We start from the raw sequence: 67364 nt of genomic DNA, 5'->3' as shown, positions 1-67364 counted from the left end.
GCTTCCCTGGAGGTGGAGTGTCCAGGAAAGGCCTTCAGGGAAACGTGGGGGCTGGAGTTTCTTGCTTCTGCCAATGGTCTTCCTAGCTCAGTCCTCCTGCCAGGTGGACGCTGGCATGGTGCCACCCTTGGCCCAGGGCCCGTGGCAGCACCATCTAGCTCCACCCCTGGGGGTCCTGCCCCACCAAGGGCCAGCAGGCCTTGGCCTGCACCTGCCATCTTGGAAGCCTCACCCACGACTCGGCAGCTTAGCCGCCCTCCTCCCCCTCCCAAGGACACATTTCTACAAGGCAGAAAGGAAAGCCCGTCCCCCTTCCAAAAAGAGCCTTCTACTCCCCCCACTCTTCAATATATTAGATTGTGAAGCTTGGCTCCAACTCCTCCCCTTGAGATCTCCATGGCAACCAGACAGCATTCCAAGTCCAAGTCTGAATCCAAGTTCATCCAGTGCCCGGGGAGCTTCCGCCTCTCCCCTCACGCTTCCCCAGAGGGTGAGACCCAACATTCCACAGGGGGCGAGAGGGGAGGAAGAGTGGGGGCCTCAGTCCTCAGCCCCCTCTTCTTCAACGTGGGGGGCCCCAGGAGTCTCCTGGGGCTCAGGGTTCTGACCACCGGGGTGGGGGTGAGGGTGGGGGTGGGGGTGGGGGTGGGGATGGGTGCCCGGCTGAGAGCCTGGTCCATCTTCGCCCTGCACGTAGACATTCAGCCCCTCGTGGCTGGGCTCCTTGCCGCAGGCCTGGCAGCTGCAGTGCAGGATCTTCTCCACTAGCTTGTCCACCCTGGGCATCACCTCATGGCCGGGGCACTCCAAGGTCACCTAGGGTGGGCAGGAGGAAGGGAAAGATAGTCACTAGGTCTGGGGCAGGTGTCGAGGCCCCGTGCAATCACCGACCAGGGATGGGGGGACCAGGTCACTGCAGGGGCCGCCACACTTGGCTCCTCACACCCAGTGGGGTGCAGCGTCCTCTGCTGCCCACTTAACCCTCCCCAAGTGCTTCCCCACTGCCCTTGGACAAAAAAGATGACCACTTCCTTGGCCACCCAGAACTTTCAGGCTGGGTTGGCCACAGCTGACCCCTCAACCTGGACCTTGTGCCTTCCGCCCCTCCAAGTCTCTGCTCCTGACCTGCCTTGGGAACATTTTATATCCTGTCCCCTCTGGCTGGTTCTTCCCAACCCATCCCCACACCTCTGCCCAGTTCTCTTCTGGGCCACCTTTGGGTCTGAACTGAAAGAAGCCCCATCCCAAGCCACCAACCCACCCTAGAGGAACCCCACCAGCATCCTGCCTTTCCCCTGGGGCCACACTTGTCACCACCCTTCTTTCTGTCCTCACTTTTCTCTTTCCCTCCTTCCTTCCTTCCACTGAGCACCTACCCTCTGCCAGCCCTGGGGACATAAGGATAGACATGAACTCCCAAAGAAAACCAACTGGCCATAATCAGCCCGATGTACTTGGAAGACCACAGAAGTGACAGACATTGAAGGAGAGGCACGCGGTGCACTGAGAGGGACTCAGACAAGAAAGGAAAATGATGCAAAAGCAGGAGGGCAGGGCAGGCAGGGGAAAGAACAGGTGCAAAGGCCCTGAGGTAGAAGGGAGTAGAACAGATAGGAAGGGCTGAACAGAGGCAGGTTGGTGTCAGGCATCAAACTAGTAAGGACAGCAGGAGGCCAGAAGACACTGGCAGGCCTGCTGAGCCGGACCTCATGGGTCTCTGTGGGCATGGCTGAGATGTTGGGAAGCCACTGAAAGAATTTCAGTACATGAGTGAGACCCCATAGTGGCTTCAGAACGATGTTTGTCCTGTATACACTGGTGTCAGACTTCCAACCCATCTCGTGGCAAGGTCCACACGTGTGCCCTGCACCCTGCACCTGGTGAGACCTGACTCAGGGCCCGGGGCAGGTTGAGGGGACCATACTCACGATCTCCCACATGGTCTGGGCTGGCATGCAGGAGTCACAGTGCACCAGGGACTCTGTGGACTGCGGGAAGGTGTTGGGCACGCTGTAGCTGAAACACTGTCCTAGGCAGGCCCTGTGGAGAGGTCATCATGCGGTGTCACCAAGGCGGGGGCAGGGCTAGGCCGCCCTGGTGGTCCTACGGCCCCGCCCTCTGTCCCACCTGTTCTGGATGGACTTGGCCTCGCAGCCGCTGTGGCCCACAATCTGGGTGATGTTCTTGGCTTCGCACCAGGCGCTCTTGTCCGGGAACAGTGCCAGCTTGTTGATGGGCGGGGGGGCGGCCAGCAGCATGGCAGGGAGGACAACGCCCACCAGGACCCGGAGCATCATGCCTGTGGCCTCCAGAGCCCTGGAACTGAGCGTGGGGGACAGGTGAGTCTGGGCTGGGGGCCTGGGCTAAGGTACAAGCGTGGATCATGGGATCTGACCCTTGTGTTCCAAGCCAGAGCTCCCGCCCACTAACCAAGGACAGCTTTTCCTCTCTGGCCAGGTGTTTCTCTTTTCTGAACCTCGAAAATGGAGCTGTGGGGGCTTCAGCAGAGCTTAATGAGAAGCCCTTGCCTAGCATGCTTAAAGCCCCTGGTTCAATCTTCAGCACAGGGGTAAAAAATATATAGGGGGCTGTAAACAGCACTGTGTCACATGAGTATCAGAAATATTAATTAAAGGGCCGGGGATTTAGCTCAGCGGTGTAACTGTCTGCCTTGCAAGCACGTGATTGTGAGCTGATCCTCATACCAAAAAATTTAAAAAATAAGAAATATTAAATGAGGTGCTCAATGAGCCAAATATCTTAGGTTTGGGGGGGGTGTTTGTCTCTTTCTTTTTTTTTTTTTTTTTTTTTTTTTTTTTTTTTTTTTTGTCTTTTTCCTTCTTTTATCGGTACCGGGGATCGAACTCATGACTGCCTGCTTGCAAGGCAGGAGCTTATGCCACTGAGCTAAACCCCCAACCCTGGTTTGTTTGTATTTTTAAGGAGTCCATTTGTATGCTTTGTTCTGGGGACTGAACCCAGAGCCTCCCACACGCCAGGCAGTGGCTCTACCACTGAGCTACATCCCCAGCCTATTTTGTTTTATCGGTACTGGAGATTGAATCCCAGGCCTTTGCACTAAGCTACATCACCAGACCTTTTTTTTTTGAGACAGGGTCTTGCTAAATTGCCTAGGCTGGGCTCAAATTTGTGACCCTCCTGGCTCAGCCTCCTAGTGTGCTGAGATGACAGGTGTGCGCCACCATGCCAGCTGTGAATCACTTTTGTAACTCAGTATGTAGCCCTGAACAAGTTACTGTTTCTCTCTGCACCTTGGTCTCTTCAAGGCTCTCTGCATGGCGGAGGATTCCTGCCGGGACTAAGCCAGGCACTAAGTGTCCAAGTGCACATGAATTGTTGAACAGTCTTTAGGTCCCTTCTTGCTTTGATGCTGAGGATCCTTCCGGAGACAAACAATTGTTCTAGCAAAGTTTGAGGGCTGGCCGCCCACCCACCAGCTCTCCTCGAAAGCCACTGTCACACCAGAAATTTGATGGCTCTAAATTCTTCACTTCCTGGTGAATTCTGCCACCCCAACCAGACGTATTTCTTTCTAAGATGCCCCATTAGAGCCTCAAGCCCACCCGTCTTTACCTTCAGCCCTAGCTAGCCCCTGAGTCAGCAGAAAACAAAGCCAAGCAGAAGGACGCAGGTTCCCCCGCTGTGGGAAAGCACGACGCCAACACCAGGGTCTGCCAGTAGATGGCGCTGCAGGACAGTCTGTCTGGAGGCTTTGCTCACAGCGGGGTCTCCCTTCCCCTTTCTAACATTTCACCCACTTTTCCACCACTAAAAAGAGCAGAAAAGGGCTTCAGACTCAGAAATATGGGAAGTGCCTGAAAGCGGGGGTCCCCAACCCGGAATGAGAACACTGGACAAAGGGTACTGGGTGCACCTGTTGTGTGACCCTGGAAACTCAGGCCTCAGGTTTTGGAACCTGATAATGCACTGAATTCCCTGGGGACTTGCGGGGCGGAAACTCCTGTGATACTGGGGGGACTGAACCCCGGGCCTTTGCACTGAGCTACAGCCCCATCCCTGCTTTTTTTTTTTTTTTTTTTTTTTTCTTCATGTTTTAAATCAGAGTCTAAATTGCCCAGACTAGGCTTTAGCGTTCAGTCCTCCTGCCTCAGCCTCCCCGGGTGCTGAGATTTCAGGCATATGCCTACATGCCCAGCTGGATCTCAGCATTTTTACCAAGCTTCCTGGGATGATTCTGACAGAGCACTCTGTCAGAGTGAGGCTGAAGCCAGGCTTGAGGACTCAAGGACAGCTCCCACAGGAGCCCGGCGCCAGAGAGGGGATGGCCTAGGACCAGGCAGCCCATGCACAACGGCCTTAGCTGAGCCACCTTCTGCAGAATACAGGTGGTGGTGACCTCTGTAAACTGTCCAGGAAGGGGGCAGTGACTGGGCGTTGAGCCTGCCTGGCAGTGGAGGTCTGAGGGGGCCAGGTGAGCCAGACTTCAGGGAGTACATGGCTACCTACAGGGCTGAGAGACACTGTGGCCTTCTGGGCACCATCCTGAAGTCCCCTGGGCTCCTGCCCCCTTCCTGCAGAAGCCTCAGCTCACTGGAGATGACCCTGTCCCTGGCCCAGCAGGAAGGAGAGCAGCTGGAGGGGAGGTCAGATGTTCTACCCCCACTGCAAAGGAGGTCCTGCCATGATCCAGGCTCACACGCACATTTCCGGTCTCACTCACAAGACCCACGCCATAGCCCATGTCTTCAATACAACCACATCCCAGGGAAAGAGATCGGGCTGGTTCCTATCGGACAGCATGACTGCTCTGCAACCAGTGTGCCCTCCAGGGGGCTGACAGGTCCTCCAGCCTCCTGGCCCTTGCTGGGCAGAACTGGCACTCTAGACCCCAGAGAGGTCTCTGCTCTATACAGGACCCCATGGCCCTTCCCTGGGAGTGACAGGTCAGCTGGGGCCAGGGAGGTGACAGGCCAAGGTCCCTGGAGGACTGGCGGTTGAGGCTGGGGCTGGAATGAAAGTAGCCTGGAGATGGGCACTAGTTAAGTTTGAGAGAAGCAGAAGAATGAGGTAAACTGAGGCAGAAGGTCATCTCCTTAACCTCCTCCCTCTCTAGTGCCCAGTGAACTGTTTGTATAAGGGTCCCTGTCAGAACCCAGCCTCCTCTCCCCAAAGCACAGCACCCATCTCAAGAAGGCCTCAACACCCAGCAGCCCCACACTGGGGCCAGCCCTCCACCCCAGGAGCGCATGGGAGGCAGCAGGGTTGTGGGGGCCTTCTTCACACAGATGGTGGGCGGGACACCCCACCTCCTCCTGACCTCTCACCCCGTCCTGCCTTGCCCTACCCTGCCCTACCCAGAATGACACACACTGCTCCTACCATTGAATAGGATCTTTGCTAGCTGGTTTTATTTCTTTGTCATTACTGGTGGTGGTTTTGTTTTTTTAACTAGAAGCTCTGTTTTTTGTTTTTTGTTTTCTTTAAGCAGCAGTGAGACCTTCCTTCCTAAGCCAGGCGAGCCTCACCCAGATTCTCAACCCTTCCTCCCCTCCCTGGAGGTCACACAATGTGTCATGGACCAGAGTACCAGGGCGGGAAGGGAATCAGTGACCTCCCAGGGCCAGCGCCTCAGGCAGGCCAGGCAGAGCCATGCGCAACCCTGGGCCACTCTATCCCCTGCAGGTTGGATGCACCTTTCGGGGTGGCTTCTCGGAATGCAGGCCTAGGGAAGGGTGGGAGGGAGGCCATCTGGGGAACAGCAAGGGCCTGGGGCTCTGGTTCTGTGTCCTCCTACACAGGAACTCAGAGCCCAGCAGGGAGGCCCAGGGAAGTGGGTGAAGGGGAAACAGGGGTTTTGAGAGGGGACAGTCCCAGAGATGGTGCTCAGAGGTGCTGAGAGCCCTGCATAAGAAAGGCCAGGAGAAGTGACTGCAGCGGCCAGCTCACACACCCTCCCGGGCCCTCGACTGGAATGAGGAGCCAGTTCTAACGGTAGATTGCTGTCCTGAATGCTCCTCCCTATGTTCATCATCTCAGTCTTTACAATAACCCTATGGGCCGGATCCTATTATTTCCCCAGTGCACAGATGAAGCAATGAAGGCACAGAGAGGCTGAGGTCTGCAGAAGTTTGCACTGAGATTTAACCCTGGGCAGTGGCAGGTGCACCACCAGTGGCCCCTGCACGTGCCAGCGTCACAGGGAAGAAATTAGAGAGGAAGAGATGCATGCAGGGAGGGGGTGGAACAGGACCTGGGCAGGGGGCGGGCCTGGGCTCCTCTGTGCGGCTCTTTCCTCCTGTTAGCACCGTGTAGTTCTCAGCTGCCCAGGCTGGACCTAGGGAGGCCCACGGACCAGAGGCTGAATCCATCTCCCAGCTCTCACCAGACGAGCGTGTGCCCGTGGCAGGCCCCGGCTGCGCGGTCTCAGGAGAGACATGAAACTGTCCTTTCCCACAGGATTGCTGTGGAAGTGGGTGGCACAGGCTCAGCTTCACAACCCACCCGTGTACTCCCAGGCCCACGCCAAGTCCTCAAAGCCCCCAAGAGGTGACACCAGTGACCCATTTTGGCACTGTGGAAACTGAGGCACAGGGAAAGAAAGTAACAGCCTGTGTCTGCTGCTCCAGGAAGAGAGCACCTAGCAGACCACAGATGGGCCCAATGGCTTCCCTGGGGCACCTTTGTTCAGACAGTGTCTCAGAAAGGCCAAGGATGTAGGACAGTAAGGACAGTGGCCACAGACTTTGGGGACAGGGCTCTAAGACCCCTCTGTGCCTACCAGAATCTAGCAGCTTCTCCAAGGCGCTTGTCAGGAATGCAGATGCCCAGGCCAGCAAATCACTGGGAGAGGAGCAGGCTTTTACATCAGCCCCTGCTTCAGTAACCTCCCAGGAGGACCATTCCCACATTTGCCCCCTCTGACTCCACCAAGGCTTCTACAGGCTCAGCATCCGGGTTACAGGGGAATCCACGCCCCAAACACAAACACACCGCAGGTCCTGGTCCAAATCTCAGCCATTTGAACCTTCCTATGCCTCGGTTTCCCATCTGCAAAGCAGGACTGCTGAGAGCACTGGCTTGCGGTCACTCTAGCCTCTTCCCCACCCCACCCCACCCCCTCGAACCCTGCTTCTCCTTCCTCGAATCCAGGACTCATCCTGAGAATTTCTCAATCTGCGGCTGCGTGTGCCCCAGTAAAACAGGATTTTGGAGCCATCTCGAGGAAGTGGCGCGTGCCATCCTGGCTGGCCAGTCAGTGTGGATCTACCCCTTCTGAGCCCCCGACAGACAGGACCCCAGAGAGCGCAGCCCCATCCAGCTCCAACTTCAGAAAACAGGCTCTGCCCCTGTACCAGGCTGCGCATGCGGCTGGCGAGAGGGCGTGGCATTCGTGACTGCTGCCCCAGGCCTGGGGATCAGCAGGGTGGGGCAGCCCTCTAGGTTTTGGAGTGAGTACAGGGACTTCCTTCAATGGTGCAACGGAAAAATGTTGCTCTGGGTTGGGGCAAGGCAGTGACAGGCCCCCTGACCTGGTCAGCCTGGCAGGGTTTCCGTGGGCCCTCCAGGGTCCGGAGATGAGTTTTTGCGTAAGTTCATCTATTGGTTCACTGGAGGTAGGACAGTCCAGTGGGTACTGACCAAGTCACCGACCATTCACCTCACCTCCCTGTACTTCCCACTTGCCACCTGCAGAATGGACAGCACAGCCTGGGAACATCAAATGGAGCAGGCTCCCTCGGGAGCAGTCTGGCTCCAGCCTGTTGCTTGAGGCCACTGTGATTCCACGACCCCAGTCTCACCACAGGGTGGCTTCCTCCCTTCCTTCCTTTCTTCCTTCCGTACCCAGGAGGTTCTGGGCAGGCAGCATAAACCAACTATCCATTGGGCAGCTGTACAGGCCCAAACCCATATCCCCAAGGCCTGCCCACCACTCCCAGGTGGCTCCCCCTTCCAGCCTTAGCTACCTCCATAGGCATCCCCAACCAACCCCTGGCCTTCCGCCTGCAGACCCCAAACAGCCTCCAAAACAAGCCCATGCTAATGAGCTGCTGCAGGGCCACGGGCACATCTGCTCAGCAGAAGTCCCCTGCAGACCTCACCCACAACCCTGCCCGCCCCAGCAGCCTCCGACCCTTGGGGTTGCAGGAAGGTGCTCCACTCAGTCTGAAATTTCACTTTAAAATGATGAGGCCACACCTCTGGCTAATAATGCAGAGCACTTCTCATTCCCTTGTACCCCTTCCAGCACACAGGCCCAGGAGAGAGGTCTGGCTTGCAGGGGTGGGTGGAGAGGGGTGGGGGTCACCAAGGAAACACTCCAGCCTCCATTCTTCTTGGCCCCAACTCAATGCAAACCACGCCCAAGCAGCCCCAGCATCTGGGGGAGTCTCAGGAGGCTGGCGGCTTGGACAGTAACAAAGGATGAGGGGCTCCTTGTTGACAAGTCCCTTCCCCACCCCATCCCACCTCAGCAGGCTGTTTTCCGGGATTACTTCTAGTGAGTTACAAGCTGGTGGCCTCCAGCTGGGTAAGGGCCTGGAAATGTTGGCCAAGCCCTGGCCAAGCCAAGGCAGGCAGCCTCTGCCCCTGGACTGCGGCTTAGGAAAGATCAGAATCGCTCTGCCCTGGGAGCAAGTCCGGCGGGCAGGTGGACCGAATCAGGGCCGAGTGGTGCAGAATGCCTGGGTTAGGGGTGAGGGGTGAGGGATGGAACGGTTAAAGCGCTGAGGCCCCCAAAAGCCTGGCTCTCCCTGCCCAAGCCTCAATTCCAGGGGCATCATCCAGACCAGACCTACCAGCAGGCCGGAGAGGAAAGGAGGGTTCTCCGACTTTTATCGAGTCTGGGAAACTATCCACGAAACTATCCCAACTGGGGGACCTGGCGACCGTCGGGATCCGAGGGTGGCGGCTCCGGACGCAAAGACGACTCTCCCAGAGGGCAGCACGGAGAGAAGAGAGAGACCATGAAGGCAGAGTCACAGGCTCAGGGAGGCTGAACACAGAGGCGGGAGGAGGGAGGGCACAGAGAGACAGCACCGGGGAAGGAGCGGGACGGAAGTGGAGCGGCGGAGCCACGCAGCTGCGGAGACCGAAGCCGCGGGCGAGGCGCAGGGCGGCCGGGCGGCAGCGCGCCGGGGGCGGAGAGGCCCGGGCAGAGCCGAGGACGCGCTGCCCGGCCCCCGCGGCCGGCCTGGGGCTCGCCGGCGCCGAGCGCATCTCCTCCTCCCGCCTCCTCGCCGGGCCTGCGAGCCGCGGAGCCCGGGGCGCGACGCAGCGGGGACCCCGCCACCCCAAGCCGCGCCCACGTCCCCAGCGCCCGGCTCTGGCTCCGGGTCCCGGCGGCGAAGGGGGCGCCACACGGTGCCAGCGGACGCGCGGGGACGCACTCGCGGCGGGGCGCAGCAGCCGGGCGCCCGCGTGCCGGGCCGGGCCGGGCGGGACTTACCGGGCGCGGCGGCGGCGGGGATCGCGGAGCCCCGCCGGGTCCCCGGAGCTGGGCGCGGGCCGCGGGGTCGCAGCGCCCCCGGCGGGCTGGGCGAGGCGGCCGGCAGGGCTGGCGGCGGCCCCGCGAGGCTCGGCTGGGCTGCGCTCGCGCCGTCTGCGGCCCGGGCGGGCGCGCGGTGCGGGGGAGCGGCGCGAGCGGCTCCGACGTCAGGGTGTCTCCGCTCCAAATAGGGAGCGGGGCGGGCGCAGGGGGGAGGGACCGCGCCGTGCGGCGGGCGGGCGCAGGAGGGGCGCCGCGGCCCCGGCCCCTCCGCCTGCCCGCCGGCCCGAGAGCGCCCGGCCCGACCTCGGCGCGGCCCGACGGCGCGGAGGAGAGGCCGGACGCCTGGGTGGCGCCGGGGACACGGGACAGCCAGCCGCGCGCCCCAACCCGTTCTCCGGCGCCCTTCCAGGGTTTCTGCGCGCTTCGACTTCTCTCCGCCTGCCTGACTTTTTCCGAGACTGAGCTCTCAGGCCAGGCCGGGCCTTACGGTGACAAAGATGCCCGTTTTGTGGGTACTGGGCACTGCTGTCTCGCTCTGAGAGCACGGCGCCCCAGTCCACCCAGACCCGGCACCAGGACCCCAGCCCTGCTGCGCGGTTGCGGTGCACCCTGGCCAACCCACTGCCTCCCGGCCTGGAGGCCCAGCTCGGGCCGGTGCTGTTTGTACCCGGTGTCACTAGACTTCTGATCGGCTCCAGTCACTGGTTTCGAGCAACCTGAGAAGGGTCTGAGAGTCCCAGAACAATTTGGAACTAGAACACTAGAAAACTAACTCGTTTCCCTGAGTCCTGGGAAGAGGAAGTACCTGGCTTAGCCTCCAGCCTAACCTGGATGCATCTAACCTGGGAGCACTTGAGTGGATTGGGGTTGTTCTTCTTGGGGGTGGGGGGCGGGGAGGCAAGGTCTTGCTGTGTAGTCCAGGCTGGCCTTGAACTCCAAGCCGTGCTCCTGCCTCAGCTTCCTGAGTGCTGGGATTACTGGCATCCTCCACAAGAGGCACCGTCGTCTACTTCAAGGGAGAAGCTAACTTGCCTGCTTGGAGATTTCCCTTGACCGGTGATATTTTTGCTTTATCTTGGAGTTGTCTATGTCTGTGCATTTAACCAGCTCTGCTAGGGAGTTCCTCTGGACTAGAGGCCTGGAGTTATCTTCACGGTACATATACTCCATCCCCTGCTGGCTGCTGTATGCACTGTACCTCTTGCCTGTGGTTGACTCTCTTCCTATCTTGTCAAATACGTTCTAAAGCACCACACTGGAAAGCCTTCCCAAGACCCTCAGGTAAAATAAACTCCCTCCTCTGGCTGAGATCCAGCAGCGTGGGACACAGTTTAGCTGCTCTCCATGTACAAAACTTGTGTACACTCCTCCCTCCGTTAGACTGTGAGCCCCCTAAGGACAGGGCTCCATATTTATTTCAATGTCCCGGGTGCCTAAAGTGGGGCCAGAAGAGATGTATAATATATATACTTGAACAAAGTCATTTTCGTCTCCCACCTATTAGTCTTTCCATAATGGTCACTGTGGTTAGGGTTGATATCATAGTACGCCCAGTCTCTTCCTCTGCACTCTCGAAATAAGCCTGTAAGATGAACGATGTTGTATCCGCATCTAATACGTGGAAAAGCAAGGCCTATAGAGGTTAGGTAGCTCATCTAAAATCTCAGAGGAAGAGGCAATGGCAACTACCGTCTTTAGGATGACCTGGGCCGCACTGGGCATAGTAGGGACCCAGGAAATAGTCACCAAAGCTTACAACCACCATTCTCTGTGGACCCTGGGCTAGGCAGAAGTGGGGGTCTACACCTTGTGAGAGTCCACGCCCACAGTGCGGAAGCTAAAAGCATAGCTTAATGAGTGTATCCCATCACCCAGGGCCAGCAGCAAGATGGAATCCCAGTGCCCTTCATTGTGCAGCCCACCCTCCAACACAGGGAGCCTTTGTAGAACAATCCCAACCACCACATCAAGAATGTGGGGTCAGAAGGACTACAGTGTGGGCAGGAGCCTGGAAGGGGTCTCGCTGATGACACCAGTTTGTGCTGCATGATCTCATCTGGTCCTGTCCACAATCTGTCACTGTCACATTGTACAAGTGAAGAAAATCAAAGCCCCCAGAAGTGTAGTTGTTTACCTGAGACTAGCAACTGGTGAAGGCTGGACTTGAACCCACAGCCCATGTTCTGTGCCTACCACATCCTTCTGTCTGCGGAAAAGCTCCTCCCACTAGGCACAGTGGGGATGCAGTACCAGCAGGACCTGGGATAATGGGGTCCCAGTGGGAAAGGCAGAACCTGTCAACTCAGAGTCCCTGAGCTCCAGGAGATGCACCTGGTTGGCAGTGCCGCTCCAGCTGCCCTGACAGGCCTGGCTGGCACGGGGCACCGGCCTGCAGCCAGAGCTTGCTGGCCCTTGGCCAGCCTCGTGGGGCCGAGGTAATGTGGGGCCCAGAGCTGGGGCTGAGGGCTGAAAGCCCCTCTCCCCAGCTCATTAGCAAACATCTGGGTTCAGGAAAATGACCGACCTGGAATGTGACTGGGCTACAGGGAGCTGCTCCCTCCCAGAGTCCGGGGAATGTGAGCTCCCTCCCGCAGGGCACTGGCTCGGGCCAGCTGTTTCCTCTAATCCTGTCAGTCTGGCCTCCACAGGGGTCCAAACCTCTGCACTCTTGCTGGAGGAAGAGTGAAAACAAGCCAAAGCCTTCCTTGTCCATCGCACATGTCTCTTCTCTTCAAGATGAAGGCCCAGAGAGTGTCCGCAGCCTTGAGGTCAGAGCAGGGGAGGTTCTGGCGTCTCCCTGTGTGGTGTGATTCCGTGCTCCATCATGCACTGACTGGGGGACTCTAAATGGTTTCGTGTCTGCACCTGGGTTTCCCAATCTGTAAAAAGCAGTTAGAATGACCTGTACTCCGCTGGGTTGTTGCCAACGATCCACTCATTTATTTAGCAACTGTTTAGTGTCCCACTATGTGCCTAAAGCTGGAGAGGTGTTGGGGACCCAACAATGGGCCGAGCCTTCACGAAGTTTGTTATACAGAACCTAAGAACAGACAGGCAGGTGTGTGGCAAGGAATCGGATGGGTTGTGAATAATCAAGATATCATGAGAGAAATAAGCCAGAATGGGATATGCAGTAGAAGGGGGATAGATTTAGTGGGAAGCCTCGGAAAATATCTCCAAAAGGTGACATTTAAGGTGAGATTCTGATGGGAAGGAGCCAGGATTCAAGGAGATAAATGGATACAAAGTGTTCAGCCCAGTTCCTGGAAAATAGCTCATGCTCCATAAAACGAGAGCTATTTTAGGGAGGGAGGTTCATATATACAGCACAGGAAAGGTTTGGGGCCAGACTCCACGGATCCAGTCCAGGCTTCAGCACAAAGCTGTCTCCCCTTACTTAAACAATGTACTTCTTCACCCTCAGTTTCCTCATCTGGAAAGTGGGATTTAATATTGGGCATTGAACCCAGGCCTTCTGTACTGAGCCTTTGCCCTATTATTAATTTCATGTTATTTTCTAGACAAAGCTTTGCTAAATTACCAGGGATGGCCACAAATTTCCAGTCCATCTGCTTCAGTCTCCTAAATGCTGGGATCATGGGTATGGCTACCATGCCCAGCCGGAAAACAGGAATTTTAGCGGTAGACACCCTCAGTATTACTGTTGGAATTCACCAAAGAAAGAAGCATCCTACGTGAAGCACGGTGTGGAAGCTACAGTTACTGTCGTATTATCCTTTTCCACAGAGAAACAAGATTTGTTCAAGTTCTTTCCACAGTTATTGGCAGATCCAGAACCAGAACTGGCGATTAGGACTTTGAGCCCATCACCCTAGGGTCAGCCTGTCATTTCCTCCTCCTGCACTGAAGGGCTCAGGGAGCCTCGGTGGAGTCAGGAAGAGGGAGCCATGCACGGCGGGGTCTCCCCGTGGAGGGCATGTGGGAAGCCCTGACCTGGCCAGCAGCAATGAGAACTCTGGGAAAACCTAAAGTGCCCTCTACAGGTGGGATGGGAGACTAAGGGTCAGAGAGAGGGATCATGTGCCAAGAATGGGAGAGGTGAACGGAGAGAAGAGGTCACAGATGAGGTCTAAGTTCAGGAATTCTGGAGTTGAAATGGGTATCTGTATGCAGACATTACCAGATATGTGAACCACTTTGCCAGGGATTGGGGTGCCAAGGGCTTTGAAAAAATAACCCCTCCTTAGTCAGTTTTGTTTTGTTTTTCTTTTTTGTTTTGAGATAAAGTCTCGCTAAATTTCCCACTGAGACAGACCAATGCTCTCTCTCTTGCTCTCCACCAGCAAAAAGATACTGCAGGATTATAAGCAGTGAGGAATAGTGCCAAGTGTGGCTTATTACAATAAAGATAAGCCCTCACCAGACAATGGGGGCAAGGTGGATGCCAAGGAAGTCCTGGAATCTAGGAGCTTACATATAGGTCTTCAGTGTGTGCAGAGCCAATAAAGGGGCAGAGCACAGGTGAAAATGTAGCACGCTTTTTGTGATCAGCAGATTTTAGGAGTCCTTTGTCTTTCGCACTCTAATTTCCTTTGAGGCTCTTCTCAGTTGGCCTTAGTTTATGTAGGCCCTTGTACTTTGTTCCTTTGTCTCTGGCCTCAAGCCCCACTCAGCACTGGTGACCCTAAGGGCTGTTAGGCCGTAGGGAGATCAGTCACTGGGGCTGCTGTTCTGCACAGAAGTGGCACTGGCAGGGCAGGGCATAGTCAGGGCCACCATGTGAGCTCTATTCAAGGGCTCTGAGTAGAAATGATGAGTACCTCTCAGCAAATCTGTTTGCATCACCATTTGTAGCTTTAAGGTCGTCAGATATGAAGAAACAAATTTGACCAAGAAGTTGAGTATGCATGATCCATATAATAGGGTTATGAGAAGCATTAACAATAACCCAGCTAGGGGAAGTAACCAGAATGCCCAGTTTTAGATCTCTGACCAGGATGCCCGTGACTCTTAATTTTTGATGGATTTTAGAAGCTTGGTCAGCTAACTTTTGTGCTGCAACCCTCACTAGTTTAGACTGCTGTTCACATAAAAGCAACATTTCTCTTTTAGGACTAGACATAGCTCCCCTCCCTCCAGCGCGTGTGCGCGCACACACACACACACACACACACACGCACGCACGCACGCACACATGCACGCATGCACTTTTAGTTGGCAGTCAGGAGGTCCAGTCCCTTCTGATGTTGTAGGGCCACTGCTGTTAGTGGGGAGCGGTTAGGCTCTGTGCCGTGTGTCATAAACTCTCAGTGAGATAAGGAGAGCCAATTGAAGTAGGGTAGCGATGTCGTGAGACTCACTGATTTTGTATCAGTCCCTGTTGGTATCTGTAATCTTTTTTTTTTTTTTCTTTGTCTTTTTCCTTTTTATCGGTACCGGGGATTGAACTCACGACTGCCTGCTTGCAAGGCAGGCACTTATGCCACTGAGCTAAATCCCCAGCCCCTGATATCTGTAATCTTATCAGTAAGGGAATAAGTCAGGTTGGAATGGAACCTGGACCGGCCAAGAGCCACCAAGAGGACCTACTTCAGCCGCCCTAAAGTCTATGCACCTGGCCAGTTGGCGGACAGGCAAGAATATGCTGAGGTACCACAGAAGAAGATGCCCCGAGTCTCTATGTGTATGGAAAAAGCAAAGGAGAACAGATGTGGAAAGGACAGTGAAAGAGAAGGATAAAGGCAGAACAGCCTCCTAATCCCTGTGGTTAATGTGCTAATCAGGGTCCACCCTGTGAGGGCCTGAAGGTGGACCGGCAGCTGCTTTGACTGTGTGTCTGTTTTATTTATGGACAGAGAAACAGCATTTTCTCATCTAGATATGAGGAGTAGGTTTGCCCTCTGATGTGGGAGCTGGGCACACGTCGGTTTTGGGTTTTTTTTTTTTGACCTATTCTGTGATTGAACGTGGAGCTTTCATAGCTGTCACTGTGGCTTTTAAACTTCACTGAACCATAAGAGTGACAAAGGAAAGCAGGTTTGGTGCTGCCAGCCTGTGTTCTCAGGCCTTGGGAGGCTGAGGGAGGAGGGTCACCTCAAGCTGAAGGCCAGTCTGAAGTACACAGCAAGATGCTATCTCAAACCACCAAAAAAAAGTGACCAGCCACACGTGTGGGTGGAGACTGTCATCAGGGGCCAATATAGTAATTAGAACCCCTTTTGTTTATCTAGCCTAAATTATTATTAATTTTTATGTATCTTGTTGGGGTTTTTTCCTGAATGTTTAAAACCAAGTTAAAATGAGACCTGTGTTAAAATTAAATATCTTTTTTTTTTTTCTTGTCTTTTTCCTTTTTATCGGTACCAGGGATTGAACTCACGACTGCCTGCTTGCAAGGCAGGTGCTTATGCCACTGAGCTAAATCCCCAGCCCCTGAAATGAAACAACATTTTAGCATAATAATTATGTTGACATTATTATGTTAAAAATCATTGGTGTTTTTATCTAAAGGTATACTTAAATTTTTTATTTTAGTATAAAATATCGTGCAGAAGAACTATAGATTGTTAGATTGGATATTTGTTTATTCTCTTTATTATAAAACTAAGTTTGAGGCTTTTTTATTTTTTTAACTTACATTTGGAGAAAAATCAAACTTTTAAAATCTTTCACTTTTGATTGGCCCCAAGTTTATGAAACAAAACCTAAAGGTGATTTCTGGGAACAGATACTGAGCTACTCATAATAATTTATGACGGACTAGGTATCTTTAAGATGTCTCTCTTGTGTACTTTTTTTTGAGACAGAGTATTGATAGATTCTTCTAGCTTGGGGTTTAGTTATTTCTAACATGAAATCCGCCCAAATTGGTACCAGGCTCGGAGGAGCAACTTATCTGTCTAAGAGTAACTTCTGGTTCTCCTTCTAGTTCCAGAAATAAACCTTCTGCTCTTTTTTTGCACGTGCACAGAGCCCTTTCCAATCCCCAGACCCCACAACCACCCAAGCCTCCACCCCAGCCCCCAGTCAATCTTTGTTTCCTGTTTTGTGCAGGCGGATATTCCTCAAATCAGTGGTTAATGTGTCATTTCGCCCACCTCCCAAACTCCTCCCCCAGCCAGACCTGATAAAGATAGCTTCACTGCTTTGTTCTCAGAGAGCATTTGCGTTCCTTTGCAGCTCTCCCATGCCCGCATTTAAAGGCCTTTCTACACTTTGTCTCTTTTTATTTTTTCTGTGCTGCCTCAGATTGAGTGCCAAAAATACTCAATCGAGCTGAGGATATAGCTCAGTGACATAAGCACCTGCTTGGCAAGCACAAGGTCCTAAGTCCAATTCCAGTACAAAAAAAAATCAGGTATCACTTGGTAATTCAGGCTGGCCTTGAACTCACTATGTAGCCTCAAACTTGTAGAGATCCTCCTGCTTCAGCTTGCCCAGGACTGGGATCACAGTCACCTGCCACCATGCCTAGCCCTCTCTTGTGTAATTTGGAAAAGTGATAAAAGGAGAAAGAACAGAAAAAGAAAGACAGGATCCTGTTGGGAACCTCTAAGGTCAGGCTGTACATCATATGTTGGGGCCACACTCCATCTGCAGCCCACCCCAGGTGAAGCTTAGGCCCCAGCATGACTCGCTTTTCCTCTAGGCATCTCCTCTCTGCCACTTACATAGAGATCTGTTACAGCTCCTGTCTGGAATATGCATTTTTGCCAGGCACATAGCTGCTTCATCTGTTGATGACCTTCATCATCAGATCAGGAGGGTAGGAAAAAGGAGTTGTGCACCACAGGCAGACTTTTATTCAGAAATCTATCTTCAAGATCCTTACATCTAAGGACAAGTGACATGCATAAAGAACTCAGAGAGAGTATAAAAAGTTTAGAGATGTCACTTAGCAACTATAAATTGCATTCTATTATAACACAATTACATAGCAATCATAGAGAGTTTTATCACCACAAATAATCATAGTCTGGAACTCATCAGTACAGTATTTTTAAATTTTCTATCTTCGAAGCCTTGGATGCCTAAGAAATACAGATATTTTTAGTATATTGTAAGGTTGGCAATAATTGAAATCTTGTTTGGATATGTTTACTTAGTTTTTATATTTAAGGCAGAATTTAAATTTGCTGAAACCTGATTTATAGGGTGTAACTGTACTGAAAAAAATTAAGGAACCTCTTTAGAAGCCTTGTAAGTTTAGGAAAAAGTGTCTTTGACCATAAATAGACTTATTACCCAATATGTAAATATGTCTCATTTGTATAAAAAAAAGTTTTTAAGCACAGCAACTAGGTGTAGATTAAGTTTTAAATGGCAGGACCAAGCTTAGAGATCAAATTTTGATCATGGTATATGTCTAAGGTCTAGATGTATACTATATAAACACAGAATCTATTATTAGTTACTTTGTTGCAGCCTTAACTTTAAACTCATAGTATATCTTGTTTTTAGCTATAGAGGTTATGTTATAAACTAATAGTTTAACCAATTTATAAACTGATTGTTGAAAACATTTTATAAATCAATACTTAATTTAACTTTTAAAACCCAGTTTTAGTAACCAAACTTTTAACCATGGAAAACACAAGAAACTATCTTAGTGCAACATAGAGCTTTTGTTTTTTAATCTAGTTTCATAAGTTTAACCAAGGGAATATTGTATCTTAAGAAACCTCATTGTTTTAGACATTGAAAGTTTAAACTTTTTTTTATTGGTACCGGGGATCGAACTCACGACTGCCTGCTTGCAAGGCAGGCGCTTATGCCGCTGAGTTAAATCCCCAGCCAAAAGTTTAAATTTTTAATCATAGCCAACTTAGATATATTATAATAATGTATTTAGTGACATATGTAGGGGTGCATTGCCATATGACTGTGGGGGAAAAATGAATAGTCTCATCAATGGATAAAAGCTGAACAAATTAGTTCAGGTGGTTGTTTTTTTTTTTTTCTACAGAAAACAGTTTTATCTTGCAGTTCTAAGGCCAAAGGATCTCTACTTATTTATCTTAGTTATTTTAAAATCATAACAGTTAACACTTTTTTTTCAGTTAACACTTTCTTAAAGATATACAGTAATACCTCAGTTCATGGATATTTCTGTTTGCAAACACTTTCACTCATAAACAAAAGCATTTGGCAAAATTTTGCTTCCATTCCCAAACTCCCCATCAGGTGACCAACAAACCACAGCCATCTTCCCTACCTAAACACAAATGCAGCCATCTTCCCCAAACTGTAAAACAAATTAGCTTCTTAAATCAAGGTAGCACTCTCTATATATCTATATATCTATATATCCAGGGGAAAAACTGTTACTTATTGTATATAGCTAACAACAGACATTGCATTATTAAATCATTTTTGATCATATCTTTATTGGCTAACAATCTGGATGGAAACATGTTACTAACTTTAAAAACATTTTTACTCATACAATCTGATTTAAATTAGCTCACTGCTAAACAAACCATGGGAACCAAAAAGCATCCGGGCAGAGATGAGGAGCGTCTGCTTAGACTATCTGTAGGACCTTGGTCCTGCTGTGCATCCACATGTTGTCCCAGGAGGGTGGCCGCAGGGCCTGACCCTCGTGGCAGAGAGACAAGTTCTCTACCCGAAAGTCATGTAGCACCACCGTCCTCCCCTAGAGGTTGCGCTAAGGAGTATCCTTATGAGGGCTTTCTGTCACTCCTCACATCTCATGGAGGAGTCAGGTTGGATGACAAAGTGGGAATCTCTTCGCCGGATGCCCAGTTAGGTTGGATACACGGTTTCCACCGGTTTCCACCAGGACCCAGTTTCCCCCAGGAAGCCTTTGAGTACCCACCAGGGAGCAGTCCCGGCCAGGGTCTCCGAGCTGCCGTTGCAGCCCTCACCGGATGCAGCCAGCTTTTCCCCTCTGGGTTCTTGTCTTGAGAGCACTTAAGAACGATGCTGGCAGGCTGGGAGCAGTGGGGAATGTACCAAGTGTGATTTATTAGAAAAAAGGAAAAGCACGAAATGCAGGTTTGGGGCTGTTCCCGGGCTTTGTGTCACCAGCAGATTTTAGTTCTTTGTCTTTTGCATTCTTAATGTCCCTCAAGGCTTATCTCACCTTGTCTACTTCATCTAGGCCCTTATACTTTTGTCCTTTGATCTCCTGGTCTCTCAGGCTGGTCTGAAACTTGTGATTCTCCTGCCTCAGCTTCCTGAGGAGCTGTGATTGGAGATGTGTCACTGTCAGGCAACACCTCACTTATGCCCCCCACTTGTCTGCCTCCCTCCTCATGAGAATCACACCCCCAGCCCTGGTTCTGTCCCCAACCAAGGTTCTCTTCTGAGCCATTTGGGCTACAGATTAGGCAAATCAATTCTGTAATAGCATTGCTTTATTCATTTTAATTTATCTATTTATTATCCATTTCTCAGCTCCCAGTAGCCTCCACAAACCCATAGTGAGAGGGAGACGGATTTTTCTCTCTCCCCAAGTCTGGTCTTTTTGTGTGTACTTAATCTCACAGAAGGGCATTTCTTCCCTTAAGGTGTTTGTGCTCCACAATCACTGAGGAAAAATGATCCCCCTTCGTAGGAGGATGGTGGCTGAAGGGGGAAGAGACCCTAAAGAGCAGTGTGTGTGCTCCTGGGTGACGCGGAGCCATGTGTGTTCTCTAGGAATCTAACTTCCTGAACAAAGGGGGCTGGACCAGGGTGGACACCGGACCCGGCCTGGGCCACATTCCCGCTGAGGAATCCAAACTGAGAGGCAAAAGGACACTCGCGGGGGAACTGAATCTCACAAAGTGTGGAATTTTGGAGAGCTCTGGCTCCTGAAGGGGCAAGCTGTGTGGGTATCTGGAGGAAGGTACTAGTGACTACAAAGGCCGTAGGACGGAATGGCTGGTGTGTTCAACAAGAAACAGAGGCGGGGAGCGGGCGGTCCAGGTGCATCAAGGTCAGATAGCAGGTCACCCAGGGCCTTGGAGTCCACTGTATGGACTTTGGTTCTTTTTAATACTGACTGACTGCTGTGTAGAGAAGAGATGGACGGACAGTCACCTACCATTATCATAAGCCAGGCAATTCCAGCAGCTGTTCATGTTCATTAATTCTGATAACTTTTGTAGATGTTATTATCATTCCCATTTACAGTTGAGGAAACTGAGGCACGGGCAGAGTAATTTTCAAGTTCTCATAGATAAAAAGTGGCAGATTTGGTGTTTTTGTTTTTTGAGACAGGCTGGGCTTGAACTCACGGCAATCCTCCTGCCTTAACCTCCCAGGTACTGGGACCACATATGTGCTACCACACCAGGCTTAAAATGTGGTAGATTTGGAATTCAAACCCCACAAATCCAGCTAGGGTATAATGGTATGTAGTCCCAGCTACTTGGGAGGCTGAGACAGGAGGGTCAGTTGAGCCCAAAGAGTTCAAGCCCAGCCTGTGCAACATAGTGATACTCCTGTTGCAAAACAATAGTAAACCAAAATGCAACAACAATAGCCCCACAAGTCTGGCTCTGCAGCCTCTGCATTGGTCCCATCCTACTCCATACGGTAAGAGGTAGGGATAGGAGCTAGATGGTGGAGGGCCTGGAAAGCGAGGCTAAGAAACTTCTGTTCTGTGAATTTGGAGTCAGTGAAACTTTCTGAACAGAAAGCAACATGCATAAAATAGCATTAAGACTGGTAGAAGAGACTGAAGCCCAGGAAGCCACTTAGAGTCAAGAAACCATAACAGACGTGGTTGCTGCTTTATATGATGGGCTTAACCTTCTGCGAGTAATTCCTAGCCTTGCACAGGGTGTCTAAGTGGGTTAAGGAAAAATCTATAATCATCTCTGTATTCCTCCACAGGAGGACTTTCCCTGGTAGACCAGGTAGAACTGGGCTTCATCCGTTAAGTCCAACCAAGGGAGAACATGTGAAGATTTTTTTTCTCTTTGATGGTACCCGGGATTGAACTCACCTCACGCTTGCCAGGCGGGCGTTTACACCGCTGAGCCAAATCCCTGGCCCACAAGTGAAGACATAAATAGCAGTGGGCCTTTGCATTCTCCATTAGATCACACCTGATAAACTTCCAGCTTAGAGGAGAATCCTTTTGATTGTAACTTATGATATCACTAATAACAACGTAAAATAGTAATAGCTATCTCTGTAATATCTCACATCTCTGCTGTGCAGCTGGGAAAGACACAGAGAAGATAGGGATCATTACAACTGTCATTTGGGACCGGGGAGATGGAGTGTCTTGCTCACAGTGACACAGTGAGCTGGGCAGAGCAGGATGGGAACAGAGGATGCCCCACTGAATGGCCTGGGCAAAGTCACTGAGCCATAGAAGTGAGCAGCGAGAGCCACCCACTGAAAAAGTAAGTGAATTTGGGGGCGCGGGGTTTAAAAACATAGCCATTAAACTCAACCACTTACCTGAAAATGGCAAGGATGAAACCAGTCCATAGATATTATAATAAGAAGGTACTCTGCTTTGGGTCACATCCAGAGATGCAGATACAGAAAAGGCAGAGGGTAAGAAACGACAGAAGTGGAAAAACAGACAAAAGAGGTGAACACTAAAGGGTCTGAGAACGGACACCGGCTGAAAGCCTCTCTGATCGTCATAGCACATCCGCACTCAGACACAGACCTACACATACAGCTCCCTTAGAAGTGACTCCCTAGAGCCAGATTTTCCTCTGTTAGGTAAGGAAGTCACAGAATGGATGGAGGGAAGGCCAGACTGAACTCAACTTGCTAACCATGTACTCTACCACGGAGCTGTACCCCAGCTTCTAATCCTAGGATTTGGACTTGAGATAGCAGTATGGATTCAAGACCTCATCACACACACAGACACACACACATTTCCTTTGTTTGCTGAGAGGCGGACACAGCTGGTGTCTAGGCAATGACACATCAATAGCAACAGGCACCCCCAAATCTTGGTTCTTATTACCTTCCCCCAATAAAAGAAACAGGGCTCCTTGGAGAAATGGCTGATTACAAGGCTGGGTTGGGAACATCTAAGAGGTCGGGAGACTTTTTATTCAAGCAATGCAGTGGCTATGTCAAGAGAATAGATGCCAGCTTGAAAGAGCTCCTATTGGACAAATTTGGACAATCTAAGTAATAAGCACAAATAGTAATGGGCTATAGTCAATCACAATAGACTGTAGACACTGAAGTATTTGGGTAAATAAGCATGTCTCCAGCTTGGTCTTAGAGGGGTCTTCAGGGTCTTAGCCCCGAAATACTGTGCATGTACAGGTGTACACACACAGGATAAAGAAAGTGGGACATAAACAATTTGGAACATGGATAAAAGGTACAAAGAACTTTTTTGTATTACTTTCACATTTCTAAAGATATAAAATTATGTCAAAATCAAAAATCACAATTTTAACCCTTAATAGTAAATATTACCAGTATACTTTTGAAAAAGGATTTTCTTTTTGTACCTAGTGAATTCATCCTACTGTTTATACATTCTCAAGAAAACTCAAATTGGAAAGTATATACATTTTTTTTTTTTTGTCTTTTTCATTTTTATCGGTACCAAGGATGGAACTCACGACCGCCTGCTTGCAAGGCAGGTGCTTATGCCGCTGAGCTAAATCCCCAGCCCCCAAGAAAGTATATACATTTAAGATGCACAAGCCAATAAAATAACACAGTGCTTTTATTACATATGCAAGGATTTATGAAAACTTAGCAACACTGAACAGAAGCTGGCTGGTGATTATGCTGCTGATTAACAGCTGTAAAAGAAATATAGTTGCTTTCAAATTACATCAACTTAGTCTTACAGCTGCACTTGGCAATTCCAACTAGTTTAAGTGTGTCAAATCAAGTTTAAAATGGATTAAGCTGCTTGGAAATGGCCCATTCTGGTTTAAAAAGCCTTTGACCACCTTAAAGCACAGGTAACAGGTGGAGCTCTGGGCTCCAGTTCAAATTCCACCTGTGGGGCTGGGGATTTAGTTCAGCGGCATAAGTACCTGCCTTGCAAGCAGGTGGTCATGAGTTCGATCCATGGTACCGATAAAAAGTTTAAAAAATAAATAAATAAATTATATATTTGAGAGAGAAAGAGTTAATGAAACTAAATGTAGTATATTTGAGGGGCTGGGGATTTAGTTCAGCGGCATAAGTACCTGCCTTGCAAGCAGGTGGTCATGAGTTCGATCCCCGGTACCAGAAAAAAGAAAAAAAAAAAAAAAAAAGACAAATTCCACCTGCATTACCTCTTAGCTATTGTTTTGTTTTGTGTTTTTATGAGACAGGGTCTTGCTGTGGAGATCTGGCTGACCTTAAAACTCATTATGAAGGCCAGGCAATGGCTTGTTGTAAAAATTAAGCACCATGATGTATGAGAATCCTTGGCACAGTCACTAGGACATGGCATACACTCAATAAATATTATTATACATTGTCACTAAAGGTGATCAAATAAGTTGTGCTAGCTCAGCCTGGTAGGCTAGGAACAAAGATGACCTGAAAACAGCTGATGAGCTTTTTTCTGGGCCCTAATGAAGACATCACCTGACCTCACCCACCAATTCTTGCTATCTCATCCCCAGGTACACCCTCTGGTTCTGACCCGCACAAGTGAGGATCAAACAACTCAGACCGATTATCCTGGACTCAAACACTCAGGAATAGTCCTGTCTCCTACCAGGATGGAAGCTCAGGCACTCAGGTTCCCACTTTGTTTTTCAGCATCTTTTCCCTCCTCCCCGCCAGCCTAGCACTGAGCCTTTATGCTCAGCAAGTAGGTGACTGTTTTTAAAGCTAGCGTGAAGATTCAAAAGGCTACGATGATATGGCTCCTAAGAGGGTGAAAATTTACCTATGAAAATGGAGGAGTGTCTTCCAACAACCTTTATTAGTTTTGTTCCAGAGGAGCACACAAGAAGCAAAGTGAGACGTTTCACAATCCCACAAGGGAACAGGCCCTTGGAGGACCGGGAGAGTGTGCCTTTGGCAACGAGCTGGAACTGTTCTAAGGCGGATGACATGAAGTAGGGAGTGGGGACAAGGTCACTTGAAATGCATTCTCTCCTTTGGATCTTGCTGATTTGAACTCTAACAGCCAAGGATTATGTTCTTTCTGTTCTGAAACAATCCCGACTATCTATCAATAGTATCTTGCACTATGTATTTGCTTTTCTTTTATTTTTTATATTTTTGAGACAGGGTCTCACCATGCAGCTCAGGCTGGCCTTGGACTCACTTTGTAGCCCAGGCTGGTCTTGAACTTGTGATAGTCTTCCTGCCTCAGCCTCCCGAGTGCTGGGATTACAGGAGTGCACCACCATGCCCGGTTACACTCTGTATTTTAATTCAATAGCAACACTCTCTTTGTATTTCGCAGTGCTTGGGATTAAGCCCAGGGTGTTGTGCATGCCAGGCAAGCTTTCTACCACTGACCTGCATCCCCAGCCCCAACCACATCTTTTCATACATGTGGTAGCACATACATTTGACCCCTAGAGCTGACAGAGTAGATTTTCTTCTTCTGTACAAATGAGGGACCTGGTGTTCAAGGACATAAGAACTTCCCTCAAGACCAGACAAGTAAGCGATGGCATGGAGGCTTGGCGCTGGGGCTGACTCCCACCCTAGGCTTCAGGCTGCCTCTCCCTGGTCCTGTCTGCCCTCTTCCTTCAGATCCTTTACCACCGTAACATTCAACAGTGACCCATACTTGCCTGCTTACTCCTGTCCGAGTCTGTGGAGCCCCACCACCATCCTTTGGTGTCGAGGATGAGTGGAGCTCCAGCATACTTAAAGGAAAAAGTGGTGATGGCTTCCAGATGAGCTTATTATTCTAAATTTAACATTCCTTTTGGTACTTAGAATTTCCACTTTCTCCCTTCCACCAACTTTGCATTTATGTAATTAGAAAGCATGCAACAGGAAACCATTTTCGTCTCAGGACCATTTAGGATAAAGCTGTCCCAGCCCCACGGAGTACATCATTGTGGAAATACTTTGCAGCGTTTATTTGGACAGGTTCAAAAATAGTCCTTCCAACAATACAATCAGATTGAACCATGACAAGTAAAATGCAATTATGGCTTGGTTACATAAAAAAGAAAGTAAACAATGAGGTTTGGGAAAACTAAAAAGCAAAACTACACAATCATCTTCATCCCCAATCTCTGCATTTCTTATAAGCAGGATTTCAAGACTGCATTCTTGGGTCTTTTGAAATTGGTGAGAGAGGATGACACTCACTAAAGCAGACAGCTCAGCAGAGTGTGTTGAAGGCCATTTCTCAGAACAAAGGCGCACTTCTGCACAGGCCAATGTGCCTGATGAAGTCTTCCCCACTGGGCACTTGGAATGCCAAAGTTATTCACCTAAATGAGTTCAAAATACATATTATTTGAGGCCAAATTATACAGCATCAAACTCGGACTGTATGTATTTATATATGTTGGCAGAGTAGGCCACTTTTGGGGCGCCACAGCTTTACCCTAGATTCTTATGCCCAGCTGGGTTCCAAGTACTCTCTGCACCCCCCGCCCCAACCCATGAATTTTCTTCTATTTGGTTCCAGAAGGACAGACTAGAGGTGAAGTCAGTTTCATAACCCCACAAAGGAACAGGGCCCTGGAGGACTTGAATTTCTAATAAAACTTGAAGTAGCCTTTGGCAACGAGTTGGAACTTTCAGAAGGTTGATTTGAGACGGAGGCAGAGTAGGGACAAGATCAAGCACTGTGCTTCCGGCCAGTCTTTGCTAAGGGTGGCAAGGTGAGAATACAAAGTACCGAGACCAAAACAAACAGTCCATGCTCGCTTCCTTCTCTGGCCTTTGCCCAAAATTGTTCCCTTAAGGAACCTGTCCATTTAGCTCCTCAGTGGTGCTGGGTAAAGGGATCTGTTCAAATTGATGCCTGAAAACCTAGTAACTGACAAGACAAGAGAAGCAGCTTGATTCCAATGTCCCTAACTACTTTATTATTCTGAAGCATCAAGAAAACTTGCGAGCACAGTTTTCTATCTTTGTTTTGGATGGGGATTTGTTATTCTTACCTCTGCCTAAATGAAGATGGAAAAATTGGGGGTGGGGATACTTTTTTTTTTGCACCGGGAATCAAACTCAGGCCCTTGTGCTTGCCAGGCGCTGGGCTAGAATACTAACTCTTAAAGCAAATGGAGGAAGCCAAGTGGAAATGAAGATGGAGTGAATAACTGAAATTTGTATGTGTGTGTGGTACTGAGGATCAAACCTAGGGCCTTGCAAATGCTAGGCAAGTGCTCTGCCACTGGGCTACACACCCAAATCCTGACTTTTAAAACAAATATAGAGAAGAGAAAATGGAAGAAATGAATCAGGTCACATGGCTGTTTTTAAGTACATGGGTTGCTTTGATTATGGAATGAAGAGGGCCACATAAAAAACAGCTGAGTGGCTGTGGCATGCCATGGCCATGACTTTACAATGCTGGGCTCAGCCCATCTCTGGCAGCATGCCACCACCGCCTGTTCAGGTCCAGAGCCCAGCAGATGCTTCGGGACAGGGGGCGGGTGAGGAGTGAGGGAGGGAAAGGGGACAGGGGCTTTTCACTCTGAACCTATGCATCACAGCAGGGTTCTAAGCTCTAATAGACTGTAGAAGCGGGGCAGGCCTTGGCTTACCCAGAGGGGTTATCTAGCCTAACTGGCAGAGCTCCTCTTTGCCCCGAGCGCTCTGGGCTTCATGAGTTACTTGTCGTTTCCCAGCTGTGATGTGTACTTCCATGAGTGTGAGCCTCACAGAGCTATTTTCCTTCTCTCCCTCGTTCCACACTCTGCAAAGCCACTTGCAGAAACATGGTTGTGCCTTCTCCCTTGTTCCCACTGCACCTCATATCCGTAGCTTGCCGCCCCGTACAAACAATCCGCTTTCAGTCACACGCATCTGCGTGTCTATCACTCTCAGCAGTGTGAGCCGGAGTATTCGTATTCACTCATCTCCGCTGCCTGCAACAGTCCCCAGCATAGAAAACGCTCAATTAACCCGAGAGAAAAAGCAATGGGATCAAGATCTGCCCATCTTACTTTTATTATAAGGAGAAAAAGAAGACATGAGAACCTGAGTTCTGAGGTAGTACCCATTATCAGAAGGAACTGCTAATATGCTCTTTCTGTGCCCCCCGCTACACAGCTCAAGTGAAACTATAAAAAACAAATTCACAGAGAGGTATTAGACATGGCCCTTCTGTCTCAAACCCCAGCTGCTATATGACGGTAAAGCCAGCCCCAACTGTGGCCTACCAGCCAGGTGGGTGTGCCCCTAGCTCTCTCCACTGCCAGGAGAAAAACCCTGGGGCTGAAGCTTGGACTGTGCCAAGCCCCATGATGCTACGCGGCTTGACATCAATGGAGGAGCCATCCAGTCAAGGTCAAGTCCTGCTAACACAACAGCTGCCTGAGCTCAGTGCAGCAGGCACAGCTGAGTCCTGCCCTGCCAGGTCTGCTGGTGAGAACAGCACCAAGACTACGGAGCTGCTCCAGTGCAGAATGCTCCACAAGACATTACTCATCTCCATCCGCAACCTCACCCGCTAACCTCTAAGGGGCAAACTATGCCTTGGGGGCAAGTGGTGAGGCGAGCACACTGGCTGTGCTGCAGAAGAACTCTGGAGCTGTAACCAGGCGCTGCAAACCAAGTCCTCCAAAAGCTCAGGCTACAGGCAAAGAATGAAGCCAGGCACTAGACTTCCTTTTTAAATTTATTTCTTTTAAGATCACCTCCTTACAATTTACAGAGAGAAAATACAAAACAAGAAACAGACTTGGTTTCAAATACATAAACAGTGTGCTGGAGTTTAAAGCATTACTGGTAACACTGCTACAGAAGAGTGTTCGCTTACTCCGGGCACTTCAGTATTCCTGAGGAATAAACATGATTTCTCTTCCTCCCACTGGGATGTTCTCGGTGTAGGTCACTGCTCCTGCTCCTGTGAAGCAAGGACACTCAGGTTAGGATGGTGCAGGAACACTGTGACAACCCTGTGACAATGACTGCTCTAAGCGACACCCGGAGGACCAATGGGACCCACACTTTACCATACCATCGCTTCACTGTCTCACGGGAAGCCACATGTATGCCTCCAGAGTCCCAGGGGTGCTCTCCTTCGATCACAGAGAACGGGAAAGGAGTGGGACAGAATGAGGTGATCAGTCCCTGGCAACCTGTATCCCTAAAATCCATCTAGGGAAGTAGTGCGATTCTATGGCACACATGCCACAGAGGGCTGTTTGTGTCACTGAAAGCTCTAAAAGCTTCACCATCACTAATCTAGGAGCTCACAGCTCAGTACAAACAGCACAGCTTGAAGCAAACGGCCTGCTGAAGACATGATTTCTGGCAAGTTCTTAACCTCAGGAAGGTTCTTTCTTCTCTGCTGAATGAGGATAATTCTCTCTCTCTCATAATCCCCTGCGCAGTGTTGAGAGAACGAAAGTGAAGATAAGGCCTAGGGTGGTCCACAGGACACAGCAGGCACTCATGGGACCGCCCTGAATAAGCCCAAAGAGGGGATTTTGCTTTTCTTTTCAGAGAGTGGAGAATGACATTAGGGCACAGACTCAAGTTTGGAAGAAGTTACAAGGCCATTCTGGAGCAATACACACAAGGCTATAAAAAATATAACAATATTTTCCACAGTAACTCCCAGCTATTAAACATATAATATGCATATAATCTCTCTGAACCATTACTCATGACAACTCAGTTTGGAACAATGGAAACATTTTCAACAATGAAAGCCCTAAAGGTCCCTGCTCCTTTGTCAGACTCAGCACTGCTGCAAGGAGAGGGGAGGGACAGGGAAGGGGAACAGCCTGTCATCAGTCGATGCCATCCAGCCACACCTCCTCGTACACTGGCCCTCTGCTGATCTCACTCTCGATTTGGCACAGAGCTGGTTCACTAAGACCAAAGCCGTCCCCCCCCAGCCCCTTCGGGTCAGTGATGGGGAACTGTTACCTGAGAGTTTGTAACTCTGTGGCTGTAGTTCCCAACTAAATTAGGACACGCATTTGTGCCACATTTTCCACTCTACTTGTTATTATGGTGAAACAATGGACAAATCAATCACCCTTTCTTGGTTGGCTCCAACAACCAATGTTTCTATTTATATATCACATCTCACAGCTTATGAAACACTTGCACATTTAATCCTCACACCACCCTACTGGGGGTGGGGACACAGTTCAGTGATACAGCATGTGCTTAGCATGCATCAGCCTCTGGGCTCAATCTCTAGCATTCCCACACTCCAAACAAATAACACAAACAAAACCTCTATAGGGAGAAATTACTGCTCTTATATTTATAGATGAGACATGGAAGTTTCAAAGTGAAACAACAGGAAGCAAGCATACAGGCCCAGATGCTGCCCCATTACAGTGATGATTCTAGCTCAAGGGACAGCCGGAGAACGGAGCACTCCGTGCATGTGGTGCTGTGTGGTTCACTGGAGGCTGCATTATTGCAAAGGTTATGCCTTAGCAAGCCCAAAGCCTATACTGCTAGCAGAACACACAATCCCCTCCATTAACTTCTGCTACATTTACTTTAGTGCTTACTTTGTTTCAAACCCTCCAGATACAAAAATAAATACCACCCCTCACTAAGCAGTCTTCCACTTCTCTCCTGCATACCTCACAGTGCTCAATTATGTAAAAGCTGTTACACATGGAAATTTTAAGACTCATGCATATTCCTTTCTCTTTTAGCTTGTTGGGATCCTTAAAAATCTACCTGCAGACCAGGACTTTGGCAGACCCACATAAGACAATCAAGTCTGACTTCTTCAATAAAAGCAGAATAATGGCAGAGTCCCAGAAGTCTTTAGGTTTAGCTTATGCGTGTGAGATGCTTACAGACTCTGAGATCTTAAACAAAAAGTGCTACTTACAGATAGTTAATACTTTCACCACTGGTAGTAACTTCAATTCCAGTCAGCTAACGTGTAAGTGAGCACAATATGCACCTGGAAGGCTCAGGGGAGACCCTTTTAGCACCAAAGCAGTGTCACCATCAATAAAGGCCAAAGAGCAATTAGGATCTCAGCAGTATCACAATGACACAGTTTACTCCTCATACACACTCTAAAGAATTCTTCAGGGCCTCAGGAGAAACTGTTTTTTCTTCTGCAAGAAAGAGAAATATCGATTCTGTACATACTTTGACATATTTTCCATGTAGAAGATATGGAGACTGGAAATCATGCTGACAGTTGGAGTAGGCCATCCCCAATCCCATGCCAGAACCAAAGGCCAATGGCCACATTCTTCCTATTGAGTAGAAAAAGGAAAATCCCAATAGGGAACCATTAAAGGAAGAGAAAGCCTCCCAACCCTTAAATACATTTGCCTAGGGTTCAATAAATATTCAGCAGACATCATATCAATGACTATAAAACACCATATACTGCAATGTTTCATCAGTGTTCCCCCCAAAGAGGGGGGTTAATCAGTAAACTAAAGCATTTAATATTTACTAAGCATCTATACTGCTAGGTTTGGGAAATATAAAAACAGTAGACACATTTGTTTTTATCAGTTCTAATCACCGACTCAATTTAATGTCTTAACCTTATTAGAAATCACAATCCTTGGGGCTGGGGATTTAGCTCAGCGGCATAAGCACCTGCCTTGCAAGCAGGTAGTCGCAAGTTCGATCCCTGGTACCAATAAAAAAGAAAAAGACAAAAAAATAAAATAAATAAAAAAAGAAGTCACAATCCTTTCAATATGGTGCTTGGTTAATAAAAATAGGTAAAAATTTCACCAATATTAGCATACTTTCATTATAGTAAATTAGAGTTTTCATTTAAGCCAATCTGTAAGTGATTATTTCATATCAGCAATGTGTGTTAATTTTGATTTTCTAGTTATGTAGCAACTGCCAGCCCTTCATGGAAGAGGGTCACAGTAAGCCTCTGGCTTCTACTCAATATCCAAACTTCAGATGTTTCTCCACAAAATGAAAAGGATACTGCCTGCCCTTTGCTTAGAATTTTGGGCCAAGAGAATGTGCATTTCTGGTTCATTTGTTTTTATTACCCGCAAGCCTCTCATTTTCAAGTTCCTTTAGAAAAAAATTAATTAGAACTATCCGAGCATGTAGATTTGGCCAAATGACTCACTGGCATAAAGCACAGGCTTTTCAAGTGGTATCATATTTAAGATATCAGGCACCCTGACTCGACGCCTGGGGGAAGCAGAGCGGTCCAAACCACTCTGCCCTCTACCGAGTTGGTGCTCTCTGTGTACCGAACCCCTTGATAGCATCAGGGTGCAGTGTCTTCAGTGCCCCCACTGTGCATCACATACATTGCAACACTGTACTGGAAAATTAGTAAGAGTCTCACTTACTTTTAAAGAAGGTAAGAGAGAAAACAACTCCTAATCCAAAACCAGTACCTACAGAGAGAAGAGAAAAAAAAAATACATTAAATTGCATAATAGTAACCCGACAAAAATAACTAACATTTCTTAAATGTGAACAGCAAAAAACAGGTTATTTTCTCATAATTCAAAGAAGAGTTGATTTGATTTCCTCATTTTTAACCATAAAAGGTCAGATAGGGGCTTTATAGATGCCTTTGATCTCCCTGCCCACAATAGGAAATAAAAACTTTATCCTCAACATTCTGTCTAGACAAGTTGCAGAGTGTGAGGGTGGGAGGCTGGGAACAAGCCACGAGACTGCTCCCGACCCTCTGTACTGCAGGCATGTAGTTAACCTACCTTATTTCACAGGGGAGCCACCACCCCTTCCCTTTGTCACTTTAGCATTTTGAGTAATGTCTGCTATTTTTGAGGAAGATAAAATGGCACAATTCAGAAAAATTCCCAAAGCTATACTAGCAGCCAAGTCCTAGTGTCCCAAGAGGGAAAGTGTATCCCTCCAGCCCACCCAGGTGCTGATTAAGCCTCTCCTGCTTCTTCCACAGCGTGTTCCTTTAACCACTATCTTTTAAAGCAAAGGCGAAATGGGAGTCTGTTGTAGTGGTCTGACTAGAAAACAAATCTTAAGGCCTGCTTTTTGGGGGGGTGAGGATTTGGGGCTCATCCCTAGGTATCATGCATCCTCGGTAAATGCTCTAGCACTGAGTTACATCCAGGTTCCATTAACAGCGCATTTGTGTTTGTCAAATTTGGTCATGAGAATGCCAACTGCACAATTTCACACATCCCTTGCACTATTATTTAATTCATTGTTGTAAAGAAAAAATTCAATGCATGTGTTCAATAAATTTAACCTCAATACTGCTATGGTCATAGACTTAAGTGCTGGCTCTCTTTCTTTCACAAAGTATATTAAAATGTTTTTTTAAAAAAATTACATCACATACTATGGTGATATACATCCCACTTTCAATAAAATAAGCTATACTAGTCAAGGAGGAAAGCCAAAACCTGACTGCTTTCATTTTTCAGACTAGTAGGCAATTGTTTCCAATTGTGTGTGTGTGTGTGTGTGTCTGTGTGTGTGTGTGTGCGCGCGCGTGCGCGTGTGTCTTCTGATGCACCTAAGTAAGCACTCCTCAGGCTAACAGAGTCTCTCACAATCTCTTTGAAAGTCCCAATTCAGCTTTGCCTTTCAGTTTTCCTTGTTGTACAGTTTGTGTTGCTGAAATTCTAAGAATTTCTTCTCTAACTATGACTTCAGGGTAGTACAGTATACTCAAAGTACTCCTCAGCCAGGCTAAACCTTCTGCTCCAAACACACAACCTGACTACAGAGAACAAGCTAATCTGTATCTTTTTTTGATCCTAGTAATTCGTTTTGTGCCTTTACATAATCCAACTGTTATTAGTAATTAGTAAATTACATTTTTGTCAAAGACAGAGAGCATCTATACAATGGTGCCACCAGAAGATTACAATGGAACAAACAGGAACAGATAGCTGAAGAGGCAGGAGAAAAGAAATCTTCAGGGGACAAAGGATTCTCAAGAAAATCCACAGTGAAGAGTTTAGCAGAAGCTTCTGCAGACTTCAAGTCCCTTAACAAGTTTGAAACTATGGACCTTAACACCAAAATGTTTTCATTAACAGATAGAAATGTTCACGGTGAATTATCTGCTTACAAACAAGTCTTCAGTGAGACAGAGAGGAAAAAACAAAACAAAACACCAAACCAAACCCGAGCAAGCAACACCCCATGGACATATATCTGAACAGAGTGACCCCTGCTCAAAAGCATTAGCAGATCCTCCAGGAGGATTCCACGAGAAGGCCTGGCCATCACACAGAAGCACACTACCGTGCTTTACTGCAGGTGAGGACCCTCCGGCAGGAGACCGCAAAACTGATGATGCTGACTCTGTGTAGGCCTAAGGCTAACTGTTTTTAACAAAACTATTTTTCAAAAGTTTTTTAAAAGTTTATGGAATAAAGATACAATATTCTTATAAAGCTACACCATAGTTTTAAGGTAAGTGTAATCACAAGAGTCAAAGTTAACATAAGCTAGGGTTATTATTACTGAAGAAAGAAAATCAGTTCTAAAAACCAATTAAGAGTGGCACGGTATACATGAAACCCACGGTGCTGTACAACCATGTCCGGCCTTCACACACCTCCCTACTCACGCTCTGACTCATCCGGAGCTACTTCCAAGCGGGCAGGGGCCCCTTGTGAGAAACGGCACCCCACTTTTTACCTTTCATACCGTGTTTCTAACTGTACTTTCTCTGTGCTTAGATGCACATATACTTGCTACTATGTTCTGAACTGCCTGCAGTATCCAGTGCAGGGGTACCTATGCAGCTTGCACCCAGGGTGACAGGCTACATCACACAGCCTGCGTGCAGCAGGCTGCATCATCTATACTGTGTGATGTTCGTGCAAGATGAAGTCACCTCATGATGCACTTCTCAGAACACATCCTTGTACTTATGTAACACGTGACTACATACAGATGTATACACATATGACTATTCCTCACACAAATATAAATTGTAATTAAATGCCATTCCTTTGCCCTATCCATGTGTCATGTCTGTTTTGGTATCCAACTTGAAAATGCAGGGGCCAGGGATTTAGCTCAGCAGTGTAAGCATCTGCTTGGCAAGCGTGAAGTTGCAAATTCGATCCTGGGTACAAAAAAAAAAAAAAAAGAAAATGCACTATCATTTATGTCATCCCATTTTCCAGTTCCACTAGGAAAACAAAAAGGAGCTAATGTTAGAATATCATCTGTGAATATTCTTCTCCCAACAACAACAAAAGTCCTCTGAAATCAAGTCAGCTGACATGGTATTGTGCCCCTTCGCCCAGGAATGGAAACCAGTGCCCCAGGCTAATCTGTTCATTAGTTGTAGAGCAGTGAAGTGGGGCTCAAGTCAGCCAGACTACAGCGCTACTGTGCGCATTATGTGCAGACACTGTATTCTCCTCCGATTTCAACCCCAACAATCACCACCTCCCAGGGGAAACTGGAGTGTCCAGATTTCTGTTGCCAGTGAAGTCAGATATGGTCAAAACACGAACTACACTCCACATGCAACAGCCGCAACCTTGGAAGTAACAAGTCTACACAAAGCCAAGCGGGCTTGTTCGGATTCATTCTCAGACTAATCCTATCGAGTATGTAACAGACGTAAGTCTACCTGGTGGGTGCAACCCAATAACTTTAGAGAAATGGGAACGACCGATATTGATCCTCTGTGGCCAAGAATCTGCTACTGCTTGGTGTATAAAATGGCAGAGGATTCAATTTCAAGGGGACTTGCCTCACCCCATGCAGCTGGAAGATGAGTAAGACAGTAAATTGGTACTAGAAAATGAGGTAAAGGATTTGGACCGGCTTACAGATTCCAAACCAGGCAACGGGATGAGGAGGCAAGCCAGTAAAAACATAATGGCTTACAATCAGAGCTTTTGCTCTTCTCCATCTGGAGGCAATTTTTTTGGCAAAGAAATCAAAAGCCCAAAAGGAAAATATTTCAGCATTTTTCTGGTCCTTCTGACTCCATGCCTGTCTCTTCTATTTTCCCCCAAGGAAAGAAAGCTCTCCGATGCTCAACTTTTCCTAGTAGGAGACCAAGAGTGATGCTAAGTCCACAGCTACCAGTATCGCTCAATCAAAAATATGAGAAACACTTCAACATCAATCAGTACAAGAAAAATCTTTCATCTTTAGAATCCAGATGTATGCCCAACCACCCAATTTTGCTCCTATTAAAAGCATTTATCTCCAAGTACAAATCTGAGTTCAAAATCACAGTTCAGACCAGTCAAAAGGAGGTGTGACAAAATGTGCTCTGAGATCTTAAGTTAAAAAGGGGAGTCTAGGGGGCTTAGCTCAGTAGTGTAAGTGCCTGCTTGGCAAACGAAGGTCACGAGTTCGATCCTCAACACCAAAAAAAAAAAAAAAAAAAAGAGAGAGAGAGAGAGAGAGGCTACATCCTCAATTAAGAGCAATTTTTCGGTACACAATCAAATATCCCCTTCCATTTCTATATTTTAAAGATTCAAATAAGGCTATTCTCAGAAAAAAAGTAATTCATAAAGTGATTTTTAATTGCAATGTTTTATTTAAAAGTAGCTATCTCAGTTACTTAAGAGATAAATAATGGAATGCTGATGAGTCTTTTACAGATTCAAGTCCTTACACGCTCATTTCTCTTTTAAAAGCCAACATGTTGTTTCAAAGAAAGCCTTACCTGACCAGGGGACACCAGTTTCGCAGCTGTTTCCACTAAAGATTGACACCTCTAGGCCAGGTTTAAACTTTATAACAATAAAACATGAAAGGCTTGTCTTACAATAAAAACAAACCAACATGGAAAAGAGAAGAGGTTTCTCTGCCTTTGGCCACTTTTTCTTGTTGTTGCATGACAAGCTCTTTTGGAGGAAAAAGCCAAAGGAAAAAGTACAAAGCATTTTTCACCTTTCCCCTGGAAGCAAATATTTAACCATGAATAATACAGTTTATATAATTTTGCCTCCCCCAATGCAAGCCTGTTCTCAAAAGCCCATACTGTCTGAAATGACAAATAACCCAAAAGTAAGGAAATGCTAGATTATGGGCACACATCTTCCGCATGGCAAAGTCCAGTTGTTAGGGAAAGGTGGGGCAAGGAAAACACACACACACACACACACACACACACGCCTTATGGAATTGACATTAGGCACAGAGCCCATGCGCAACCCATTCCTTTTGGAGAGGAAAGAAAATTGGCACATATTCTTTCAAAAAGAAATTATTCCAAATCAACCTAACAATGCAATGTAATGCATGCTAGTGCCTGAAAGAACATTATAAAACTGGTTAGTAGATAAGCACACTTTTTTTTTTTTTTTAAGGAAAAAGCCGTTCTGTAAAAGAACACATGACACTTTTAGCAACAAAAACAACAGACAATTCTGTTCCTTCTAACTACATATACAATCTCATGCCCCAGTGGGCTTTCTAACAAATGTAACAGAATTAAAAACCAGCAGAGGCACACCAATGTACACCTTAAGCTGCCTCTTGCTAAGAAGAGGGAAAAATACATGCTGGTCTTCATTACAGTTATGCATAGATTTCTAGTTACTCAATGCACCATTATTTTACAAGTAGCAAAACTTGCTCTCAACATGCCACAAATCATAAAGTTTTATTTTGCTACAAATAATTAGAAGCGAACATAAGCAGCAGGAATTAACAAGCAGGTTACATAATGTGACTGTAGAAATGTATTTTGGATGTTAGCTCCCAAACAGAACAAGCTGGGATACACGCTCCTACAAATCAACTCTGCAAAAGTTGCAGTCATTGATGGCCTTCCAATTAGGAAAGAACACCAAAGAACAGTAAAAAATCATACAGAAATTCACCTTGAAGCAAAAATTATAGGAGAAAGCCAGGCATGATAGGATACATCATAGTCCTTGCTACTCGGAAGGCTGAGGCAGGAGGATGCCTTGAGCCTAAGTGTTCAAGGCCAGCCTGGGCAACAAAAACCAAACCAAACCAAATCAAACCAACAACAACAAAAAAAAACAAACAAACAAAAAAACCTCACAGTTAAAAGAAAAAACAAAAACAAAAAAACTTCAGCACTTGGGAGGTTGAGGCAAGAGGACTGTTGCAAGTTTGAGACCAGCCTGGGCTGCAAAGTGAGCCCAAAGCCAGCCTACACTGCATAGTGAGACCCTGTCTCAAAAAGACAAAAAAAAAAAAAAAAAAAAAAAAAACCATAGACTCTCTTGACTCATAATCACTTAACATATCATAATTAGAAGATCTTATCTCAGTTTCCATTTAAGTTTTAGACAAGGCTCTGATTCATAAGCCTAAGGTATAGTTATTAGTGCTATATTTTAAATTTATAATTTTTTATAATTTAAGTCTAAAAATTAATTAAAATTGCAAGGCAACTCTTTCATTTTGTGTAATTTATATCAGGATATATCAGCAAGTACCTGCCTGTAATCTCAGCACTCCAGGAGGCTGAGGCAGGAGAACTGCAAATTTGAGCCCAATCTGGCAATTTAGTGAGAATTCATCTTAAAATTAAAATTAAAAAATGAACTGGAGTAGTTTCTGCAAACTTCTAATCTGCTTCACTGACCCTCAGATCTCTTTTCCCACTATTGCACGCAGTTCTTATCGCAGTACCTTTGTTGTACAATTTCAAGTCAGGGATCATGATGCCCCTGCCTTGCCTCTGCTGTCCACAACTGCCTTTGCTATTCTAGGTCTCTTCTGGTTTCAAATGAATTTTAGGATTATGCTCCTTACTTCTGTGAGATATGCTATAGGAATTTTAAACAGGATTGCATTAAATCTGTATATCAATTTTGGAAGTATGACCATTTTCACTATACTGGTTCTTCCTACCCAAGGCCCAGGGATATCTTTCTACTTTCTGATACCCTCTTCAACCTCTTTTTCAGAGTACTAAGTTTTCAATGTAGAGGTCTTTCACATCCTTCGTTAGACTTCGTTAGACTGCTGGGTATTTCATTTTTTGGAATACTATTGTGAAAGGTGTTGTTTCCCAATTCTCAATTACTCTGTTATTCGTGTATAGGCAGGCTATTGATTTTTGAGTGTTGGGCCAGGGATAGAGCTGGGCAACACAAGTGGCTGCCTGGCAAGCACAACAATCTGAGTCCGACTACTGGTTCAAAAAGAAAAAAAAAAGATTTTTGAGTGTTGATTTTACATCCAGCTATGTGACTGAATTTGGTTATTCAATCTAGCAGACATACTCAATCATCTATCTTTGACAAAGGAGCCAAACACCTTCACTGGAAAAAGCCTCTTTAAATGAATGGTGCTGGAAAAACTGGCTATTAAAACTAAACCCATACCTCTCACCATACAGCAAACTGAAACTAAAATGGATTTAAGACCTAAATATTACAACAGAAACATCTTGAAGATACTGGGTAGGCAAAGACTTTATGAACAAAACCCTGATTGCACAGGAACTATCACCAAGAATCAACACTGGGATCTCATCTTGTTAAAAAGCTTTTGCATAGCAAAAGAAACCATCAATGGGGTGAAGAGACACCCCACAGTGTGGTAAAAAATTGTCAAAGGACTAATATATAGAATGAAGAACCCAAAAAAATTAGACTTCCCCAAATTTAAAGGCTCAATCCAAAAATGGCATTGGAAACGAATAGCCACTTCTCAGGTGAAGTAGAAACAGCAAATAAAAACATGAAAAAGTGTTCAACAACACTGGTCATTTGAGAGATGCAAATTAATGCAACACTGAGATTCTATCTCACCCCAGAAAGAATGGCTATATTAAGGAGTCAACCAATAACAAATGCTGGCAGAGCTATGAAGAAAAAGAAACCCTTCTCCACTATTGGGGGGAGTGTAGACTGATGCAACCACTATGGAAATCAGTGTGGAGCTTCCTTAAAAAAATAGGACTAGACGTTCCATTTGACCCAACTATTCCCCTTCCTGGTATCTTCCCAAAAGAATTAAAAGCATCATACCACAGCAATGTACGCACACTCACGTTTACGGTGGCACACTTTGTAACAGCTAAATCTTGGAAACAGCCCAAATGCCCATCAACTGATGAAGGGATAAAGACGACGTGTTTTTTTAATACAACAGAGTACCACTCTGTCATAAAGAAAGATAATCTTGAGACATTATAGCTAAATGGATGCACCTTGAGATCATATTGTTAACTGAAATAAATCAGACACACATGTGTAAATACCCTATTGCCTCTCTGGTGTAAGAACCAAAAGTGTAAGTACGAACCAAAATGTACAATAGATACTGTGAAATAGGAGGAAAATGTCTAAATGGGAAGAGGAACTTGGGAGGGCAGAGAGAGAAAGCAAGGAAGCAAAAAGAGAAAAAAGAAATGGAAAATATGAAGGAAAAAAGCTTTTGTAAATAAGAAGGGGAAGAGTTGAGCAGGGGAGGATATAGGAAAAAATTAAGTTATATCATGCACAGGAACAAATTCCCTATGATGAATGTGTTTATTATGTATACCTAAAATTTACCAATAAACTTAATTTTAAAAAAAAGCTGAAATGTGTATCAGTGCAAAAGCCCAAGGTTCAATCACTAATGTGGCCAAAAAAAAAAAAAAAAGAGTGGAAGTATTTGAATACTGTATTCAACTGTTAGTCTGCAAGTAGAAGTTACAGGACACTAGTAGGTTTATAAGATCTCCAAAGCTGTGTGCCAAACAATTTCATTCTTATCTGTCTGGAAGAAAAGATGAGGCTCCCAAAACTGAAGGATGCACGCTCCTCAGGTATGTGTGGCAGGAGCACTGCTGCTGTCGCCAGACAGGCCTGGAGCAAACCGCTGCTGTGCGGTGCTGGGCCTGCAGCGACCGGGTTCAGGCCAATCACTTCACCCTGCCCGGCTTTAATCTGCTCAGCTGTGGGCGAAAACAGCCTTATGGGGTAGCTGTATTATGAAAACACAAAGTCTCTAGTACTGTTTGACACAGAGTTCAATAAGTGGTATTAAGTTCTGTCATCTCCCTGATAAAACTCAAAAAATGTCAGAAGTATAATGTAATATAGTTAATCCTCTCTTCACCTACGGCTGGTGGGCTTGCACAGGATCACACTGTGGGTGAGCCCCACTGGAAGTCAGAACAGATTTTTTACTCTTTCTGCACTTGATTGTATTTCACTGGCATTAGCAATTCACTGCATGAACATATCAGATATACATTCTACATAATATATATATATATATATTCTTTAGAATGACTGACCTAGATCGCTTTGCTTTAAAATGTAACACAGATTAGCTGAGTTGTCTTGTTTAATAAGGCTACATGGATTAAGTCAAATTGACCTATTCATAACACACAAGCTTTCCTGTTCAATCACGTTTCTATCAGAGCTATTACACCTAACAATGCATTTGTTATGACAGAACAAACAGGAATGTACTTTTATAGAAAAGCACACTTGGGACTGAGTGTAGTGAAAATTACATTTCCAAAAAACATTCCTGATTTATGAAAGATGCTAAGGGCCCCATATATGAGGGAAAAAGAATGAGTTATGTAAGTCAGCTCCACACTGTGTTACTCAATCTTCTGAGGCAAAGACAGATTGTCCCAGGTGTCCACTTGTAAATGCCAAGTCACGTGAATTAACCAAGAAAGTGTGCCAAACCAGCAATGGCAAATTTAGTCTGTGTTAATAAGCTTCTCAAAAGTCAATATTGTTGCAGAGTCAATAGGAAATAAACTAAGAAGGTGCCTATTTTACAAGACCTTAACCTTCCTGTGACCGTCCAGACTAGACAGGGGCTAACCACCTGCAGGAATTCTTCAGTGAGCATCAATTACCAGGATTCTATCAGAACAACAAACCAGCCAGCAGAAAGAAGTAAAGGTATGCAAGGTAAATGTGGAAATCGTTACTGTGATGCTCTGCTTCAAGAAAAACCAAACTCACAAAACAGTCCTTTTAAATGCATGTGCCCATGATTCAACTTTCAAAATTCTGACAGTCACACAACTTCAAGAGTGCATAAAACAAGAAATACAGTTATAGACATTTTAGTAAAAAATAATTTGCTAATTTCTGTGTGAGTACACATAGTATGCTGGAAGATGAGAAGCCTGAAGGTTAATTATTAAAAGGAGGCTGAGAAAAAAGATGCAGAATTATTTTTAAGATTAGATAAAATTAAAGATTCATATTACATTTATGAGGATAAGTTAGTAAGCGGGAGCTACTTACATTTATAGTGTCAGACACTGTACCACTTTTTTGAATGTATGATTTCATCTTCCAGAAGAAACAATGCAGAAGGGTTAAGTGACTTACCCCAAGCACAGTACACCCAACAAAAAAAGTAGAACTCTTTTAAAGGAACACTGTCTCACTCCAAAGCCATGGGCTAAACCTGATGGAGAGGTCAGCACAGCCGCAGACTGGTCTATTGTTACATATGACAAGGAAATGTTTTTCTGAACTGTAACAGTGTACAGGTACATGGATAATTTACAACTATGTTACTCTTGGTTCCCCAAGGACACAACAGAAACCACAGATGTTGGACTTAACAGAAATGGTAGTCTAAAACCTGAAATTACTTATAATCAGTGAAAAACTGTCCAGGAAGCAAGCTGGGAGAATAACTTTCCTCTGTGCACTGGCTGGAGATAAAATGAATCTAAACAGGCTGAGGCTTAAAAAAAACTGCTCACATTTCCCCATCTCCAGTATCTTCCTCATTTCTTACTAGTAACTGGATTCTCATACTTGCAAAAGTAAAAATAAGAATCAGGGCTTCATGATACTGCATGCATATATCGTTATGGCTATTACGCTACTGCCTATCCTCTGATGCAAATAAAAAAATCAGGGGCTGGGGATTTAGCTCAGTGGCATAAGCACCTGCCTTGCAAGCAGGCGGTCGTGAGTTCAATCCCTGGTACCGATAAAAAGTTAAAAAAAAAAAAAAACAAAAAAATCAGTGGAGAAACGATCACTAGTAATTTCTTTCTTTATACACATGGACTTTTCTTTCTTTATACACATGGACTAAGCATTTACTAGCATTTATTAAGTAGAAAACACTGAGGAAATTCTGTACTTCTGGAGCACATTAGTTTTTGAGTATACAGTGTTCATTCTTTGGAAAACTGAAGCGTTACACAGTGGTTATAATCCAGTTATGGGGAAAGACAGGTTAAACGTTTTTGTGAATACTGATTAGCTTACTTACCAGATGCGTGTTTGATTCTCAGGCAATGATATACAGTGATATATCAGTTCACAAACACTTTTGTCTGCAAACAATTTGGTTCTTAAACACAGCATTTGACAAAAGTTTTTGTTTGCAAACTGACTGGGTGACAAACACAACTGCAATCATCTTTTCTACATAAATAGATCTTCTTTTCCAAGATTGTAAAACTAATTAAGATCGTGAACCAAGGCACCACTGTAATTTCTCGAGGTGCTAGCTTCTTCATACGGAAAGAGGAGGGCTGGGGATGTAGCTCAGTTGTAGAGTACTTGTCTAAGCATGCTCCAGGTCCTGCGTTCCATCCCTAGCACTTGGGGAGAAAAGGAAAACAAAAAACAAAAAAAAAAACTTCATTCTATAAAGGTGAGGGTATAGTTCAGCGTTAAGAGTGCTTGGCCAGCACATACTGGGACCTGGGTTTGTCCAGCACTGCAATCAATCAATCAATTAATAAATAAATAAGAAAACAATGGATTCTCACATTTTAGCAAGTATTCCTGTAATGGGGCTGGGGATTTAGCTCAACGGCATAAGCGCCTGCCTTGAAAGCAGGCAGTCGTGAGTTCGATCCCGGTACCGATAAAAAGGAAAAAGACAAAAAAAAAAAAAAAGTATTTCCTGTAGTACTAACACTTTAGAGGTTTAGGTAAGGGAATTATGCGAGCTTGGGCATTTGACACCAGCTGGGCAATATAGTGAGCCCCTGAGACCTTGTCTTAAAAGAACACTGGAATACTGACAGTGCCTATCCCTGACTAGGGAACAGGGAGGATGTGTGAAACACCTGGGTGAACAGTACACTCTACATAGTAATTATGATTTGTGTTCTTTCCCAACAATAAGCATTTCAAAAACAAACTCAAGTCCAAATATTTACTGAAAACTGAAGGGCAGTTGTCTTAGCTTTAACAAGAGTCAAAGATAAAGAGACAGTCTCTTCTCTGGAGTGCTCGTCATCCAGATGGGATAGGAAGTCCAGCTCTGTGAAAACTGATTCAAAGCAAAACCACTGTGCTATCAGAGGATCAGTGCTTTGGGAATCTTGGAGGAGGGTGGAACACATTTGGCTGTGATTGATTTTTTATTTTAAGTCTTCAAGAAGGAGGTGGCATTGCAGCCAATTTAGAGAAAGGGTAGACTTCTACCAGCCCCACCCGAGGAGGCAGAGCGGGGCAGGGAGATGAGGCTGTCTGGCTGAAGCTCAGTCACCAGTGGGAGGATAGCAGCAAGGGACAGAAAGCAGTCTTAGGCCACTGTGCAGAGGTCACAAAGGCTGGATCAGGGAACCTACATCACTGAGTAGGCACTTCATTGAGTAGGCACTGGGCATTCCTGAAAGAGCTGGGTGGGGTAACAGGACGGCAGCTAAGCTTTAGGAAGGTCATCTAAGGTGCGCAGGACTGCTTGGAAAGGAGAAGACATTTTGCTGGCAGAAGTTCCGGGATCTAATAACTGATGAAGTGTATATCTGAATCAAAGGAATGCTCAGAACTTCTACCTGGATAACCCTAAACGCTGAAACTACTTACAACAGACATCAAATAACCTTTTAATTTCACGTTCCCTTAATTTGGTTGATTTTCAAAAACATGCACGCTATTTCAGGACACTGTGCAACAGCCACAAGCAAAGTGAAGGGGCCTTACTGAGCACACGCTCCTCAGTCACATTCTCTCCCTCCTCTTCACAATGAACTGACAAGCCCCATCTAACAGGCAGGCACTGAGGGACAGAACGGTTACGGGACTTGCGTCCTGCCATATATTTGGGATTTGAACCCAAGTAGCCTAGATATTTTACTGAAAGTTTTTTTTCTATACTAAGAATTTGAACTTAAGCATGCTAGGCAAGTGATCTTATCACTTAGCTACACCCCTATCCTCCCTTTTTTAAAAAATCCACTCTATTCATAGATAAAAAGAAAAAAGAAAACTACAATAAATTTTAAAGTACATCAATGGGGGGGGTAACAATGGTGCATACATTTCGCATGGTCATCCCCACATCATTCACCCAGAGCACGGGATTCTGCCTTCCACTGTCTGAACACTAGTACAAATCTTTCTCTTCAGCGAACTCAGAGAAGTCAGCAGTATATCTGAACTAGTTTTTACATACATATACATGTTTTTTCTTTCAGCTTCTCACACTAGTGAAACAATATGATGTTTACATGTGTGTCTTCACTACTGCGTATGTTCTCATGGTGCACCCATTTACTTATGTAAGTGTCCAGTTTATTGTTCTTTTTGGCTGAGTAGTACTCCACTGTATAAAAATACACATCTTTTTTATCCATTCCTCAGTCAATGGGGCTCTCCTTGCTTTTGAGAAAGAGTTTCACTAAGTTGCCCAGGTTTGCCCTCGTTTGTGAGCTTTGAACCTGAGCCTTTGAACAACGAGTACTATAACATTTGCCATCACATTTGGCTTTGAAGCTATTATAATTAATTTTAGATTCATCATACAAGGCCAAACCACCTTCCAAAATTCATCCTTAACTATATAAATAAATACTGTGGGGCTGGGGATTTACCTCAGCAGCATAAGTGCCTGCCTGGCAAGGGCTAGGTCATTCAATCCCCGATACCAAAAAATAAAAAGGTAAATACCTACTATGCCCATGGGAAATAAGTGGCTGTACCAAGTTCACTACTTAGGGTGTGAGCCAACTGATAATTAGAAACATGAGGCCCAGTGATGCAGTAAGGACGTGCTGGAAGAATGAGGAAGCACTCCTACTATCTTGGAGGGCTAGGGAAGGCAGCAAGGGAAACGGGCTCCAAGGAGCTTCTTGTTGCTGCAATTGTCCTGTGGGAGACAGGCGAGAAAACAGCACAGCCTTTTATGCCACAACAAGGGTCACGGCCTCTGTACCACAAGCAATAGGGAAGTAATAAAGGGATTTAAGCGGGAAGCAGTACGCTGGATGTGTACGTGTGCAAACAGTTCACACTGGCAGGATGTGGACAGACGTGAGGAGGCTTCCAGCAAAGATGAAGACGGGCAGCTACAAGGAGGTAACTGCAACAAGAGATAAGAGTTTGCTTTGCTTTCAGTTGTAGGGATAGAACCCAGGCCTGGAGCAAGCACTCTATCCCCGAACCATACCCGTACCACCAGGCTACATTCCAGCCCCAAAGTTCTCTTTTCTTCTCATCTGTCTGACATTCCATGGTCTCAACAGCCCTCCCTTTACCCTTCCAGTATAGTATTCTAGGGTAGGTTAAAAAAAAAAAAAAAAGATGGTATTAAAGTACAGAGCCAGGAGTGCTGGCAAGTAATCCCAGCACTCAGGAGGCTGAGACAGGCAGGTCACCACAAATTCGAGGGCAGCCTGGACTACATAATGTATTCAAGGCCAGCACAAAACTCTATCTCCACCTGCCTTACAAGCAGTCGGTCAAGAGTTTGATCCCCGGTACTGATAAAAAGAAAAAAGAAAAAAAAAAGTGTAAAAAAAGACAGGGAGTACAGTATAAAGGTTTTGACAAGAACTAGGAATTTCTGAGGAATGGGAATGACCATGCTAAATGATGCTTAGGTAAGAAATCCATAGGTAAGGGTATAGCAGAAAACTTTCTGGACAAAGATTAATGGGGATAGCAAAGGGAGACAAATATTCTTTAACATATACAGCACCAACATGATTGCATTTAAGGCATGATTGATTCAGATGATTAATATGCCAAGTCAGCATTTGCAAAGGTGTTGGAAGAATCTGCCTGAATCTGGGGGCTCCCATGATCAAGGAACTTTATCGCTGCTACTCAAACTGCCTCTATTAGGTTGCCAAAGAAGGTAGCACACGGCAAAGAAATAGCACCCAAATGACTTTATGTTATAGCAGCTGTCTGCTGTCTTTCCCAAGCCCTCACAACTCTACCAAGCCCCACAACAAACCTCTCTAAGGAACTGGACCTGCATACTTTAAGAAACCCATTTAGTTTACACAAACTGAAGCGGGGGAAAAAAAGTCTTCTAAAGTAGAAGTTACAAGCTGATATTTCAAGTTGAAGTAAGGAAAAAATAAATTGTAATTTTTTCAAAGGTTACAGTAAACCTTTCGGAGAACACAGAAGATTAGTAGCATTTACTGAGTGTGGAGGCAAAACAAATGACTGGAGCAGTAATACATTTTTGCTTCCAATCATAAACTCATGGTTTGTAATACTCAAGAGTATACTGAAATGGTTAAAAAAATACTACAACTAATAGATCTCAATTTAGGCATTTGAAATGATGCCAAGAAACTAGCAGCTCTCTCAGGACTGCCTTCCCAGTAAAACGTGAATTATGTTGCTTAAACAATTTGTTTCAGCTAATCATTTAAAGTATATCAAACAAGAATTCTGAGTGGTTTATATATACAGGTTCTGACACACAAAAAAACATTTAACATAAACATTTGTCAAAATAAGATAAGTACAAATTTGTCAACATTTACGTTAACACACTGCAGTAATTATAAACCATCCTAGGCATTCTGATGGTTTAGGTTAGACAATGAACACTGAAGTAAAAGCACTGAATTTCAATTCCTTCCAAAGAAAACTGTTAGCTATTCATCAAGCAATTTCAATATTCTACCTAAAGATACCTAACTGAAGTGACCTGGAAAGTCTCTACAATTTTAAACAAGACCCTCAGCCACAATGCAACTGCCTCCTCTCTCCTGCAGTCCTGCTGTTCTGTCTCCCCCATTCCCTCCCAGAGACCCACGGTCTTCTAAGACACCTTGTCACCTGTGTGGAGCCTCCCTGAATAACCAGCCGACTCTGCCAATATATACTCAAGTTCCTGCCCATACGCAGCTTCCTGTGAATCCCTGATACCACGAACAGTACCACCTGAGTGACACATTCTATAAAGTCATTCGAGTTACTTTGTCCCTCCTTCATGTTTTCTCCACCCCACTCAGAAAGCATATGTGCATCTAAATTTGCAGCTATACAACCCTGTGCTGTGTACAGTTAAAAGATCTGTGGCTTGAGCCAGAAGTCTGGGGTGGTTCTATCTGAGTAGGGCAGGGTTTCTCAACCCCACACTACTGATATTTTGGGCTGGGTAATTCTTTGTTGTGGGGCTGTGCTGTGCATGGCAGGATGCTTAGCAACGTCAATGGCTTCCAGCCCACTTTCTCATTCAAACACATTTTCCAGACACTGTTAATGTCAGGGGTTGGGTTAGAGACAACCACTGTTGACTAAGAATCTCTGCTTTAGGGCTGCATAATTTATAAAATTCTTTCACATCCAGTATCTTATCCTGGGCCTCATCAAACCCATGTAGGGAGCTAGAGATACAGCTCAGTGGTAGATTATTGCCTAGCATGCCTGAAGCCCCTGGTTCATTTCCCAGTACTACAAACAAAAAACTCAACTCAAAAAACCATGTAGGGATTAGCATCCCAGTCGCACTGAAGGCTCAGAAAGGACAATAATCATCCCAAGCCTACTTGGATGTAGGCCCCTCTTCCTGTCATTATTCCACAGTACCTCTCCAGCTTCCATGAAAGGCTGCTAGATCCCTCATCAGTGAGAGGCCAATTCCCTCCTTCCCTTCTTCTCCCCTTCCTTTCCCTCAAAGCAGAGAGAGCCTTTCTTTCAGAGAAACCTACCATGGAAGCCCAGCCCATTCAAGAGATTAAAAAGTCAGCTGCTGTTAGAGGAGTCCAAGACTTATAGCCCAGGATCTATATCCTAAATCCTACCTATCCTGCCTTGAAGGGTCACACATACTCCATGGCTCTACAGAGCACTTCTAGAAACTGGTGATGAGTTCACATTCTCACATGTGACATGATTCCAAATAGCCGTCTCTCAGTAAGGTAGTGATGGTCTGTGGTGTAACTATAAGGGCTAAAATAGGAGTTAGTCAACTTAGACAGACAGACACTAGTGGGCCCGAGGGACAAAGAAGGGTTTTCAAAATAGCAGGCAGTAACGGTTAACCAGAAAAAAACTTCTATGTATAATAATTTATAATCATTTGTTGGGTCTCAAACCCAAAGCGATCCTACAGAGCACAGGTTTAGATTATATATAGTATAAACTTTAGATTATATATAGTTCACATTATTTCTAATATCTGGCTACACGAGCATCTAACTCCAGAACAAGGCATACCGCCTTCCCAGCTGCCACAGCCCACAGCCAATGACACAAGGAGGAAACGCTCTTTTAGACTGGACTTGGCGTAAATTAAGAACTTATCTTTCTCAAATTTTCTTTAAGGTTCTTATATTATTAAAGCTTCTAAGGAAACACTGACCATCTAAAAGGACAGGGAAACATTTTGCAACTCCAAGGGAACTCTAAGTAAAAGGTCCATAAACATTAAGATTATATTAGTTCACTGAATACTAGGTATAACTTGTGTGCATAAAAAGATATTCACAGTCCACATGGGACAGATGCCTTCATGGCCCTGCCCACCTTCTCATTTAAAGGCATAACTCTATCTGCTTTACAATATATTCTACCTATACTTCTTTACCTAACTTTCAGATGGTCTATGTGTCTTAACTGAATTCTTTTATCACGGACACAAAGAACCAAGAACCAAAGAAGTGATGGGCTGGTTCCTCAATGCATCAGGACCTAGCTTCCCAGTGACAGTCACATGCAACACTAATAGTACCTTAAACCAAGCTCCCAGACTAGGAAGTAGGAACAGATAGGGTGTGTGTGTGCGCATCAAATGTATGGGATCACAATAGTTGGGTAAATCCACGAGGAGACATAAACTGAAATCAGGAGACCAGTAAACCTGAACACTTAAGAGACAAATCTAATATCCAGAACATGGAAGAAATGGATTCCAAACCAAACACCCTACATAAATAACCCTAGGGAACAGCATATCTAAACCTATTTGAGTCAGTTTTTTAATTTGCAAAAACAAAAAGGGTGAAACAGATTAGTGCTATCTGCTTTCTTCTCCCCCCAGCAATAAAACTGTACTTTTCAAATAAAAAATTTCACATAAAATAGATATATAAAATAGATGAGATGGGTATGGTGGTGCATGGGAATAATTTTAGCACTGTAGGAGAATGACACAATAGGATCAAAATAAATTGTTACAAAATAATAGAAGCTGGGATGTAGCTCAGTACAAAGAGGACACACTGGATGTCTCTTACTACAAAACAAAACAAAACAAAACAAAACAAAACAAAACATCAGATCAGTGTGGAGCTTTTCTTTTGAATGGGGTTGGAAAAGCTGGAGACCTGATTAAAAATCCACTTTCTCAGCCTCCCCTCAAGTTCCTCCTGGTACTGTCCCACCCCGGCCAATCTCATGGGTGGAAGACATTTAAAGACCACTGGACCAAATGAATCCTGCAGGTTCCTTCTAGTTCTCAAATGCTACCATTCTGTGTATAAGTTCAAAGAGGTTATTCAACTGGGGTCATCCAAGGAAAGCAAAAATGAAATAGCATATCCACCTAGAGCAAATCCCATTAACCTGCTAACCAGTTCATTAATGGATACCACAGTTAGTGAAAAGTTTAAACAAACACTCATTTTATTAATATGCTAAATAACAAAACTTAGTTCTTTAAGAAGCACAATTTACAACTATAAAAGAACCGACTGAACTCAGTAATTCTTTTAACAGAAATGGTCCTCATTTATGCATTAAATTGTAAAAACTGCAAAGTTAAGAATCCTTCCTACCAAGCACCACCATCGTTCCCTAGGGATAATATGGATTAAGTATATTGTTTATCATTACATTTATATAAATGGGCTCACATATCTAGCCCAAATGCTGCTCTGTAACTTGCTTTTTTCCTTTTATAAAAGACACTTTTCTGTGATAGTGTGTATCTTTTTAAAACTTATATTGAAAGTACATACATAGTATAGCACTTGGGCCAGGATAACACAGTAAAAGTGCTTGTCTGCCTAAGTGAGGCCTTGGCTTTGATCTTCAGTACCACGACACACACACAAATGCTATCCCACGAGTTTTCATTAAAAACACACCCTTGTCATCAGCAGCCAGAGCAAGACATAGATTATCAGTTTTCCTCAGAGACCTGTCTCACAGTCTTTTAGTTAACTCTCTATCTAAGAACAATTATGTTTTCATTTCAATAACATCATTTTGTCTGCATTAGACTTACACAGTAAATACTTACACACAGTACTGCTGTGAATAGTTGTAGTTTACTTGTTACCACTGCTGTAATGTGGGGGCTGGGGATTTAGCTCAGCTGCATAAGAACCTCCTGGCAAGCAGGCGGTGGTGAGTTCGATCCCCGGTACAGATAAAAAAAAAAAGTTTGGGATCACTGCTATAATGTACTTGATTACACTAATACACCAGTTTATGTCTCCATTGTATTGATGAGCATTTGAACACTTTCAGTTCAGCGCTATGAACAGTGTCCTATGAATACTGTAGTATAACACAAGTATGCATTTCTACTGGGTACGTGTACTAGGCATGGAATTACTGGACTGCAGGGCGCATATATGGTTTGCTTCAGTGCATACTGTCATTCCCCATAAGCAGTGTCTGAAATGTAGTTGCTCTATGTCTCTACCAACACTTGGTATTTTTCATCTTTTGGTTTTTAACTACCTTCTGGTGACTACCTGGATTTGAAAGAACTTTTTGAGGTATAACTGATGAGGGATAAACTATATCCAAAAAGTATACACAACTCAATGATCTCTGACAGATGTGTATACCTATGTAACTACCACTAAAATAAAAAAACAGCATGTTGCATTACCCACCCCAAGTTTCCTTGTTCCTTTTTGCAGTCTTGCTCTCTAGCATGTCAATTCTTTCTTTGCAATTTTTTTAAACCTAAAAAATCCTTTTTAACCCAAGGTCATAAAATTTTTTCTCTATATTCTCCTCTAGAGATTTTAGCTTTTTAGCTTTCAAATTTAGGTTTAAGACCCTTCCAAGTGAGATCTATTTCTGTCTTTGACGACCTCCTTGTTCTAGCACAATTTTGAAAAGTTTTCCTTTCCCCATTCAATTGCCTTTATCCAAAATGAACTGGCCAAACACAAAGGATAATCAAAAAAACAGTAAATGTTTACACTTTAAAAATGTTTTTATTAGAGTAAAAGACACATTGCCATCAATCCCCCTCAAAATATCCCCTTGCTTCAAATACTTGGTCCTACAATTCTTGCCTCTTTGTGAAGCAATTCTAGAAGCCTTCTTTTGTATCTTTATAAGATATGAGATGGTGAAGGCTGCTCCTCAGTGCCACCCAACAGAAGGCAGAATTGTAAAAACAACACAACGTGTCCTCATCCACCTTATTCACCAACCTGGCATCATGCAACTTCTGGCTGTTCCCCAAAGTCAAAATGACTATGAAAGACAAATGCTTTGAATTCATTTAGGATAACGAGGCAGCCATGACAACGCAACTCCAGGCGGGAAAGGCTTCCAGAACTGCTTCAGAAAGTGGCAAGAACAATGGGATAATTGTAGTTGAACCAAGGGGGAGCATTTTGAGTGGTATTAATGACAATGTATCTTTTTTTTTTCTTTGATACTGGGGATCAAACTCATGACCTCAAGCTTGCCAGGCAGGCACTTAAGTCACTGAGTAAACCCCTGACAATGTACTTTTTATTATAATCATTTTTTAACAATTTATACACCATTTTTCTCATTAAGTTGGGTAATTATGCGCCTATTTCTGGACTCCTACCTTGTTCCACCGATATATGCGTGTTTCCCTTCTCCAATACCACATTGTCTTGTAGCTTAAATTTTGAAATCAGGTAATATGGCACCCCGACTTTATCATTTTAAAAAATAATATTGACGGGGCTGGGGATTTAGCTCAGTGACATAAGTGCCTGCCTTGTAAGCAGGCAGTCGTGAGTTCGATCCCCTGTACCGATAAAAAGGAAAAAGACAAAATAATAATAATAATAATATTGACTTGGATTATTCATACTTGCATATAAAGTTTAGAAATCAGCTTTGGCTGGGAGTATAGCTCAGTGATACAGCACATACCTAGCATGAAGCCTTAGATTTCATTCCCAGCACCAAAAAACCAAAACCAAATACACACACACAAAAACAACCTAACTTCTCAACATTATTTCAAATTTTTTTCTGCTAGAAAAAGATACTATAAATTTCCTCAACTAGTTACTAGGAAAGCAAAAAAAGAATAATATATTCATGTATCAAACATGGAGACACATGAACAGCTTCACTTAATGCTAGCTTTTTCTTTCTGTCTTTTGCCCTTTAAATATCAGGATCCAATCTAGCAATGCCTGAACATTTCACTAGTGGTTCAATGGCCATAGTAAAAATATTACCACACCAAACAACTTTTATAAGTAAATATTTGTATTTTTACTTGGATTCAACACTGAAATGCACTTGCCAAAGAAAGCAATTCAGCATATTTACTAATAAACTGTTTCAGGCCACATTTTAGGAAAGCATAAAACCACAGCCAGAACAAAAATTTAAATGTTTTTCAAGTCCCATACAGTGCCTAGTTACATTATTCTGTAATGGTAACAGAAAATTCTCTCCTAGCAGGATCAGTGCACCATCATTCATACTGCTGCTCCAAATGGAAAAAGTATTTTTGTTTACATTGTTTAGAAACACATAAAGCAAAGAAAATATGGCTAGCAATCAACATGTACTAATTTGAAACTCAAACCAATAAACAACTAAAAACGTTTGAAGTATTTTAGCTTAGCCTAATTGATCTCATCCCAGGAAATGGTGAGGTATCAGTTTGCAAACATGGTACCAAAAGGCAATTTTTGGTGAGCCACCAATGCTCTGTGGTAATCCACATTTATCAGATGAATTGATACTTACAGCAAAACAATAATTTGCTTTCTTTTTCCATGACTTTATTCAATGGCCTCATTCAATAAAGAACTTTTTGACATTAAATAGCTTTAAACACTCTAACTGTACTGTATTTAATTATTGAATGAATACTCAAAATCTGCTGACTAATCCTAAAGCAGGTCAGCTGCTAAGTCATTTACTATTCTACTTTCTTGGCAAGGAAGGAACAAGGTCAAATCCTTTCTTTTTATGAAGATGAATACCCAGCAATTCATTAACTTTCATCTCTGCTGATGAGATACACAGAGCCAGTGACCTACTTCAGGACATAACAGAAGCTAACAAACCTCAGAATGCTTCCTGGGCTGCCTTCCTACCTTCCTGTCTGTCAGTGGTGTATTATCCTCCCGTAGGTCAGCCTGGCATCACCAGCTTCTCACACTCTTGAGCTCTGCGTTTTAATTTCTGCAAATACTACTCTATCCTGGCAAGACGTCATCTGTCTCTCTCTTCTGCTGCCACCTTAATTGTGGCTTCATTTCGTCTCACTGTCCCACCTTCAACACGACTCTGCAGTAAATATAACCCATTTATTCCTTGCCTTCACGCTGGCTTCTCCAATCCATTCTCCTCTACTCCAGTGATCTTTCTAAAGTCAGAAACCCAACCATGCTGCCTTCGGCTTAACAGTCAGCAAACTTCCTTTAGTGTTACCCAGAACTGCTACAATCCAGCAATTTTATCCTATGTACAGACCCAAGTGAAATGAAAATGCATGTCCACAGAAAAACCTGTACACTTGATCACAACAGCATTATCCAGAATAGTTCAAAAGTGAAAACAAACTACACGTCCATTACCTGGTAAATGGATAAACAAAAGGTGGCACATGGGATATCTGGTAACAAAAAATGAAGTACTCATACATGCTACACTGTAGATACACCTTGAAAACATGCTAAGTGAAAAAGACAGACTCCAAAGACTAACATAGCATATTATTTTAATTATGTGTCACGTCCAGAATAAGAAAAGTACATTGGTGACTGTTTGGGGCTGGGCTTTTGGGAATGGGAATGTCTGGAGTTTCTTTTGGGGGAAACTGAAAATATTCCAAAATTAGATTGAAAAGAAAACTGGATAATTCTGTGAATATACTAAAATTGTACACTAGAAACAGGCAAGCTTACTGTATGCAAAATGTTACTTTTAAAAAAACAGTTCTTAAAAGAAATCAGCATTTCTTACTGTTTTCTGAAAGTTACTTTTAGACTGTGTAATAAACGAATCTACTCCTATGCTCAAGTTGACATGAAAACATCAGGATAAAGTCTGTACCGATAAATAATGTCTTTGGGATGAAATCCAAACTTCTTAGCAAGTAGTGAAAAAAAAATCCCTTAACTTGCTCCACCCGTTCTACCTTGCCTGCCTCATTTTTGGCCCATCGAGACACAAGCTCTTTGACATCCCAGCCTTTATCTACACTGACACATCGGCTTTGGACAGCAGGAAGAACAGGGTTCAACCTGCCCCTGCAGCACAGCTAGAGCTCACAGCCACTGTGAGCTTCCATATACCTATGGTAAAAATACTACCCCAGACTATGAAGATTATGCATAGAAATCTAAGAAGACAATGCATACAAAATATGACATGCTTAGCACAGTGCCTGGCACACACATTATAAATGCTCAGTAAGAGATGGTCATTCTCATGATTCCCCAAAGGAGCCAGCTCTCTCCTGTGGGGCACTGACAACTTCTGAGGTCTGGAGTAGTCTTCCTCCAGGTCCGGTTAAATCTCTACAATCTCTAAGATGGAACTCAAATATCACCTCCTCCTTCTCTCATTCCTCAAGGAAGTCTTTGAGAGTTGGGCCTGCGACTCTTCATTGGTGAAGCCTTCCCACCATGGCTGACCAAAATGGCTGGTGTTAACAGTTTTGAGACACATGTATTAACAATTACAATTACATAAACAAACTGAAATACCGATTGTCAGGTTTCCATATCACCTGTGACAGTCAAGATCGTTAAGTGTTAATTATTTTACCTTATGATCTCTACCTTTCATTTACATGCCTAATTTTTATCAAGTACAGGCAACCTTCTAACCGTTTATAGAGATTATGTCATTTTATTCTCACTGTAACAACTCTCTTGAGGCATACACTACCACTTTATAGATAAGAAACCTAAGGCCCAGGGAGGATACCTACTAGTACACTTATTTCCCATGGGAAAAAAAAAATCAAGAAAAAGAAAACCAAAACACCTATGCATGCTCCATAGCCCACAGAACTCAATCATCCACAGCTTGCATCCTTTCTTGCTACTAAGTTAATAATAAATACTGTTTACTTGATATACCTGGTTTGATATACTTGAAAGAGGTTTTCTTTTTCCAGAAAGCATCACACTGTGGAGCAATCCTCTCCCTGCCATAACATCTCCTTCTCTTTTAGGATAAAACAGAATTCCTGGCCAACACATAGATTAACAAAGCTAGCTATTCGTCACCCTGGTCTCTCAGTGGAGCAAAACAGAGGGAAAAGCGGCAGAGGCAACAGTAAAGCTTTCAGGTAACAGCATGTGTTCCTCCCAGGACTGAACAAATCCAGGAAACACTGGAACTGGATCTTCCTTAAAGCAACCTCCATAAGCCTCGACTCTGAGGCTCTGCCTGCCACCACACAGACAACAACTTGGTCACGAGGTCCACCGCCCACGGGCACACCCTCCTGCTCCTAACAGTGAGCTGCAGCAGGCCTCTAGGGCAAGGACAGTTCCTGCTTGGCCCACATTTACAGGCACAGGAACTCTCAAACCACAAGGAAGCAAACACTAGAAATCTCAAAACTCTGCAAGTTTTTCATCTAAATCTTACTTTTGTTGGGATGTAGAAACCAAACTTAACCTGCCATCTGACCCATAGCAGTAAGACCAAGCTAACGGCATCAACTCTATAGAGACTAAAACATTAGGCCTCCTAGTCACAGATACTATGCCCTTTATGCTGGGCCCTTGAACTAAGTGGAAAAAGAAAACCAAAGCATTCCATTAATCTGATAAAACTTAAAAATAAATCTATAAAATTAGCAAAAACCATTAATGATGCATTCACATAAAACTAATGGAACATGCCATTCACAAAATGTAACATTCTTCACTCCTTTTTAATTTCCTGCAGTAAGGCTTTGGCACTACTGCCTAAACCAACACCAGCCTTTACGTACTTGTTTAAATACAAAAGTGATCTCTGGTTTATGTTTCTTTTCGACTACTCCCAAACATTTCTAATACTTTATTATTAAGTTCTACTGACATTAATTATATCCCCCAATGAAATAAAAAGTTGGTAAAAGTCCCAAGAGTCCCAGGTCATATGATTAAACACAAACCAGCAGAAATTAATATAAAGCTACTCAGACTTTTTCATTTAAATGCTAATTCATTCAGTTAATAAGATACTGAGTATCAAATACAGTAGAAAACATAAATTCTCAACAATGTATGTCATTCACTTGACAATCACTATCCCACGCCTCCCCTACCTTGGGGGCTGGAACAGTTCAGTTCTTAATAAAGTTTATATTCTAATGAAGAGAAACACTCATGTACAGAAACACACTGCAAATTTCAGATGGTGATATATGTGCTAGTAAGAAAAACAAATGATGTGACAGAGAACAAACAGGCTACTGAGGAACTTCTTCAAAGTGAGTAGGGTTATTTACAATATGCTAACCTCAAACTTTTAGGAGTGGCAGTGGCAAGAATAAGACAGAGATGAAAGAGAGGGATAAGAATGTGAAATGGAAGCATGGGGTACATGCCAGTGGCAGAGCTGGAGGCTCTGGGTTCATCCCTGCACAAGTGAACACACAAACAAATGGGGGAAGAAAGGAAAAGAAAGGAACAAGAGAGAGCTAAAAGAAGAGACACAAGTGGATGGAACAGCAAGAGCCCACTGTGCCCACCACTCAGTACTTCCTGTTCAAGATCAGGGAGCCATGTGGGGTTTTTTGACCCATGACCTTAATTCATAAGGTCAAATAATATCAGAAGTCATCTATCATCTATCTTTCAAACACAAAATAATATGAAGTAAGTAGGTATTTCAACACCCGAATTAGCAGGGTAAATTGCAGACATGAGAACTTTCTATACAGATATTATTTTTAAAAGATTCTTGAAAACACTTAAAGATATGCAGTTAAAATCACCAGTTTTGGAGCTCTATGGTACAGCACTTGCCTAGCTCTGGGTCCTGGGCTTGATGCCCAACCTCACACACAAAAAAGTCACCTCTTAACAACCTGGTGGAAAAAGAATGAAAACACAGTGTAAGACAAGCAGACAGAACAGCTCACAGAAGTCCTGGTCCATCCAATAGAGCCTCCCTACAGTTTCTGCAAAGTCAGTATAAGAAACCACGGAAATGGTGCTGAAAGCCTTCATCTCTGCCTATATCCTCCACCGAATCTCAGAATATCTTACGGCAGGCTGCCATTCCTTAAGACTCCAGCTCCACTCTGAAGTACCAGAAAAGCAAAGGCCTAGGGAGTTCCAGAACTTCACTACCCACATCAGAACAGGAAGCAGCACACTCCAATAGAAAAGCTTTCACTCCAGGCCAGAAGAGGCCACTCCCACTAAGCCTCCATGCCTTCTCTCTTACTCTCCTCGCCTTTCTCTAAGCCTGGTGCTAAGAGGATAGATAACCCACTTCATCTGAACTCACTGTCCTCAAAATTGAAGCCTCCTTCTCAGGTTTTGCTTGATCACTCTCACTCAGCCACATAAGAAGAAAAGCAACCAAATCATGGCTTTTCTTCTCATTATTGTCTTCTGATCTCCTGCCACTTGATAGAAGCAGCTTCTGATCGGTATTTTGTTTCTTTTGAGATCCTGAGGATTGAACCCAAAGCCTTTGCACTGCCTACATCCTAATCATATCCCATTTATCATTTCTTATTCTGAGACAGGGTCTCACTAAGTCACTGAATTGTCTAGGTTGGGCTCTAACTTGTGATCTTCCTGCCTCAGCATCCCAGAGTGTGGGATTACAAGCAAGCACCACTACTACATCTACCCAGTTGCTGTCTCACACAGTGTGGTGAGGTTTGCTCATACCCTTACTCTTCCAAATTCTAATCAATGACATTAGCACTTACCATGCCTTGGAGTCATCTCTGCAAGAAATGAAGATGAGTTAACCAGAAGAGAGAAAGAGGGAAGAGATGGAAAGACAGACAGAGAGAGAGAGAGAGAGAGAGAGAGAGAGAGAAAGAAAGAAGGAGAGCAAGTGCTTTTATTGAGTCTCTATTGCATACCTGGCAATGGCTGGTCTAGGAGGTGAGAGGCTCCCATCTCCATTTTATAAATGGGAAAAATTTTGAAGTCTCTCAAATATACCCATTCTTTTCCAGTCTAACAGTTCAGTCTTTTATCACCTCACATACACAGTACTGCCTGCTTTCTCTATTCCTTATCTATTCTGTGTCAAACACTGCCAGAACAATTACACCAAAATTCCACATACAGCACATCAGTTCATTGCTGAGGGTACTAAAACGCCTTGTGTGCCCCTATTTCCTCGCTGAGTGGCCTGTAGTGGAATAACTATTTTGTTGCTTGAAACATTCCATGATTCCTTACCAGTCTACATGTAGAGGAAGCAACAGCTTTTAATGCAGAGATGCTGAATATGCAGAATATACATGACAAAATCAAAGGCAACTCAAATACTTTAAAATAAAATGGAATCTCTAAGACCCTTTGAAGTTCTGGCCTCACCCAAACTGCTCTCTTTTCTTTAGGGAATAATGCCACTGAAATTAGAATGCCTGGGGTCTAACCTCAGTTCCCTTGCATCTGGCTACTTAATCTCTCCATGCTTCAATTTCCTCCTCCATCAAGGTTCAACGTGACTTTTGCTTGAGCTCTTCCATTCTCCAAGGAATGGAGATTGTCCAAGGCCAAGGCCTTCTACGAAGATTGGCTGAAGGCCCATTTCCCTTGCAATCTCTTATTGGCTGACCTCAGCTCTTCCATTTATGTGGTATATTTCTCTATGGCAGAAAGTCTGAATCTCTCATTTCTACTTCTATCTGTAATAATATCTTGTCATGCCTCATTTTATCATTCCACATGAGTATGCCTCACCCCCAGCAGTGTCTACACCTGAACTACAGGGTTACATCTGTCTCAGGTGGTCACCAGTGACAACACAGTAATGCCAACAATATTACTGTTTCTTGATTACATGACACACGCCAGTGATCATGCTAAATATTTTATGTATTTTTCAAAATGTTCGTTAGTTTCTTTAATTTTTCTTAAATAATTCTTTATACCCATTTCGTAGCTGAGGAAGAGATCTTTCCCAAGGCTACAACACTGGTAAGGAAGACAGAGAGTGGGTAACCCAAACTCAGCTCTGTTTACAACAAAGCCAATTCTAAAGGTCTGTACCACACTCTTTATTACTATATTAATAATATACTTTATTAGTTACTCTTTAGTAATTAATACTTCTCTCCTAAATGTGACATGTTAAAGATAACAAAAATTGTATTTGGGGGCCACTTCCAGAATGACCAATTTCTAATTAGTAAGACAACTCAAACATTTGCAAATGAACTCATTTAATCCTCCCAACAATTCTATGAGACAGTAGTCATTATTACTGCTAATTTACAAATGTGGAAGCAGCCCAGCAAGGTTAACTTGTCCCAAGTTACTGAGCTGCTAAGTGCTGAATTTGGAAGTGAAATAGTAACTGGGTTAAATTATTTCATTTACTGACATTAACAATTTGGTCATTCTTCTAGGGGTTGGAGAGCCAGTAAAAAATAAACCAGAAAACACCCTTGCTTTCATGGAGTTTACTATCTTATTTTCTTCCCAGCATTTTCATTCAAAGACACAATCCCAAGTCTTCTTAAATACTCTTAAGATTTCCATACAAAAATATCACTTATTGAAAATAAAAATTAGTATGGACAAGAGAGTGTGGGAATCAAAGCCAGAAAAGCCACGTTAAATGCTGCGATTCTGTGTAAATTCCTACACAGGAATGTCCACACCTCTAACAGATTATTTATGACAATGTAGTAAGTCAGTGTGTACGTCTAGTACACACTTAATACGATACACACACACACTCTCACATACATGCAAGCATGCTCGATACAACCATTTCATAATTTGTGTTGTCAATGAGCACGTGGCAAGACGACCCCGAGTTACACTAAGGACTGAAAAGTGACGGAGCTCTTACGTTCCAAGGCGATTCTCATTGCAGATCATCATCACTATCTCCAATTTCAGGTTCCAACTACTCTGATTCAGATCAATGGGTGACAGGTCAGGAAAGACAGCAATTCGCATCAGGGCCTAACAGTGTCTATAAAATCCTCCCGATGACCTCCTTCAGAAGGCACTTTTACTTCAGCTGGGAGGCAGTGTGGCCTCCGGAGCAGGCTCCACGCCGCCAGCCAGCCGGGGGCGGGGAGGACAGCAAGGAATTCTAAGCCCCCTGCACACAAGGTCGTGTCTTGCAGTTTTCCCCCTCGAAGAGCTCCGACTTTCCTGCCACCTGCTTCCTGCCTCCTGCCACCTGCCATCCCGACGGCCAATGCCCAGGACTGCAGCTCCAGCCTCCCTCCCCGGCCACAGCGCAGGCTCCTCGGCCTGCGCCCCTCGTCGCCCGAGTGACCTCGGGCCCGCGCTCATGCTCCAGCTCACCCGCGCCGCCGAAGCCGAGGCAGGCCGCGCAGCGGACCCCACGCGCCTGTCTGTCCGCCATTCTGACCGCTCGGCTTCGGGCCAGGCTTGCCAGGGACGAAAAGTCCTTACCTATCTTCACGACTGCATCCGCCAAGCACCGGTCCCACTTCCTGCCGAGATCAGACTCCGACATGTTCCCCACCCGCAGATCCAGCTTTCCTCACTGCCGGCCCCCAGCACTCCGATTCCCGGCAAGTCTCGCGAGAGCCAGCCAAGCTGCAAGGCCGGAAGGCCGGCGCCGGCGCTCCAGATATCGCGAGATGACCCCACGGCTTCTGTCCCTTCCGGTTTTTTTTCTATTGGTAGTCAAGGTGACAGGTTGTCTGGAGGCCTGAGGTGACCCTGACCTTGGAGCTGCGCTTAAGGGTGGTGACGCTGGCAGTTTCCTAGGAGGCATCCAGACCCCAGTCCCAAGCCCTTTCCTGTGCACCAGCTCCAGAGAAAAAGAGAGCATAGCCCTGGATTTGTGCATTTCTTCAGTATGTCTACTCATTCATTCTTTCACTCATTTATTACACTGGAGTTCCTGACCCCCACACTAACATAGAAACTGCTCTGGCAGAAGTCACCTATTGCCAATCCAGTGGATGTTTTTTGTGAAGTTTTTACAGCGGTCTACCCAGTTATCCGTCTCTCGTCTTTTTTTATCCTATTCTCTATTTATTTTAACTCCTGTAACAACACTCTTTCCTAATTCTCTTCTGATTCCTCGCTTGGTTTTCTTAAGGGCTGCTTGCGTATCTATTTATTTATTCTGTCACCTGTTTTTTTTGTTGTTGTTGTTTTTTGTTTTTTTTTTTTTTTTTGCTGGTACCGGGGATCGAACTCACGACCACCTGCTTGCAAGGCAGGTGCTTATGCCGCTGAGCTAAATCCCCAGCCCCCCCTGTCACCTGTTTAAAGAGTGTTGGTTCTCAGGGTTCCTTCAATCCACTTTCCATTCTATACAGCCTCCCTAAGTAATCGGCAACCATTACTGATCTCCTGATCAAACAGGTCTACCTCAAATCTCGTATTCATACATATATTATTATAGATTATTAACCAGCAAATCTAGAAGTTCCTTGAGGACATGAGCTGCCCTTTCTTTTTTTTTCTTTTTTTTTTTTCTTTCTTTTTTTTTTTTTTTTTGGTCTTTTTCATTTTTATCGGTACCAGGGATTGAACTCACGACCGCCTGCTTGCAAGGCAGGTGCTTATGCCGCTGAGCTAAATCCCCAGCCCCTGAGCTGCCCTTTCTTCATCTGCACACTCTTAGTTCAGGGCCAGTTCCGTTGAGCAGTATGATCTTCCATGTTGAACTGAATTGAATGGCTATAAAAATGACAATGCATGAATGGATGAATAAATTAATTAGAAAAAATCCTGTTCTGGAGAAATTACATAGTGTAGCATTTGTGTTGAAAAAGCAAAGGAAAATTAACTCCATTGGTTACCTAGGATGTGCCCCCAAATAACACCAGGCACCTCACTTTACTTCATCCTCACAGCAGGTTAAGATGTGCACCTCCCGGGCTGGTTATGTAGCTCAGCAGCACAGTGCCTACCTGGCAAGTGTGAGGTAGTGAGTTCAATTCCTGGTACCAAAAAAAAAAAAAAAAAAAATTTTTGCATCTCCACTTTGGCAAGTTGGGAAACTGAGTCTCAGAGAAGTTAGGTAATGTGGAAGGTGCATCATGCTCTGCACTGTGTAGATTTAGAAACTGACAGAGGCATTTTTATTGACTTTGAGAGAGTTGTAAACTTTCATAGGAGGCAGATGGTACAGCATGAGTTCTGGAGACAAGCTGTCTGGGTTTGGACCCTAGCTTCGTCATTTCCAAGCTTTGTATCCTTTCTTCTCTCCACCACTCCTCTCCAAGTACAATGTTTCTTCACCCCAGCCCTATAACACAATCAAACACATAGTGTTTGCTTGATGAGTATTTTTTGATTGGATCAGAAAAAGAATGAAAATTCTGAGGATCTGAGTTCTTAGAGAACAAAACTCAGTACAAATGGGAAGGTTTTTTTTAAACAAGCAACACAATAGATTAATAACATTTAAAGTGATTAAAAATAGATTTCTCAATACTGGAATTACAAATATGGAAAAGAGAAAAATTTGAAAGAACCCTATTGTTGAATTGAAATTGAAGTAGTCAGCATAAACTCACAGTATTTTCTTTAATAGAGATAAACATAAAAACAGAAGTCAGGTGTAGCAGCACAGGCCTCAAATCTCAGTACTCGGGAAGCAGAGGCAAGAGGACTTCAAATTAGATGCTGGCCTGATCTACACAAGTTCAAGACCAATTTAGATTACACAAGGAAACCCTGTTTCAGGACAAAAAAAAGATACAGATACATGAGTATAGGTACATATCCCTTGATTCTCTAAACAGGGCCTAAAAGCAGTGGCACACAGCAGTAGTAAGTAAACCTAGATTTTGGCTTATAAATATTTCAGACTAATACTCCTACAAAAAACGACAGAGTCTGAAGGCCTGAGGCAGGAAAGATACAATATGAGCCTATAATATGTGGGTTGAAAAACGAGGGAATTCTTTTCAAAAGATGATAGTGGCTTATCCAAAGATGTGAGTGGCATCCAAATGTTTCAGCAACTACAGTCTGCCTAAAATAGTGCTTGGATATTAATTGGAACTCTGCATAAGTAATTACTTTTTTTTTTTTTTTTTTTTTTTTTTGGTACTGGGGATTGAACTCACAACCCCACAGGTTGGGGTTGCCAGGCAGGGACTTACGCCACTGAGCTAAATCCCCAGCCCAAGTCTTTACCATTATCATTAGTACCTCTTTCTTTTCTTTTCTTTTCTTTTTTTTTTTTTTGTCTTTTTCCTTTTTATCGGTACCGGGGATCGAACTCACGATTGCCTGCTTACAAGGCAGGTGCTTATGCCGCTGAGCTAAATCCCCAGCCCCAGTACCTCTTTCAATTGTCTAGTTTCACAAAATTTCACAAGTTTCACAAAGATAGAAGTTTGCGTTTCAAATAGGTAAAGACAGACTTGCAATAAAAGAAATTTTCACAGCAAGAGAGGCAGCATCTTTTGTTCATGGTAGACTGAAAGAAATAAAAAAGCAAAATCTGTCAGGTAAATAGACTAGATTTTAGCTTCAACTTGTTCATCAACTAAACATAAGGCTTTGGTTAGTTTACTAGGTTGTAAAGTCAGCTTCATTAACAAGGCAGATTAGACCATTTTTATAGCACAGCACCTGCATAAATAAAGGGCTTTTAGGTGCCAGCGATTTTTTCATAGTTTCCCTTCAATTAAAAGCTAATTTATTTCTTAAAGAGCAACCCACATTTTTTGTTTCATAAAGGATCTTAAGTCATTTTGTCCCTTCAGGAGTGTTTCCACCCGCAAATGGCTACGACATGGCTATTTTCTTTGGTTCCAACATCCAGGTACCCACCCATCTGTATGTAAGAACTATAACAAGCATCCACAAAAGTGCAGAAAACACAAACACAACTTAATGAATTATTGTAAAATGCACATTATAGCACTACAGAAGCTCTTTCTATGTATGTCATCTTCCAGATCGTATTAGCACCCTCCCTGCAAGCAATGACTTTTATGTCACCCATTTTCTTGCCTTTCATTACATTATTATCTGGATCTAGGAATCTAATTCATTGCTACTGTTGAGTTTACACATGCTTGCCGAGCATGTGTAAAGTCCTAAGCTTAAATCCCAGCACTATAAAATTATAAATAAATACATAGTATTATCTGGTCACTCTTCCTTAAACCACATAGTTTAATTTTGCCTGATTTTGAGCTTAATATAAATGGCATCAAAAGTCTACCTCTTCTTTGATATTTGGCTTCTTTGCTCACTCTTATGCTTTAAGGTTTATCCAGGTTGTGTATGGCTAGGGTTCATTCTGGTTTATTGTTATATAGTATTTCTTTTTTTTTTTTTTTTTTGTCTTTTTCCTTTTTATCGGTACCGGGGATCGAACTCACGACTGCCTGCTTGCAAGGCAGGCGCTTATGCCGCTGAGCTAAATCCCCAGCCCCTGTTATATAGTATTTCATTATATTCTATCCATAATTCATTCTTTCTATTATGAATATTTGGGGTGTTTCCAGTTTGGGACTATTGGCAACAAGTCTTCTGATTCTTACACATGTACCCCATGCATGCTGGACACACTGTTTCTATTGGCTATATAAACAGGGAGGGCAATCACGCATGCATATCTTCAGCCTAGCATGCGAAAGACCCTGCGGCTTCCTCCTAATACCCGCAAATGAGCACACACAGGAAAAAACACATGGACCCAGAGGAAAGATGGCTGTGTGATGGAGACACAGAGTGATTTTACTTATTTAGCTGCAACCTAAGGAGTACCAAGGATCGCCAGCAATCACTAGAAGCTAGGAAAGAGGCAAGGGATACATACATGACCCTTCTGAGCCCCTGAAAAAGAATCAACTTGATTTTGGCTTCCTGTCACCCTAAGCAACCAGCTTATAATGCTTTGCTATGACTCTTTCAATGTTTTTTTTTGTTTGTTTGTTTTTTTCCTTTTTATTGGTACCAGGAATCGAACTCACGACTGCCTGCTTGCAAGGCAGGTGCTTATGCTGCTGAGCTAAATCCCCAGCCCCTACTATGACTCTTTTATAATGCACATCATGATTCATAGTTATCTTCTCTTTCTACCATATATAACAGCAGAGCTGTCTGGTACACCACATTTAATTAACATTTCTTGTGCCGGGCATGGTGGCTCACACCTGTAATCCCAGTACTCGGAAGGCTGAGGCAGGAGGATCATTATGAGTTTGAGACCAGCCTGGGCTACAAAGTGAGCTCAAGGCCAGCCTGAACTATATAGAGAGACCCTGTCTCAAAAAGACAAAAAAAATTTCTTAAATGAATGAAGAGTGGGAATAATATTGTTTCCATTTTTCCTTATCTCTACCAACCACCAGCCTTGTCAGGTTCACAGTGGTACTCAATGGATGTCCAGTCCCAGGATGGGGCACAAGCTTAAGGAGTGAGAACTACAGTGGGTTAGAGTGTGCCTTTGTGGTTAGTAAGTGTCTAAACTGACCTTAAGAGAGTTATGTGTGAGGAAATGATTGGAAAAGTATGTTTGGAGGTGCGATTTCTGTATTTACCTTCATTTAAAAGTAATTCAAGTTACCTATAATTTGTGAGACAGCGTGAACTTGAGCCAGATCACAAAATAAGTAGATGAACTTCAGAGTGAGAATCAGTGAAAATTTCAGCATTATAGCTTGAGGGTTCATATTTCAAAAGGTAGCCAAAATCATACAGTTGTCCACCAAAGAGCTTTCCGGATTAATTTAATGTCAAGTTGAATTTTCAGTCTTGATTATATGAATCCAGCTAGCACTTGCCAATTCTGTTTGGCTAATTAAAAATTAGGGTATGCACAAATGATTTCATATTCAATGCAACCTGTTTGGTAGAGAAAATATTTCTAAATGTACAGGCAGGTTAAGAGAGATACATTATTGGCAAGAAACAAGTTGGACAGCCTCTTAATTTTTCTTCTGTCTCACACCCAGAAAGTGAGTATTTCAACCCTGGGGCATCTCAACCCTGAGCTAACACTTAGGTCTTTTGTGCATTCCTAAGGTCATCTTCACATGGGAGGCTGATGGATAGGTTTCAGAGTGTGTCCTTGAATCCTTAAAACTCTATTCTATCCAAATATTGATGTATGGGTGCATATCTTTTTTTTCTTTTCTCTGTGAATCCATAACTTCCTTCAGATTCTCAGAGATCCACGATCCTCAGAAGGTTAAGATCCACTGGCCTGGAGCCAAATGCAGTACAGGTCTTGGGGAGGATGCCAATCCCTCCAGCAGAGGGCAGCGGTGCCCATATCCACCGACCTCCTTGACCTTGACATTGGTTATCAAGTGATCAGGAAGCTGAGTTAGGTGGGCCTGACCCAAGTTTCCAGAAGAAAATAATGACCTTTCTCTACTTTGCATACTGGGTTGGGTTTGTCCAACTTGCATATCGAGGTAATGGGTAGCAGAATCTCTCAAGTAGTGGTTGTAAGAGAGATTACTTTTTCCTGTCAACTTCTCAAAGGAC

The 67364-nt window shown here is 44.5% G+C and overlaps 2 protein-coding genes across 3 annotated transcripts in view; both read right to left on the bottom strand.

Annotated features, from left to right (window-relative positions):
* The window catches only part of Nbl1 (NBL1, DAN family BMP antagonist), a 10257-nt gene extending 697 nt beyond the window's left edge, over positions 1 to 9560 (bottom strand). The window contains exons 1-4 of one of the 2 annotated variants that reach the window (XM_063235627.1): positions 9428 to 9560; positions 2128 to 2322; positions 1929 to 2040; positions 1 to 816 (exon numbers count right to left, since the gene is read on the bottom strand). The exon at positions 1 to 816 is cut by the window's left edge and continues 697 nt beyond it. In XM_063235627.1, the coding sequence (XP_063091697.1) occupies positions 541 to 816; positions 1929 to 2040; positions 2128 to 2297 (558 nt within the window). In that variant the 5' untranslated portion in view covers positions 2298 to 2322; positions 9428 to 9560 and the 3' untranslated portion in view covers positions 1 to 540. Of the gene's footprint in view, positions 817 to 1928; positions 2041 to 2127; positions 2323 to 8777; positions 8911 to 9427 lie in introns of those variants that run through there. The other variant, XM_005004329.3, reaches the window with a different exon arrangement.
* Positions 9561 to 28132: 18572 nt separating this feature from the next.
* On the bottom strand, positions 28133 to 61534 carry Micos10 (mitochondrial contact site and cristae organizing system subunit 10). The gene is made up of 4 exons (XM_003471365.5): positions 61338 to 61534; positions 31801 to 31848; positions 30608 to 30717; positions 28133 to 28373 (listed from the first exon to the last, which is right to left on the bottom strand). Exons 1-4 carry the CDS (start codon positions 61399 to 61401, stop codon positions 28359 to 28361), a joined length of 237 nt encoding a protein of 78 aa, XP_003471413.1. The 5' UTR covers positions 61402 to 61534; the 3' UTR covers positions 28133 to 28358.
* Positions 61535 to 67364: the final 5830 nt, after the last annotated feature.

The sequence above is a fragment of the Cavia porcellus genome, unplaced genomic scaffold (assembly GCF_034190915.1).
Source record: "Cavia porcellus strain 051 isolate PalLab524CR breed Dunkin Hartley unplaced genomic scaffold, mCavPor4.1 scaffold_25, whole genome shotgun sequence".
NCBI lineage: Eukaryota > Metazoa > Chordata > Mammalia > Rodentia > Caviidae > Cavia > Cavia porcellus.
This window is presented reverse-complemented; position numbering and strand designations above follow the sequence as displayed.

Coding starts and splice junctions, on each gene's coding strand:
- Micos10 (XM_003471365.5), bottom strand. CDS start 61,401: ATGTCGGAGTCTGATCTCGGCAGGAAGTGGGACCGGTGCTTGGCGGAT. Junction 31,849..61,337: donor GGATGCAGTCGTGAAGATAG/GTAAGGACTTTT, acceptor TTCTCTCTGTAG/GTACTGGTTTTGGATTAGGA. Junction 30,718..31,800: donor CTCTCTTACCTTCTTTAAAA/GTAAGTGAGACT, acceptor TCTACTCAATAG/GAAGAATGTGGCCATTGGCC.